Here is a 72,089-nt window from a genome sequence, read left to right as displayed (position 1 = left end):
CGAGGGGGCATATCAATTCCATCTTGGGGCAACTTTGTATCAGTTTTCCTTCTTTGAGCCAACGCGACAAGTTGCATTGTGTTAAAGAGGGGCAAAATGTAGACACCTAAAATTGTCTTGTCTAATTAAATAAATATTTTTATTTATTTAATTATTTTATCCTAAGTCTTATATTAATTAAATAAATTCTTATTTATTTAATTAATTCATTAATCCTCTTCTAAGCATTTCCTCATTTAAATAAATACTTGTATTTATTTAAATTGTCATTTTCCTAAATTAAATAAATATTTTATTTATTTAATTGATCCCACTTTCTCTTTTAATTAAATAAATCTTTATTTATTTAATTATTTCATTACTCTTTTCTACCCATGACAAATGTCACTCGTCTCTTAATTCTTCTCATACCTACCCCCTTTATCATTTTCGTATTTCCTCTACCTACCCTTTAATCCTAGCCGACCATTTATCTTTACACCTCTCAATCTTATCCTTCCATTTTTTACAATGTCTTCTATATAAGAGGATACTCTCCTTCATTATCAACCCTAATCGTCTAAACCTCTAATTGATCTTATGCAATCAAACCTTCTTGCGATCAAGCTATCAACCACATTTATGTTCTTTGTTGAACTCTTGTGCACACATAAAATCTGAGAATGAATATATCAAACAAGATCAATGGAGATAGGAAGAAATGGAGATTGAAACCCTACTTGACATGTGAATGGTATATCTGGTTTATTTGGTTTATTTGCATGGTCTTAGGTATCTTCATTTGTGTATGGTGTATTGCTTTCATTGTTAGGCTAGGGTTTTGTGGTTGATCCTTGTTAGTCTTTCAATATTGTTGTTTTCATTATCCATTTTCACCATATATAATATATATATATATAGACACACACACACACAAACACACATATTCATTATCACTTCATAATACAAATAGAATTTTTTTCTATCTAATTTTTTAGGCTTTACATTTGAGGGACTAACATTATTTGTAGTGTGGACACTCAAAATTGCAATCACTCCTACGTATTTTCATTATCATTGTCCCTTTGCATTTAGTCTCAAAATCAGGTTTTGCCAAACTTGAAAAATCAAAGCTTTAGATTAAACCCTAAGTCATTGTTAGGGAGTCTTGACCTTGTCCAACATTTGTCCTTTGTCATCTTTGTCCTTTGTCAAACCTAGCTTAGTATCCAAGCGTATAGGTGAGACATTGTCATTTGTCTCATTTTCATTTTGTCCTTTGTCCTTTAAGGTCTAGACTTCATTTCAATTTCTCAAGGTTGCATCATTAAGTTTGCATTCCAAGAGTTTGTCCAAACCTTGAAAAAACAACAAAAAATATAAGTTGCACTCTCACCCTAGGTTGCATTATCATTTGATAAGGTTGTACTTAGTTGCATTTCATTGTCATAAGTTGCATTGTCATCCATCAAGGTTGCATTAATTGCATACATCATCCTTAAAATCCAAAATCCCAAAAGAAAACATTGCATAGTGACATGCCTATTAAAACAAGGTTCCAAGCTTCTATGATGCAACAAAGTTTGACATATCAACCAATGATTGGTCCAATGAATAACACAATGCAATCAAGTTTTAATCCAATGCAATCACAAATCTATCCAACTCAACAACAACACAATATTGATCAAACCTTTTATGATGACACAAGTGTCCAAATACGAAAACTGGAGGAAAAATTAGCTCGAGAAAGAGAGATTGTAGAACAAAAATCAAAAAATAGTTACAAGATTAGATCCATTGAGCCATTTGACATACAATCTCTCATCGAACAATCAGATATACCAACTCTCATCTCTCAAATAGAGATGATGAAATAATTTCAAGCAACAAACACAAATTTTGACCAAATCCCAAATCAAACTTCACTCTATCAAACTCCATTCAATCCAATTTTGAATCAACAACCAATCATTCAACAATGGCCAATGACAACAACCAATGATCCATACCTAGCCAATGGTCCAACATATCCAACATACACAACCAATGGTTCAACATATACAACATATTCAACTGACACAACCAATGGTCCAATATGTCCAACCAACATATCAAATGGTGCAAGTTCAACAATATGATCAACCAACTACACAATTCCAACAATTTATTCAACCAACTATGGAGTATCAACAAAGAGTTCAATCAACAAATTAGTATCAACACTTACAACCAACAATTCAAAAACAAAAGTTGTGACTCACCCCATGAAACATTTCAAGCATTTCAAACCAGTTCAATTAAGTCCCAAAACAAATCCAACATCAAAACACAATCATGTCAAAACCTCACAAGGATTCAAATGAAATGCGTCTCCAAAGAAATATAGCTCTTTCAGACATTTCCTAAAGATAATCCTAAGTGATCCTTCTGAGATGGATCAAAATTGTGCACCTATGTCTAGCAATGGCTCATCCCCCCATAAATAAATTGACTCTCCAATGGCATTTATTCCTACACCTTTCGAATCTTCGCAAGAACCTTCCATATCATCCTCATCAAACGATACACCTAAGGATGAAATCTCCCAAGGGCTATCCATGATTGATTTCCAAGATAATCCAATTCATGATGCAAGTCCCTACCATGCTTTAGAAATTCTAGACCCAATTCCACCATATGCTTCATTTCCTATCAAACCTATTTCAAAGGATCCCATTCAAAACCCATCTCCCCCATGTCAAAGCATTGATTCCTTGCCAGAATCCCCCATGCATATCCAAAGTCCAACCCCATGTCAAGAGGATAATTTAGAGCGTGAACAAATGAGTCCTAAAACAAATCAAGATCAAGATCCTGAAATCTTATTATCCCATACAATTGTTGACCAGGATCTCATCTTCCCGGACATTCATGATGATCCCCCTATTCCAATCCAAGAACACCGTACATTTTCAAGTCCTATTGACATTCCACTTTCTAAGCAAGATCAAGATATCTCCTCCATACTTTTTGATGATCTCATTGAAAGTCAAGAGCATAGAACCTTCAAAGAGGAGTTCAATGGTCTTCCTCCTTGTCAAGATCAAAGTATCCTTCTAGATTCATGTCCTCCACAATATCCCCTAGTTTCTCCATCTTCATGTCCTGATCCTCCATATACCCCCCAAGAGCTCATTTATTTTGATGATCCCATTATTCCTCCACCTCCATCCCATGAAGAGCCTATCATTGATCCTTGTCCACTACACGATCCTAGTCCCCCTCATGATCCTAATCCCCCTCACGATCCTAATCCCCTTCATGATCCTAACATTTTGGTGCAAGATATTCATGAACCCCCTACATGCACAATGGGTTCCTCCACTTTGGTCCAATCTAATCCACTTCAAGATCTCATATCATGTCTACCTCATAATGGACTCGCGGCATCTTCCCAAAGCAAAGAGTATCCTACAGGTCAAAATATTTATAAACGTAAAGGGGTAGACCTTCACAAGCAAGAACCCTTCCATATCAAAGAAAATATTAATGGTCATGACCTCAGTGAAATTCCTCAAGATGTTGGTATTCCTCCATCTACATCCAAACATATACCTTCCCCTTCATATCTTCCATCCATCTTAGGTCCTTATATCCCTTCATCCCCTATTCGAGGTTAGCAAAGGCACACATCTTCGAGAACCTTCCACCCATCTAAAAGACCTTCATTTCATTCCTATTCATCCAAACATTCCTTTCCCTCTCCAAGCAATTTGGATGCCAAGAATAAAACTCATAATTCCAGCAATCCACATGTATTCAAGGATCAACAAGTCCAATCTAATCGACATGTCAAAACAAATAAAAATATGATCCAAAAAGAAAAAGAAAAATCCAAAAGGCCACAAAGGCCCATTTCTCAAAAAGAAAAGTCAAAAGTTATATGGGTTCCTAAATCCCTAGTGCAAGCAATGTATTCCAAGGAACCACAAAAGCATGAAAAATCAAAAACTATGTGGATTCCTAAGCGGATCCTTGAAGCACAACATTCTAGAGAAGCATCAAAATTGGCATCCAAAATCACTACTCCTCAATCCAAACCTTTCCAAAATATTCCTCCATCACTTCCTTAATCCATTTTAGGTCCTTATGTCCCAAAATCCCTAGCCTTTATTCCATCTAAATCTCAATATCCAAAATCCACCACCCCTCAAGGTGTGTGCCAATGTTGATCTTTCCAGCATTTCCATCTTCTCAAGCCCAATTCTTCCAATACCATGTCCATTATCCAATGCATATTTTACATCCTTTCATAAATCCTTAATCTCGTTTAATTTTCATGTTTTGATCCTACCGTCTTTGAGCATACCTTAATGCTCATGGTCCATTTTTCAAGGCTACTATCCAAACAACAAGATGCTTGAGTCCTTCTTCCATCCCCTATTAGGTGTCCATTTTCTACTACAAGTCAAAAAGTCAAAAATCAAAAAGTAAAAATTGAAAAAGCAAAAAAATAAATTTAGACTAAAAAAAAAGTTGAAAAAACAGTAAATAAAAATAATTCATCCTCTGGTGAAAACCTAGCTAATAGGTGCCTTGGGCAAGTACCATGATGAAAACCTGGCAAACAAGTGTCATGCATAATTCTACATGAACATCTTGCATACCATATTTGGGGGCGGGTTTTATTCTATCATATCCTATTGCCCTTCATTATCTGATCGCCCTCCATTATCCTATCGTCCCTCATATCCATATTCCCTTTTTCACCTTTGATCTTGACAAGGTTGAGGATCTTCATGAATTCCATGCATCTTATTTGTAGCTTTTAGTCTATCATAGCTTTTGGTCCTTATCTATTGGCTTATCACAACCTTTCATCTATATTATTTGGCTCATTTCAACCTTTTATCACTATCCTTTGGCCTATCACAACCTTCAATCAATATCCCTTATCCATTTTTGATCTTGCTTGTCCTATACACATCTTATCACCGTCTATACACTATTTTTCGTCCCTTGATCTTGATCTGACATAAGGACGTAAAATGCAAAACATGGTTTCAAAAACCTCTTGACATGTCCCTCATGCCATGCCATTGCTTTACATTGTCATATCTAACGTCTTATCCCCTCATGCGATCGCCCTTGAAAATTGCATCTGTGTTGTCTCCATAATAAATGGCTTGTGTCTTCCCTCTATCCACCAACATTTTAGCAGGTTTCTTTATCCATTTGTCAAATTCCTTACCTTGCTAGACACTGGGGGGCAAAAAATCATGAAAAATCACTAAAAATTGAATATGATCCTAAAAAATCCCTAAAAATCAATTAAGTCCTGAAAAATCCCTAAAAATCAAATAAAGTCCTGAAAAATCCCTAAAAATAAAATAAAGTCCTTAAAAAATCCCTAAAAATCAAATAACGTCTTGAAATAATAACAAAAAAACTATAAAATGTCCTAAAATAATCCAAGAAATTTGTAAAATGTCCTAAAATAATCCAAAAAAAAATTGTAAAACATCCTGAAATAATCCAAAAAAAAATCAAAAAATTGTACTATGTCCTGAAAAAAGCATTAAAAATTTTTAAAAAATCAAAAACCCTAAAAATTGGAAAACAGAAAAAATTCAAAAACAATCGTTTTCATTTCATTTCATCAATAAATTGGCTCCTTTGTCCATAGACAGACATTTGAGTAGACGTCAAATAGAAAATGCGGACAACATTGTGCTTAAACGAAATCACACATCAACAGATGAACTTTTCAATCAACCAAGCATTCAAACTGATCGAACTTGTCTTATCAATCAACAACATCAGCATTATCAATCCTTTGTCAACCATTATCATGGGTCTTATATAGGGTGTGATATACTCGAAACCAGATTGTGTCCTGTCTTAGACGAGGTACTACATTCCCTGAAACCAAACAAAATGATCATCCTTTCATCACAACATTATCAACTTTTTACAATGAAGATCAGAATTTTTGTTTGACTTGTTTGAATTTGCAAGTCTTATCTTTCATTGATTTATCTTCAACCATGTTCCTATGGTGTTCAATGATGTCACTGGGTGATTTAGATTGGCCAAGATGGCTCATGGTCCTTTTTTGTTTTTGTCTTCTATTTGTGGAGTGTTTCTAGCATTTTGGGGTAACTATGTCTTGGTTGTCTATGATAAGTACATTCGCTTTGTGAACGTCACACATACCTCGACCCTTGACACATGTAATGTCTTAGGTTGTTTTTGACTCACTCCTTGTCTGCAATGTGTTTGTGTAATTGCCTTATCGCCTTGGTCTTGATTTCCATGGTGCGCTGCATCCGTTTTGCCATATTAAATAAAGGCTCTCATTCAGTAATGTGCACTTGTGAAAGAAAGGTTTCTTCCCCCTTTTTCTTTGTCCAATTTCCACTTACTAACATTTCTTCTATCAATCATTCACCTCTTTATCTCTAATCAACTAACTATTCTTGTTGAACACAAGATGCCACTGAGAGGTGGGGATGAATCGGTGGTTATCAATATTCTTAACCTTTTAATCCTAACTTTGAGTATTGGTTAGAAATTCAAACACTTAAAGTGAATATACCGGTGAGATCAAGGAGAAGACCAAAATACAAGCACACATAACATGCACATCACATAACACCGGATATATGAGGAAAACCCAATGTGGGAAAAATCTTAGTGAGAAATGTTCCTGGAGTCTACTGCTCCAATCTAGCCTCACAAGTAAAATTGAATACAAAGTTTAGGGCACCAACCCAAGGAGCACCAGGCCTTGATTTAGGGCACCAACCCCTGCACCGAGCACCAACTCAGTGAATACAATGAATACTATCAAAACAATACATTAGTAATAACTCGGTTACAAATGAGCTATGTAACCTCTGCAACTGATTCTCTCTTCTGATTTAACCCTACTCTGATCTCTACCGGTTCTCTGCTCACACTGATCATGCTCTCCTTCACTCTCTGCTGCAACCTTACCAGTTCAGACACTGTGGGTTAAATGAACTGACAGATACTGTAACTGTTTCACCAGTTGAATCTCTTTCTGCCACTTTGCCTTTGCTCTACCTTGTCGGATCTCCTCATACACTTACTCTGCACCGCTTCACTCTTTGTTGCCTTCTTACGGTTCTCACTCTACCGGTTCACTTGTCTGCTACAATCTTTAGTAGCTTATTGATTACTTTGACCTTACCGGTTAAACCTATGTTAAACCTTGTTACTGGTTTACCTTCAAGCGTTCAGTCACTTCTATGTTTGTCGATGGGCTCTTTGACTGACTAACTCTCTGATTGCACTCACTTCACCAGCATCACTCTCTCATGCAGCAGCACCAGATCTAGTCTTCGATCTATACATTTATCGTAGTGCCTTCCCGCCAAAACATCAATTCAAACTTGGTGCGCTAGGGTTTCTTCACCAACCCCGATCTGTAGCAAATCCAATCAGATCTCATCTCAGTGATATACAGGCTACAACCAGTCAGACATCACCATCATTTTCACTGCTTCCAATACATGTTTTCTATATTTAGCAAACACGGTCTGTTTGTCGGCCATGCTCTTTGTCAAACACATTAAATAAACCAGCAACTTCCTTCTCCAAATCGATAAGATGATCAGATATCTTTCTTTGATCATGATGTCAAGCATTGGATCTGCCTCGAGCCACATCCTTTTGCACTCGACTCATTAACTTCATTTAATGTCGACATGTTTCTATCTTGTCAACACCTACCTCATTCAATACACCATCTTCTTCGTTCACCAACCTCTGCAAGTTAGGTTGTCTATTCTGCCACTTGGAAGCCACGTGTCATCTTTGTCAGCATCCACCTCAGATCACTATGTCGGTTCAGGATGAGTCATCGACCACAACACACAATCGGTGTATACTTTATACTACCGGTTCATCTAACCTTACTGGTTACACTAACAAGTTATCGTTCATGCCAGCTCTTCTCTATTCTACTAGTTGGATCACATTATCCCAATCACCAAACTCAAATACATGTCCATCTGATAGGAGCTCTTCACTCTATCTCTTTTGCTTGCTTACCGATTGACATACTTATCGGTTGACTACACTCTTGTCTACATAACAGTAACATCCATAAGGTCACTATGTCAACAATCTTCAATTGTGTCCAACCATTGCAACATCAATCTTCATCTGATCTTCTAGCATACCAGTAGATATGTTTACCGTTTGACAGTTCATCTACCTGCACACCAATGACACTAATCTCTATTTGCATTCCGGTTGACATCAGCATCCCGGAGTAGGTCCATGTCTGCAAATGCAAAATCGTTCCTTCTCCTTCATCAACTCATACCTCATCTCAACCGATTTATTAAAGTGGAAAACTCATCACAACTGATTCTTCCTCTTTTGTCCCGGTAGCTCATCATACTTTCACTTGTTGAACCGATGCATATCTCTAATTTCATGCACCTAAGGCCTCATGTTCCACTATGGTCATCCGGTATAAGCTTTCAATCACCTGCCTTCAACTTCTCTAACTATCTTTATTTCAGAGGGTTATGATGCATTCCATGCATGTTGTGAGATAAGCTCAGTATGACCACTTATCGGTGGGATTAGATGGACCAATGCACTAAACCTGACTTTACTGACATTGAGCAGACATATCTTCAATCAAGCACATAACCCAGTAGACATCCCCTTTGTCTACCTTACTAACTTGCAGCAGCCCAAACTTTGCTGGTCATATCTTCATCTTGTGATAACATCTTCATCTGGTGGGACACCTGTTGTATGACATCCAACTGCATACCGGTTGGCAACAACACAATGTCAACACATCACTCACTGGTTGACATTCATTAATCATTGGTTGACATTCCATACCGGTCTCCAATATTAACTTGTATACCAGTGACTTCAATGATCCCATTGTCGGTTGACATCAGTGACACCATTACCGATTGACATCAATGACAACACAATGCCAACAATTCTTTTGTTCCCTCATATTTTTTCTTTCTATCATTTCTTCTCTTCTTTTTGAGAGATCATTCATTCCTTCAATGCAGAAACAATCTCTTGAGGGGGCATCCCACCTCTGTCCCTTGATCTACTGGGGCATGATATTTTTAATTATTCTTTGACATTACACTCATTATCGCATTGTCTCAAAGAGGGGCAAAATGCAGACACTCAAGATTGGTCATCACTGACCAAATTTTTAACATGTCTTCTATGTCGCATTTGATCTTCATCATATGTTGACATTTTGTCATTCCTCTAGTTTCAGTTCATTTCAAATCCAACCCTAAGCAATCTTCTTCATTCGCATTTGGTCCTAAATCATTATAATTGGCATTTTATCATTTCCAAATCATCGAATTTGTCTCATCTTGACAATTAGACTTAATTCCCTATTTGTTGATAATTAATCAGTCATTAATTATCAACATTTTTATCAATCAATTTCAGTCAATCCTCTATGACAATTCATTGGCCTTCATGGCACTTTATCAATCAATCTTATCAATCCTTTATCAAGTCATTGTCAATTGATCTTATCTATATTATCAGTCTTTTATCAAAATCATTATCAATCCTGGGTCTTTTTCGATCTTTTGTCCTATTTTATTGTCAACCTCAGTTAATTGTCATTAATTTTTATCAATTATTAGCTAGTCAATCATCGTTATTGGGACCTAGTTCGTCATTAGGGTTGGTACCTTAAATTATTTAAATCATTTCCCTAGGTTGATTAATTAAATAATTAATCAACTCCTTTGTTAACATGTCCCTTTTTGAACAAATATTTATTTATTTATTTATTCACCCTCTTTGTCCATATCACAACTAATATATTTATATATTAATTGGTTAATTTGAGTTATAAGTGGAATTAATATTTATTAATTCTACCTCATTTCTCCCTCTCCCACTTCTCCTCTTTTTTAGCTTCTCTCCTCTTTTCTAGCTTCCCCTCCTCTTTTCTAGCCTTCCACTTTCCTCATTTTCGAATGACAAATTTCTCTCCACAATTCACTCGTTTTGTCATAAAATGACATAGCAATTCGTCATAAATCCTTACATAGCAACCTGTCATAATTCTTTGCATGGAAATATGTCATATTTTTTACATAGAAATGTGTCATATTTGGTCATGATCAATTCCCTTTTCGAATGAATTTGCCTCTTTCGCTTTTTTCATTCCAATTTCATATTCTCATGAACTTGCCTACAAATTGATCTCTTTCTTCATCATTGGCATCCCCATTTTTGAGTAACTATATGATGTCAAATTAACTTCAAATCTTCGAATCTTCTTGCCCTTGCATTCAACACATTTCCAATTTGGAGTTTGAGAGCCACATACCATTTGATTAGAGAAGCAAGAAGGACAATGGAGGGGATCATTTCAAGCATATGAAGGATGGTTTGCATTTTCTTACCTTATTTCCTTGTTTATGCTTTTTTTTGTACATTCATTGATGTGGGATTTATGGATTTTATTAAATGCCTAACTTTTCCTCTCACATGTAGTATTTTGATGCATGTGGTTTGTGAACCATTGCATGTATCCTCAAGGGATTAGTCTCATTGTCTTGCCCTAACTCGCTCCTTCTTGACCTTAAATTAGCAGTAAGACAAACCAAGGTAAGATAGGTTGGGCATTGAGCTAGGTCATGGAAATACCATAACAAAAAAAAGATTTGTAGTATTATATACAATCTCATCTAATTGATGAAGATCACAATGTGCTTCTTATTCATTAAGAATAAATTAATTCTAAAAGTAACATTATTGATTAATTAGTGAAAACACTTAAAAACACTTTTTGTTTAGCATGTTTTTTTTTCTAAATAAACATATTGATTATTATATAGAAATTGAGTTTACTACAAAAGTAGAATTATGTTAGGGAGACCATATTGTAGAGATGAAATGAGTTTGTCCTCAAGTCCTTATAATGGGAGAATTGCCATAACTTTATAATCATTTAAATCAACCAATGTATAATTTAATAGAAGTTTGACAAACTTTAAAATTATCATATAATCAATTAAAAAATTGAATAAATATATAAGAATTATCAATGTAAGAATAATAAAATAAATTTGTAAGAAGTTTTGTTCAAGAGTTTTGTGAATGGTAATGAGGAAGAGTAAATGCAAAAATAAGTAAAAGATATGGATGCATATTTGTTGTGAGATTTTATGAATACAAGCTTGTAAATAGTTGATTATAACATATTAAGAAAATACTTACAAGTATTTTTCAATGTTATCATAATTAAGAATAATTAAAATATGTCAAGTAAATAATTAATTAACCTAAATCTTAGTGTTGGTAGAATCATGATAAGTAACATAATAAAACAAATACTACGAAAAGTGTATTTAAAAAATCATAATTAGAAATGATCAAAAAATAGAAAAGATTAAAGTTGTTTTCTATATATTTGCTATAAGTTTTAAATAAAAGAGATAAAATGTAACTTAAATCTATGTAAATCCAAATTAAATAAAAAAGATAAAAGATTAAAATTATATAATTCATAATAATTAAATGCAATTAACCTAAACCTTCGTTCCATTATTTTTTTCTTTAATACTTTTCAAACAGAATCATTATATTAAAAAAAATAGTTAAATTTTAATATTAGTAGAATTCATTATAATAAGCATCATTAATATTAGTAGAATTCATTATAATAAGCATAATAAATGAATTCCATCAAATATTTTTTTAAAAAATTCATAATTAGACATGTTCAAATAATATAAAATATTAAAGTTGTTTTTAATGTATTTGCTAGATGGAAGAGGATTTGAGGTCTCTCAACAAAAGAAAGAACTCTGTCAAAATTTTATAGAATACCACAAATTATAGTTGTTTAAAAGAAACAAGATACTTAACGTAGGAGATCTTATTCTAACTCCAAGGATGTGAGACAAGACCAAAACTCCAAGGATAGGTCAATCTGCAAAGTAGTTTGATAATATAAAATAAAATTGATATATTATTTTATTTTATTAAAGATACTTAACGTAGGAGATCTTATTCTAACTCCAAGGATGTGAGACAAGACCAAAACTCCAAAGATGTGAGACAAGACCAAAACTCCAAGGATAGGTCAATCTGCAAAGTAGTTTGATGATATAAAATAAAATTGATATATTATTTTATTTTATTAAAGATACTTAACGTAGGAGATCTTATTCTAACTCCAAGGATGTGAGACAAGACCAAAACTCCAAGTATGTGAGACAAGACCAAACAAATAAGATAGGTCAATCTGCAAAGTAGCAGATAATATAAAATAAAATTGATACATTACTTTATTTAATAAAATAATATATATTGAATAAAAATAAGAATATTTTGCCTTTTTTAATTCTTATAAACATTAGTAATATTTTTTATGATTTTTATTATTAAAATAAAATTTAATTGAAGAAAAAAAAGTTAGAAACCAATCAACCAACTTTATTTATTTCTCTAATAATGAATGTGACATCTCTTACCTCAAATAAATCATTTATATCTTACAATCGGTGTAACCCTTGCACCCTCTTATGATACAAGTGATAGTTTAATTTTGTTTGCAATGTATTTTTACTCTTTTATTTTTCCTGTTCAACATTGGTATCAAAACAAAAATACAATGGGCTGTGAGAGTAAGAACAAAAGAAGGATTTCTCTTTGTTAATAAGTGATGGATTTATTGACAAAGGCATCCAATCTGTTGTTTGTTGGGAGTTAAAATTCATTTATATGAAGCAACTCATTTACCTTATGTTGCATTGAAATTGGTTGTTGATGTTGTGCCTGGAAATGGCAGCAATAAACCAGATGATGAGGATGAAATAAAAGCATTGCCAGGAATCTTTTGTATGGTTAAAGATACATTGCAAGACTGCACAGCAATGGACAATTGTGAAGGAATAAGATATGCGTACAAAAGATACATTGCAAGACTGCACAGCAATAAGAAAACCACTCGTATGTTTATGCTGAGTGGACAATTGTGAAGGAATAAGACGCTTTAGTTTTCCATGTCTTGAATTGTATTTGGTGGCGTTTAAAATATAAAGTTGAAGATGATTGTGGTCGTTGTATGAGTTGGTGAGAGAGTGTCCTGAAGAGAAATTGTTGCTTTTTAAAGCATAGATCTAATAATTTTTTTGGGTGAATAATGTCCTCTTTTTTTGGGTGAATAATGTCTTGCTGCCCATGAATATTAATGTTGAGCATTATAAAACCAATTTTTTTTGGTGGGAGTAAAACTTTGTTGCGAGTCTAAAACTGCAAGATTTAAATCTAATTTTGTTTGAAGCTCGATATATATGAAAACAACAATTGCTGTGCAAGGAGTATGGCAGTGAAGGTAGCATATTGAGAAGAGTTTGTTGTGTGTGAATATGTCGTATAAATGTAAAGACAACCCCTGAGCTGTATGCAAAGGTCTGTATGCAAAGGTGACTTCTGTTAAATATTGTGAAAAGAGGTAAAGATTGATTTTCATTTTAATGCTAATTAAAGTCACATTATAGAGATTGCGTATCATTAGTATGTCTAGTGTTTGGAGTGATAAGGTTTAGATTTTGAGTAACTGAAATTATAAAGTGATTATTGTAGAAAAAGTGCACTTTTGGGACACTTTTACAATCTTCAATTACATTATTTTATCAAATGTCTGTGCCTTCAGGGCCATCCATGATATATTTGACAAAGCTTTAGAATTAAATATTATTTTTGATATTTTAAAGAGTAACAATAGAGTTGGATGTTGAAAGAAATGGAGGCAGGAGGAAATCTATTATCTTGAGCTAGCTTCTCATTTAGGAATGATTTATTGCATGAGAAGCATCTTTTCATCACTAATTCTTTCAGGAGCAAGAGGGGGCGTGCAGTGGTTTGTTGATTTCTGGATAGTTGAATCCACAGGCTGACTATGGATAGTTGAATCCATAGAAATGGCAATTCAAAGCTTTGGTGAGGAGATCACTTAATCCTTCAAAGAATTTAGGTCTCTGATGAATAGCACTGAGGCGATTGCAGACCCAACTTGGCTCAAGCTCTCTCTAGAAGCACGAGTGGCATTACTGAAATGCAGTGGACTAAAAACATAGGAGGAAAACGCTGGTCAAGAGAATTCCTAGGACAAAGAGGTGGAACGGTGAAGTAAATCTTTTAGTGAAAAATTAATAAACTGTTAGTGCCTGATGTAATTGTATATTTATTAATATTGGATAGGGTTTGGCTAATTTGTCTGCCCCGAATGAGACTTGTGGAAACCTTCTGCTAGTAAAAAAGGAAAAAGAGCATGCAGAAAAAAACATTGATGATACTGTAAATTTTTATTATTACTGCAGTTTCCTTTTGCTCTCTCACATCACTGCAGTTTGCAATGGGTATACTTTTGTATGGAAATGTGTCTGCACAAAGGAAGATCAAGAGTGCGGATTATTGGAAGAAAAGGGCAACGCATTGGAGAGAGATAAGTGAGGCAGAATAGCTGATAGAAGGCCGTTGACTTGGGAGAATTTTTTTTGTGTATTAAGGCACACTATGGTCACAATGAGCATTATGCTATTGGTAACAGAATGTAACTGAAAATAAAATTTCAGTCCCTAACTGTAGCTAACTCTAGCAAATAACAGACTGCGATATGACACCCAATGTTTAATTTTCACTACTAAAAACTACCAATATTGGAATATAGCCAACCTTTGCATCGATGAGACTTGATGAGAATATTTCCATGCTAGAAATATCACAAGTAATGGAATCAACTCCTCAATTCGAATTTTATGTCACTGCTTTTGAGGAAATACAGTTGATCAACAAGGAAACAAATCAATAGAGAAATATTGGTAGAGCAACGGTATTTAATATGTAAAATCATAATCAAGAATAAAATCACTACAGGATTTGCAACATGGCTGCAAATTTAAACATCCTGATTTTGTGTAGCTGAACTCCGTGAACCAGACGATCCAGAAAATTTTCTAAGTCCTGAATTCAAAGCTTCAATATTAACTCCATTTCCCACCCAAATACTCGTTACACCCATGTTTGAAACCTGAAACAATGAAGGTAAAGATGACACAAAGATAATATGATTTTCTGCTTCTATTTTCTAGCAAAAAAGATATGTCATGAACTGCCATATGACTTTATCAATCATAAATCAACTGTAAAAAAATGACATACAGCTTCAATGTTCCGATTCTCGTCATCAAAGAAGAGCATTGACTTTAAGGGTACTCCCGTTTTTTGATGAATTTTTTCAAAATGCTCGGTCTTATGACTCCAACTAGGGTATATTTCCTGAATTTTCAATAAATACAAATGGGTAAAATATAAATTAAAAACTTCAATTTATTGGCAAATGATGGTTATGTAATTAACACTGACCATTGTTGTGAATAATGATGTGATACCAAGATTTTTCAAAAATGTTATAGCAGTTGCAGGCGTGGGAGTTCGAGAAGCAATGGCCATACTAACGCCTTTTTCTTTCAGGGCATTAAGTATGCCCTTGGCCTGAGGATAAAGCGATGGCTTCTCCCTTGGCGATCGACATTCACTGCAAAAAGCAGTCCCACTTATCAGTACATAGAATTATATAGTAGCACTATATTTTTTTCCTTTTAAGGATGTGCACTAGCATTAGTTTTTTCTTTTCCTTTTAAAGACATCGTTCTGTTATTCACCAAATATCTTCACACTATAAAAAAAAATGTGAAACATCCACTCCATTAAAAATAACTAGACTTTCTTGTGAATGGTAAATACTGACTATCTGATCGCAAGTAACAGATTGCAATGTTGCCTGAACTTGAAACAGAATGGATTCTAGGTATTTAAAATTTAAATATACTAGTAATAAATTTCTGGCCCTGCTAAGCTTTCCTTTAGAATTTCAATTCCCTGAATATAAATCCATTATTTATTTCTTTTCCCAAACACTAGACTTCAAAGATAGCCCAAGAAATAGCACGTGGTTAAAAATAAATAAAAAGGGCAAAATTTAATAATGTATACGCCATGTCTCTCTCTTGCATGTAAACCATCATATTCTGCTCTATCACAGCAATGAGATTTGGGAGGCAACAATACTCTAATTTTACCTCATGGAAAGAGATGTTTAGGTCATGCACTTGATTATTTGATGAATTACCAATTGCACTTACATCTCAGGTTCCATAATTAGACAATTAGAATGCTTTATGATATAATATGTATTCTTAAGTGCACAAGTAAATCTCCCTTCAATACACTTTTAGTGCATAACTGTTCAAGAGTTATACAAAACGTATCTTTCTTAACATTAGCGATAATAGTGTCCCTTATATGGCATACCCTACCAAACAAAAGATTTTTAGGGCCACTGTGACTGAAGCTTTTAAGTTCTGTATTGAAATAAAGTTCAGCGAAATCTACAAATTATAAGCTGCTTACAACAAGTGACCCTGGAGAATTAATAACAAAGTAACAACACAGACAAGAATTTATCATTTTTGTACATCCGTTCCATACAAATAAAGCTATTGTTTTATTATTTAAATGATGATCCAAATAAAAACTTAGTAAATCTGTAGGACCTACTTTGTAAATAAATGATTTTCTAACAAATTCACGAAGCAAATATTTTGTAAATTTGCAAGTTCTGCAATTAAATATTCCACCCACTTCGATGTCTAAGTTCCTTAGCATTAAAAGGCAGTAATAATCCTCAATATAAGAATATGACAGTATATTTTAGATTTCCCTACCAATTATACATAGCGTGCACATCCACAAAGTGATCTCCAATTAATTCATTACAATACACCTCACCTTTTAGTGGCTCATTTAATGTTTCTTACATCGTCCTCATCTTTGGTGCCCCAGACGTGACAAGTCTATTCTATCAAAAATCACCAGATCTATACTTCAAAATTTTCTCAGCATGGATAACAAATTGAACTTATAGGAATGATTATTTTGTACCGCCTTTCTTGAATCTACAAACTGCCAGAGAGAGAGCACATGTTGACACGGACTGTTCACATGCAATGCAATCCTACCTAGCACTAGAGGATGATGGCTGCGGGGAATGATGGTTTTTGATTAAAGGTTAATACAGGTCTATCATCGAAGCATAAATTCCAGATGACCTTTTCGGCAGAAACCAACTTCTAAGGGTATTAAATTTGATTCAACTGTTAAAAAAATGTAGTGTTGAACAGGAGGAACATGAAAAGAAGATACTATGACATTGTTGAGTTATACTTATTCCAGGCAATGCATTGTTTGTTTTAGTGAAAATTTTAGGATTTGTTCAATCCATACAAGAAAATTCAATCCTGAAGTTCATATCTTCAATATTAACTTACTTTAAAAAACATTTCAACAGCTGCCAGTGGAAAAAATCTATAGCAGAGGAAGGCCCATACTATAAACCATAAGTTAGCAAGAAGTTATCAGCAGGTGTTTTCGTTCATCTTATTAAACCCACTTGGCCCATCCTGGAAATCCAGTGTTCATGGCTCTTTTCCTTTGACAATAAGCCCTTTCTCTTTAATGTTTGGACTTTTAATATTTTATAGACTACTTTTAGTCATCTTGGCTAAGTTACCGGTACTGGTTCAGGTTTGCTGGTTTGGTTCATGGGTTTGGGCTTAAAAAAAAGTATTGGTGGTTGGGTTCATCCATACAAAAACATGTAAAAATTACATATATATGACTTTTCTTTAATGAATAATAAATAAACATTATAAAATAAAATATATATCTAATATCAATTTATAATTTTATATAGATATAATTAAAAATTAAAAATATATGATATATATATATATATATATTAAAATAACTATAACTTATATTAATATTCATACATTAGAATTAATTAACTTTAATTCATATCAGAAATTTATCATTTTTGGAGGAAAATCAGAACTGATTTTACTTTTATTTCCTTTCCCTGCTGCTCAAATGCTCCTGGAGGATGCAAAAGCCACGGGGAAAGGATGGAAGATCCTTTCCCTTCTGTTTTTGAAGACAATCCCCCTTCATCGATTTCACTGTTGCAATTAGCCCTTGCACTGGAATATGCTACGCATTCTGTGTTAAATCTAGCAGCCTCGCCCGTGATAGAATTATATTATAGTATAATATCTATAATAGACTAATAGTATAATGCTATAAAATAGCATTTATATTATTAATAATACATATATATTAAGAATAATATTATAATATTATTATATTATTAATTTATATATTATAATATTATAAATATTTATCAAAAGCAAGTGAACAAGGTGTAATAATAATAATTTTTATGAAACAATTTAAGGGAAGCTTAACAGAATAGGAGGATTATGAATATTAATTTTAAATTTTAAATTATTCATACTTAATATTAATTGATTTTTAAATATATTAATACTAATGTGAATATTGTGAATATATAGATATAATCTTTTATTTATATTTATATAAATGGATATTAGGTATATTTTTATTTTACTATGTTTACTTATTATTTATTAAAAAAAGTCTTACATATGTAATTTTTATATGTTTTTGTATGGACGAACTCAACCAACAATTTTTTTTTTGTTCGAACCCCACAAATAAAAGCAGCAAACCCAAACCCGAACCAGTGCCAGGATCGTTAGCTTAGCTATTAATAAATATTATAATATTAAATATTAATAATATTATTCTAATATATATTAATAATATAAATATTATTTATAATATTATACCATTATAGATATTATATTATAATTTAATTCTATGGGCGAGGCCACCAAATTGAACGTAGAATGTGTAGCATATTCGAGCAGCAAGGAAGAGGAAAAATAAGTCAATTCCAATTTTCCTCCAAAACTAATAAATTCTATCACATTCACTCGGATTTTTAAGAATTTGGCTAGGTTCAAAGTGGGTTCGTGACAGTTCGTCAACGTCAAACCCACAAGCAGAAGTCGGAACCCTTGCTGACTCCAGGCCGGACTGCATCTGTACCCGAAAAGGGAGTAGATCATACCCAAATCCAAGGGGGATTTCTGACAAACTAAAAACATAGCATCTTGGTGATCTCACTGGTTATTTTTCTTTTGACAGGACCAGGGTTGCCCCTCCTTTTTGTTTGTCAAAATGACTTTTGGCTATCAGATTTTGTTTTGCTTTTAATTATCTTTTAGTTTGTAGCTATTTTGAAGCCTCTTGTTGGCTATGTCTTGCTGCCATCTCCAGCTTTATTATCGAGTACCACTGACCTATTTTGGTCAAATGTGGACATTAATACACTTTCTTTAAGATGCAGAAGCTTCTGGTTTGCACTGTGCATGCTTTTTTGCTCGATGTTTCCGATCACACTCAGTGATCCATCATCAAGAAGAGGAAAGTTGTGTGTCAAGCACTCATTTGAAAGTCCGTGTATCAGCTTAGAGTCATTGAAAGAAAGTGGGCTTGCATATACCACTGAAGTGGGGTGTAGTTAATTGCATTGTTGTCTGAAGCAAGGAAACTAATCTAGCTATATTCATCATTTGGCACAAGATGTGATGACTGAATTTGCCACAGAATATATTGCTAACAAATCCTGAAAACAAAATAAACACATTTAAAAGTGACATCATAAAAGGAAATCAAGCTAGGCATCTGGTATCCTCATCCAAAACCTATATTACAATCATATAAAATGTCTCAATGAGACATCACGTAATCATGGAACCCGATACACGTTTTGTGAAGTGAATTAGACTCAGAATATGCAGCAGAACTAACAACAGAAACAAAACAATTGACAAAAATACTAAAGATGTCAAGAACTGGCATATGCATCTGAGTACCATCTTCAGAGAGGAGATGAGATTAAGTTGCAAAAATAAAAGTTACCAGTTGGGTATGGGATTGGGTACAGATATGGGGTTCAGCCGTTCAGGTATGGTATGTCCAAAAAAGGCCCCCAGGTTTGGGTACATCTAATATATATATAAAATAAATTAAAAATACACATAAAATATCTATGTATATTATATGCATATAATAATAAAAAATAGAAGAACTAATATATGGAAAAACTCAGTTTGTCCAAAAATTATTTCCTTCAAATACATAATAATTTTTTCAAGAGAGTTTCCATAAAAAATATATTTCTGGACATAAATTAAATTAAATCCTTGAGTGGGTCTACCATTTCTGGACATGCATCTTTCAAGGACGTGACTGCTTTCTTTCCCTCCCAGCCAATGGTTTAAACTGGTGCAGATTTGGGCCTCTCAAATGGGTGATCTAGGGTTTCATGCAATGACTCAGACATGTGTGACGGCTCTCAAAGAACAGATGTAAACAACATTGCAACAGTTGGGATACCATAGCCACTCCTGTCTTCAAGGAAAACAATAAAATGCTACCAAGAAAGGCTTCGCTGCATTGTAGCATAAGATAATGATGCTGCTGCAGCAAACAGACTCCTATCTTACAATTTTTTTCTTTGTTTTGGCATTTTTTTAGAAAATTATTCCACGGTATTGGGCCAAGGCATGGCTCTGTCACCCCCGAGTATTCTACGGGTACATACCCTGTACCCACAGGATATGTACTACTGTTTTCCAATTTTTTCTTTGTTTTGGACTTCTTTTGGAAAAAACTGTTATGGGATTTCTGCCAGGGCATGGCCCTGCCGTTTAGGGTACCTTGTGGATGGTACCTATTGTCATTTTATGACACCCTTGGTCCATCAGTGAGAACCAACCAGAGATATGTTCCATGGACCAGCGCTGCCCAGTTGATCAAGGAGAAAAGCAATGGAATAATGAATTTGTGAAGTGTTGTCTTGTCAGAAGGAAGTTCCTAAGTCTTCCCAACTTCGGTGACCCCGGTCTCCGAAGTTACCCCGGAACTCCAGAACCCCCAGGTTCCCAAGTTCCTTGTTCTTCTACCCCGGAACTCCGGAACCCCCAGGTTCCCAAATTCCTTGTCCTTCTACCCCGGAACTTCCCAAGTTCCTTGTCCTTCTACCCCGGAACCCCTAGGTTCCCAAGTTCCTTGTCTCGAAGTTCCCCAACTACGATGACCCCGGTCCCCGAAGTTCCCTAATTACGGTGACCCCGGTCTCCAAAGTCTTCTAAACTTGCTTCTGGCTTGCAACACTTCCGGATGGCGTGATCGACACTCAAGACTTTAAATGCTCCGACAGTTTTGGTGACTTATGCACTTTTTTGTGGAGCCACAGGGGTGCATTTAATTTTTTTGGCAGGATTTCCATTAAGGGAGGTACGGGGCCATGCTTGGTGACTTATGTCATGCCTGACTTTGGAAGGTTAGTCAATCCACCTTCTCAGGATTGCCCTTTGTGGGTATGGCTAGGTTGCTTGCATGTACAAGTCACGTGCATGCACTTCCCTGTACCTCTAGACTGACATGCAAGGGTCATGATCACCCTTGTAACCATTTTTTCTATATAAGGTTGTTAAGCCTCATTGTAAAGGGTTCTCTCCCTGCTGCCTTGAGCTTTCTTATGCTTTTCTCTTCTCTTGAAGACTTGTAATCTTTTACATTTCTACAACTGTAAGATTGACTATTGGCTTTATGATTAATTGAAGTTCACCATTCTTGCCTTCTTTCAACTTATGTATGTTGTGTATGCTTTCTTATCTTCATCATAGGTGTATGTTGTGGCTCTTCTCTCTATATATGTTGTGTTGACTGGTTTTCTGAGTGTGACTTGTGGGAATCTTTCTCCCCTCTTGACACTTAGCAAAATTCCAGCCTCCATGCATGCGTCTGAGTCACTTCTGCAACTGAAGTTTGTGCATCTCTTGGGTATTTCAGTTGATTCCTTGTGCCATTTCGGGTGGGGAGAGGAACAATCTCTTATCTTGGTGCATCACCTCCTTTTATTTCAAGCATTTTCTCTTCCCTTTACCTTTGCAAATTGTTAGGATAAGTCTAGGAGTTAGTTTTGAAATGTTGAGTTGGTTCAACACTTGCACCTGGATTGAGTAGGAAGTCGGCCTTCTCCAGAGATTCAACCCCCTTACGCAAGGTCCCACACTTCGGGGTTGTTTCCATGTTTCACAAGGTTGCTGAGTTGATAGCTCAGCAAGGGTGCAAGTTTTTGTGACAACAGTTTTTGGCACGCCCGGTGGGATTTATTCAATTCACATGCTAAGGATTTAGTGCTATTCTTAGTGTTTTGGCCTTTAGAGGCAGTCATCTCTCAAGCACTTGGCGACTCTGCTCAAGGACCAGTTCATGCTCACACAAAGTTCACAACTCCGGGACCCCGAAACCCCCAGGTTCCCAAGTCATTGTAACTCTGCTTACCCTGGAAATCCGGAACCCCCAGGTTCCGAGGTCAATAAACCACTTCGCTCCGTAAGTTTGGAACCCCCAGGTTTCGAGGTGCTTAGGCCCGTAAACTTGGAACCCCCAAGTTCCGAACTCCCGAGCTTCCTCACTCCGGAAATCCGAGCTCCCGAGGGTAGTTGTAGATTTCGTGCCCAGAATTCATACAAGGGCATCTTCTAGGGGCAATTTCCAATTCATAGAGCTTCCATCTGCAGGCTCTAGAAGGAGGAGAGGTAGACCTTCATTATCACCAGTCAAGGGTGACGAGGTTGTAAACACTCCATCTCCCTGGCCTCATTCTACTCCTCCATTTACAAGACCTTTTCTATCAAGGGCTCCCACCACTCATATCAATAGACCATTGTTTCACATGGCAAGAAATCAAGTCTTTGTTACCTTCAATGGGGGGAGTCCCCTTGTTTTGACTCAATGGAATGACATACCAGTGGCTGTGTTGAAGAGTATACCATACTTCACTGGTGAAACAGCTACTACACCCATTAAGCACATTCAAGAAATTGCAAACATTTGCTCCGTCCATAACATCACTCAGGACGATGTTACTGTCAGACTCTTGGCCACATCCTTGAAAGGCAAAGCCTTGCAGTGGTATAGAGGGTTGTCGTCTAGCTCCATCCACAATTGGGACGAAATGGGGGAGAAATTGTGCAACCATTTTGAAGACAAAAGTGATCACCTATCACTTGTGGAGCAATTAACTACGATCAAGAGGGCACCCCACGAGTTCATGGGAGACTTCAACTTTAGATTCCATAAGACATGGAATAGGATTCCTGCTCTAGTGAAGCCATCCCCAAATCATGCCGCCTTGTATTATCTTACAGCTCTCAACAACGATATAGTTGTCATGGTACAATCGATGGGTCTCTACAGGGTGCATATGACATAGCCATAAGAGCAGAAAATTGTTTGATTCAGGCTGGGAAGATAGCTCCAAGGCCTCCAATGCCTCTCTTCCCAGAAGCTCCTACTCAACAACCAACCTTGGCTCCTATTCCCATGGCACCTGCAAGTCAACCATCCACACCATCTACGTCCTATAATGAGCTCCATGAGGTTAAGGCTCTATTGCAAAACTTTGGCAATGAATTGGTGGCACTAAAAAGACAGCAAACTCAGTATAACAGACCTTACCAAGCACAAGGTCAAAATTATCAGCAAAACAGGCCACCCTTTCAAGGGCAAAACCAATGGAGCAATGCCAGGCCTTTGAATAGTGTGAACCCCACAAACGCAAGCAACTCAAAGGCAATAGTTCCAATGCAAAATAACCTTGCCCAAGAGCAAGATTGGTGTCAACCATGTAATCAGCCACACAACCAAGGCGTATGCCAAAGTGGAGGGTTTGTTCAAACTTTAGTAGTGCAAGATGAGTTGACCACTTCTGGCCAGCAATATGACCCAAATCAGCCTAGTGTCCCCGGGCTCACTTACAAGGAGATTCTACCTTTGTCAATCAGCAAGAGGCAGAATTTTGTGGTTTGAACCAAACAAATGGTGAGTCCATGCTGTAGTATGCAAGGTCAAAGAAGAGAGCCATGGAGGCTACCTCACCTTCAACATCAATCCAAGCTCCAACACCCAATGTAGCCATCCATGATACAAGCCAAAGTACCATGCAAGGGAACAAGAGGCAGGGGGAGACCCAAGTTGTCCAAAGAGCAAAGGCAGACCTTGTAGCCTCAAAGGGGCCTCTAAAACCAACCGATATCCCTTTCAACATAGTTGATCAAATGAAGAAGGTCAACCTCAATGTCACTATGTGGGAGGCCCTTTCAATCCCATCTCAAAGGGATTTGCTTAAGGAGGCACTGAAGGAAGTCAATCAGTCAGGTGAGGAGGCAGCAGTCAGAGAAAAGGCAGTCTCCACCAGTTTGGTGCAACCCAAGGAGGAGGAAGATTCAAACAAGATCAGCAAGCCTCCCCCTTTTTATCTCTCCTTGATCATAGGAGACAATTTGGTTCACAACTGCATGATAGATTCAGGAGCTATACCTCAATCATGCCTAAGAAGGTAGTTGATCTTCTTGGCATAGAATATGAACCCGTGACCAAAGGGGTGGTCCAGTTAGATGGCACTTCTATTAAGACAGTAGGGGTGGTAAAAAATTGAAATTAACATTGCATGCATGCCCTGGTTGCACTGTCTTGCAAGACGTATCCATCATCGACCTCCCTACCTACTTCGCCATCTGCCTGTCTAGAGACTTCACAGCCAAGATAGGTGGGTACCTATCTTCCGACTGGTCCCATATGCTATTTCGAAGAAGGTATGGTACCAAGGTCACCATAAGGGCAGAGCCCATTGCCCAAAACCACATTGAGCCCTACACCCCTAACCCTATAAACATGAATTGCACTTTGCATGAAGAGGGGAAGGAGTGTGATGTCCATGAGCCTGCTACTCTCTTGCAAGAGGTTCCTGATTGCTTGCTGGACGAATGGGCCAATGCTTTTCAGTTTGATCCATTAGCTGAGACTGAAGAGACTGGGCTTGGCACCTATTGTATCCATGAAGAGGATACTCCTATCCCTAACCTCATCAAGACACAAGGAGATTCAGAGGGGTTATGGAACATGTTTTTTGATGGTTCAAGAAACAAGAATGGTGCAGGCGTCGGGGTAATGCTTGTTTCTCCTGAGTAGGAGAAATATTTCTTCTCTTTTAGGCTTCAATTTGGTTGCACTAACAATGTCGCCGAGTATGAAGCCTTGATCCAAGGTCTCCAACTTGCACAAAGCAAAAAGATCAGATCTCTGCAAGTATTTGGAGATAGTGAGTTGGTTGTTAATCACATCTGAGCCCAAAGCGTAGCAAAGAACAACCTACACAAATCATACAAACACAGGGTTTGGGATTTGATTGAAGGATTTGAGGCCTTCAATATCTAGAGCATTCCTAGAGGTCAGAACAAGCATGCTGATAGGCTTGCGCAGTTGGTGCTCAGTTCAACATACTAGCGCATGTTGCACGAGAGAAAGAGCAACACATCAGACTTGTTGTGAGGCCTGCTGTCCCGGACAATCAAGTGAATTGGCAAGTGTTTGAAAGCGATCAGCAGATCGTCAACTTCTTGCAAAATGAAGCAGAGTTTTCTGCTAAAAAACAGTCCAAGCTGCAAAACCAGTATGGAGATCAAATCATGCAACTCAACTCCAACAAGTTGCCTAAAGGTCTAGTTACCTTGGAGGGCATTTTCAACTCAGATGATCAGTTGAAGAAGAGGATGAACTTGGCTGCAAAGAGGGGTGATTACAAGCCAGTTGTTGTTGCTGAGGGTAGGTCCTTGAACTTGGGCAAGGTGTGTTCCTCAACCAAGCAAGAGGCCTTCGTTGAGCTTTTCCAACAATATGATGACATAGTTGCTTGGACCTATGAAGACTTGAAGGGTTTTGATCCTAGCCTAGCCTAGCATACCATAGAGCTAAACCTGGATGCAAAGCCAATAAGACAGAAACAAAGGCCAATAAACCCCAAGATTGAGCCACTAATGAGGAAGGAGTTGACCAAGCTAATAGAAGCCAATATCATCTTCCCTATCAAGCACTCCTCCTGGGTGGCCAACCTTGTCCCTGTAAGGAAGAAGAATGGGGAAATCAGACTATGTGTAGACTTTAGGGATCTCAATAGAGCCTCCCTCAAGGATCACTATACCCTTCCCTCTATGGAGCAGATTCTCCAAAAGGTCAGTAACTCTGAAAGATTTTCATTCTTGGATGGGTATTCAGGCTACAACCATATCTTGTTCCACGAATCAGACCAATACAAGACTGCATTTACTACTAAGTGGGGCACATATGCTTATTGTAAAATGCCCTTTGGGCTAACCAATGCAGGTGCTACGTTCCAAAGAGCAATGGACATGGCCTTCAAGGGTGTATTAGCAAAGTTTGTACTTGTATACCTTGATGACATAACTGTTTATTCGAAGCATGCAGCTGACCATCTTGGTCATCTTGAGCAAGTGTTCATGAAATGCAATGCAGGGAATATGGTGTCCCCTTGAACCCTAGCAAGTGTGTATTTTCTACTAATCAAGGAAGATTGCTAGGACACATCGTATCCAAGGAGGGTTTGACCATTGATCCAAAGCGAGTGGAGGCTATTCTTTCTCTTCCACTCCCCAGTCACAAGAAAGGATTGCAAAGTTTCCTTGGTAGGATCAAACAAGCAATTGCTCAGGTAAAACCTTGCCACCATGGTAAAACCCCTCACTTCCATGTTGAAGAAAAACTTGGCTTTCCGTTGGACCAAGGAAGGGCTAGTTTCGAAGAGATCAAACAAGCAATCAGGCCCCTACCCTCGTCAATCCTAATTATGAAAGGGATTTTATCCTCTATACCTTCGGAGGAGAATCTAGCATTTCAGCTGTCCTAACACAACTGAACAATGACAAGTTGGAGCAGCCTATTGCTTTCTTTAGTGAAGGGCTAAAGGACTATGAACTTAGATATAGCTAAGTAGAGAAGCAAGTCCTCAATGTTGTAAGGGCATTAAAAAAGTTCAGGCACATGTTGTCCAACAGCAGGATCCACCTCTTGGTTCCGCATGCAAGTGTCAAGGATTTCCTTCTAAACAAGGATATCAGTGAGAAGAGGGCTGGGTGGATAACCAAGGTCATGGAGTATGACATCAACATCAAGATCACCAAGCTTGTAAGAGGCGGGGGCCTATGTGAACAACTTGTCTCATCTTTTGAGACTACTTCAGAGATCGCCCTTGTGTTACAAGAAGATCAACCAACTGACAACAACACTCAATTCAGTTGGGTAGGTGACATGACCACCTTCTTAATGGAAGGTAGATACCCCCAAGGTCTGGACCGGACCAAAAGAAGACATTTCAGGTTGCAGCCCATTCCCTATGTCTTAGTGAATGGCACTCTTTTTCGAAAAGACTCCAATGGAGTCTTACTAAGATGTATCGAGCAAAACCAAGTCAGCAGATTGTTAGAGGAATTTCATGATGGCTCTTCAGGGGGCCACTTCTCTGCAAAGACTACGGCTATCAAAATAATGAGGGCTGGTTATTACTGGCCATCCTTATTCAGTGACTCACACAGATGGGTGAGGAATTGCAAGAAATGTGCTCTCTTCTCTGGGAAGCAAAGACTAGCTGCCCTACCTCTTCATCCCATCCAAGCAGATCAATCGTTCACCCAATGGGGTTTAGACTTCATTGGCATGATAAACCCACCTTCTAGTGCTGGCCATAAGTGGATCTTGACTGCAACAAATTACTTCACTAGGTGGACGGAGGCAGTTGCATTGAGGGATGCCAATGAGGCCTCAGTGTTGGAATTCCTTGAGGGAATTGTGACAAGATTTGGTGTCCCCTCCACCATCATATCAGACAATGCCAGGGCATTTGTTGGAACCCAAATCAATTCTTGGGCAATTAAGCATGGTGTATACTTGAAGACATCATCCAACTATTACCCTCAGGGTAACGGCTTAGTTGAATCTTCCGACAAGAACCTCATCAGGATAATTAAAAGGACAATTGAAGACAATCAGAAGGCATGGCACACTAAGTTGAGGACAGCCTTATGGGCTGACAGGATCACACCCAAGCGAGCGATTGGTAACTTCCCTTTCATGCTAGTATATGGGAAGGAAGCAAGACTCCCAACTTCCCTAGAGATACCCTCTCTTGAACTAGCGCATCAGCTGGAATTAATAGAGAATGATGCCATGACAGTAAGACTAGCAGAGCTAATGGAGTTGGAAGAGGTTAGAAGTCAGGCTGTGCATACACTTAAGACTCATCAAGAGCAAGTTAAGAAGGTTTTTGACAAAAAGGCTACTAATAGGGTCTTCAAAGAGGGAGACCTAGTTCTCAAGTGGGATGTAGACAGAGCCAAAGCTGGGCGACACTCCAAATTTGATGCTATCTGGAGTGGTCCATATGTCATCACTAGTTGCAAGGAGGCCAATGCATTTAATCTCTCCAAGCTTGATGGTGAAGTTCTTCCAATCCCAGTAAATGGGATTCATCTCAAGCCTTGCTTCTAAAGAGGGTGTTGATGACTATGTAAATATTAGACTAGAGGTTGTTTTGCTTTCATAAGTGCTTATGCACATGCCGCATTCTCCTTAAGAGGGTGTATGCTCTAGTTTTCAGTTTTCCTCCAAGTGAGGGCACACACATGTTTGGGTCTTCCATGACTTAGTGCCCAATGGATGCTTAAGGCTTCTGGACTTCATGCTTAGCAGGCCAGCATCCAACAGAAATTGCCAAAAATGTTGCCATTTTATGACACCCTTGGTCCATCAGTGAGAACTGATCAGAGATATGTTCCATGGACCTGGGCAGCTCCATGGACCAACGCTGCCCAATCGATCAAGGAGAAAAGCAATGGAATTATGAAGTGTGAAGTGTTGTCTTGTCAGAAGGAAGTTCCTAAGTCTTCCCAACTTCGGTGAACCCGATCTCCGAAGTTACAACGGAACTCCGGAACCTCCAGGTTCCCAAGTTCCTTGTTCTTCTACCCCGGAACTCTGGAACCCCCAGGTTCCCAAGTTCCTTGTTCTTCAACCCCGGAACTCCGGAACCCCCAGGTTCCCAAGTTCCTTTTCCTTCTAGCCCGGAACTCTGGAACCCCCAAGTTCCCAAGTTCCTTGTCCTTCTACCCCGAAACTCCGAAACCCCCAGGTTCCCAAGTTCCTTGTTCTTCAACCCCGAAACTCCAGAACCCTCAGGTTCCCAAGTTCCTTGTTCTTTAACCCCGAAACTCCGGAACCCCCATGTTCCCAAGTTCCTTGTCCTTCTAGCCCAGAACTCTGGAACCCCCAAGTTCCCAAGTTCCTTGTCCTTCCACCCCGGAACTCCAGAACCCCCAGGTTCCCAAGTTCCTTGTCCTTCTACCCTGGAACTCCGAAACCCCCAGGTTCACAAGTTCCTTGTCCAACTACGGTGACCCCGGTCCCCAAAGTTCACCAACTACGGTGACCCCAGTCTCCGAAGTTCCCCAGTTACAGTGACCCCGGTCCCGAAGTTCCCCAACTACGGTGACCCCAGTCTCCGAAATCTTCTAAACTTGATTCTGGCTTGCAACACTTCCGGATGGCGTGATCGACACTCGAGGCTTTAAATGCTCCAATAGTTTTGGTGACTTATGCACTTTTTTGTGGAGCCACAGGGGTGCATTTAATTTTTTTGGCAGGATTTCCATCAAGGGAGGTACGAGGCCATGCGTAGTGACTTATGTCATGCCTGACTTTGGAAGGTTAGTCAATCCACCTTCTTAGGTTTGCCCTTTGTGGGTATGGCTAGGTTGCTTGCATGTACAAGTCAAGTGCATGCACTTCCCTGTACCTCCAGACTGACATGCAGGGGTCATGATCACCCTTGTAACCATTTTTTCTATATAAGGCTGTTAAGCCTCATTGTAAAGGGTTCTCTCCCTACTGCCTTGAGCTTTCTTATGCTTTTCTTTTCTCTTGAAGACTTGTAATCTTTTGCATTTCTGCAACTGTAAAATTGGCTTTTGGCCTTATGATTAATTGAAGATCACCATTCTTGCCTTCTTTCAACTTATGTATGTTGTGTATGCTTTCTTATCTTCATCATAGGTGTATGTTGTGGCTCTTCTCTCTATATATGTTGTGTTGACTGGTTTTCTGAGTGTGACTTGTGGGAATCTTTCTCCCCTCTTGACACTTAGCAAAATTCCAGCCTCCATGCATGCATCTGAGTCACTTGTGCAACTGAAGTTTGTGCATCTCTTGGGTATTTCAGTTGATTCCTTGTGCCATTCCAGATGGGGAGAGGAACAATCTCTTATCTTGGTGCATCACCTCCTTTCATTTCAAGCATTTTCTCTTCCCTTTACCTCTGCAAATTGTTAGGATAAGTCTAGGAGTTAGTTTTGAAGTGTTGAGTTGGTTCAACACTTGCACCTGGATCGAGTAGGAAGCCGGCCTTCTCCGGAGATTCAACCCCCTTGTGCAAAGTCCCACACTTTGGGGTTGTTTCCATGTTTCACAAGGTTGCTGAGTTGATAGCTCAGCAAGGGTGCAAGCTTTTGAGATAACAGTACCCAAGGAAGCAAGGCCATACCCTGGCTACCCATCTGCACTCCCACTCCTGTGCCTGTTCAATTCAATGACACAACCCAGAATAGGAGAACCCAGTAACATAGAAAATATATATAATTACAATACATACTAGAGGCTTGCAAAGGATTGCAATAGATTCAAGAAATCTATAGGATAAAAATGCTACCTATAGAAATTGGGGAAATTTATGGCAAATGTATACACCAGAGCCAAGGTATACACCAGAGCCAAGGCAATGCATTACAGGTTCATAAAACTCGCGGTTGAAAACCTAAAAAAGGATTCAAAAGTACAATTGTTTGATACTAAAGGTTGTCAAAAAATGTAACTTGTAAATGAAAGGTTGGGAAGAAAAGGCTTAAGAAATCAGACACATCAGAAGACTTAGGGGCCTAACTATCTAACTCAGATTCTGATGCAATTAGAAGGAAGTCAAGACTCAAAAGTGCCCAGATCATGAAAGACAATCTTCTCAAAGACAATGGAATCAATGTTCATCTAACTAGGGTTGGTCAACATGCACTGGATGCCGTATAGTATGTGATGGGCAGAGTATAGTATGTGATGGGCAGAACGATAGAGCAGCAACAAGAAGTCACTTCAATATATGCAAAAGCAATGTGGAGTGACTGACTCAAGGGGTTGTGACAATTGGAGTTTTACATGGAGAAGATGATACATGTTTTCAAACATTACCTCAGAGCCACTAAGATTGAACAAGAAAGGCTGTAGGCAAGTATGTATGCAAGTACCATAAGAAATGGAATCACAGTGGAGCTCACACACTACAAGCAAATTATGGTATAGAAGGAACAAAGATGATCAACATCAGTATACACGGAATGGTGATTGAAGACACACTGAGCTGAGAAACAGGCTAGCAAACATTCCCAGGGAGTGAAGCCATCATAGAGTTGTGATGGACAACAGCCTGGCCGCAACAAAGCTGTCAGATTACCACAGGAAACTACAAGAGAACTTGTAGATCTAATTAGCTTCCACAAAAGCTAGTTTTAATTTTTACGTGAATTCTCCAACAGTCTTTTAAAATTGTGCATAAACACCAGTGTCACCTAAAAGAATGTGTCTCTGCTTATGAGAAATGTACCCCCAAATCTTCTGGGGTACAGGGAATGGTGAAATGGAAACAAAATGTCACCAACCTTTTCCTGAAATGTCAGAGACAACAGGGCTACATCCCTAGTCTATCCCAAGCTGAGCAACTAGCAAGGGGCAACACTCCTCGCAGGAGTCTGGGTACAACACCCCAAGCAGGCTTCTAAGGGCAATGCACCCAACAAGGTCAAGGGGCAGTGCCCCTTGCAGGATTGGGGAGCAGGTCATAATACAAGGAAGGGTCTAGGAGTGGAGCCTCCACCACCAAGCCCAACTTATGGCATTTGAAACAACACAAACCTTCATAGCACACACCATTTTCACAATTTTATCACTTAGGGACAGGTATTTTGACATTTTTTTAATATCAAAATATTTCAAGTATGCTTTTTTTTTTGGCTTTTTCTTTTGGATGGCCTGTGGGTCTGCCTAGGTTTGACCGGGTCTGGAACAGCCATCACAGGTTCCCTACGGGTCATTCTGTCCCTCCTAGCCCCAAAGCAAACCCACAAGAGAACGTGGGGGAGGTTATGATGAACCCTCCTACAAAGATTAGTTTATTTGAATTTTGTCTAAATTACTGAATAGCAAAGCAGTCATATATATCCTCAAAGTAAATCCACGAGGTATCAAAACTTTCTTCTTGAGAATCTGAGATGGTAGGACTTAGGTTTAAACACTAAAAAGTGCTTATCAGAAGGCTTGAGTTCAAAACTTGGTTATCACCAAAAGCAAAGAGGCAATCCTGGTGATTCTGGGATTATACCCAGCTGCAAGAAAAATCAACCCAACCTTCCCAGTCTTCTCACTGATGGAAATTTGCAAATTAATCTAAGAGGCAAAAGAATCAACTGATTTCAAATTTTATATTTAATCATCTTACAATTAGCATCTATTAAAGCAGATGAAACTTTATGGTACTTTGCAGTGCATGTCAACAAAGGTTTTGCCATACACACCAAGCTTTAAGCTAAGGGTTATTGATGATTTCTGTTTTCATACATTTTCTAGGGGTCACTAGGATTGAACAAAGGGTTGTAAGCAAGTAGGTATGCTTGCACTATTAAAAAAGGAATTAGGCTGAGAGGAAGACTAGCAAAATTCCCAGGGAGTGCATAACTACTGAACTTTAAGTTATGGGCTATCAATTATAGGCAACAAAAATTCAGGGCTATTGTACACAACGTTATGGTCTAAGTTACAGGTAAAAAATTTGGCATACAATTTTTGTAGCTAAACAGTCTCAGATGTACAGCAAAAAGGTAAAATTATGTTGTTTTAATTTTACAACCATAGGACTCCATTTTCAATATAAACTGAGTAACGTCAAGACATGTTGCTAAAATTTAATAATGTCAACCTCACAAGAGTTCCTAGATGGTATGAAATCAGACTCGTTCCAAAGGCGCTCCCAAATTTCATTATAAAAAATTCGAGAATTGGCTAAATAAATCCTGAGAAATCAGAGAATCATACAGTGACAACTATATAAAGCATTTCGGTGATATCCACTTGGGAAAGAGAATGCCAGTAGCAAACCACAACAAGAATACTTTCCTGTAAAGCTCTTTGATACAGCAAATGATTGGGATATTATCATCATTCTAGCCCCAAAAATGAAAATTATGCCTGCAAACACACAGTTGAACTGGTCGACGAAACCACCCAACGACGCCTTGAAAAAAAATATGTGAAGGGAAACACTAAAATGAAACAGAGGAGGTAACTCACTTCCTTTAACTATGCTTCGATAAATCAAACACACTTTCTTTGAATCAAAACCTAATGAAAAACTGATACATTTGTCAAACGATGAAAGAATTGTTCATTAGACTAGCTTCTACGGAAACGAAATTCACCATTGCAAAACTAACCAATCCATACAAACCAGTTAGTTGACGCGGTAGACAAATTTACCCAAAAACACTTTGCGACAAAGAATCTATAAAATGGGCAACTTACTACATATAGTTTTACTCACAACCTAGCACACCACATCTGAAATCTTCACGAAAAAGCGAAATTTTTTACTTCAAACTTGGACACCCATGATTATTCAAATACATTCAATCAAATTTTTAAAAACTTATTATTCAAATACATTCAATCAAATTTTTAAAAACTTACTTTTAAATATAGACATCCACAATCATCTAACAATTAGACGCACTCGATAGCTGTACAGAGTTTTTGAGCCAAAAAATATATTTACCATCTCTCATCTCATACAAAATTTGTCATTCCTGATTGGGTTTCGAAGTATTTTAAAAACTAATTTCCCAGGAAAACTACGAAATTGAATAACAAATTGCAGAGAATTAACGAGGTTTCTTACCAGTAAAAAGGCCAAAGGGTGTAATCAAGATCAAAGACCACCAAGCGAGGGAGAATTTGACAGAGGCTTAGGATTTGCAGAGCCTCTGCTTTTACACTTTCTTCCCCCGTCCCCATCCTCTCCAATCCACCAGAATTATTCAACTTGTACATGTTAAAACTATTCCGGGGATTTTAAGGATGATCTTACGACTGGTTTATCCAGGTTACAATTAGTATTTATATTATATTGAAGACGATAAACTACCAACCTAGGTGTTGTGATTTCAATGTTGCCATAAAGGCTAAGATAGGCATAATGTTCTAATCTAACTAAAATAAAATAGTGTAAGAAAAATAATAATAATAATAAAGGTAAATTTGAGTGTGTTGTTTTTAGATTTGATTGTGACAGAGATATGATGTACTTTTATAATGTATTATAGAATGTTTTATCTTATGGTAATCAAGAAATCAAGGTCATAAGCCTTTTATAAGTAGAGTCCAAAGGGTAAGCAAAATTAGTCGAACAACACTTTACATCATATTATCAAAAAGACCAAAATTCAACGAGGGTAGAATAAAACAACAAGAAACACTAAATAGCTTAGGAAATTAGAGAACCCCACTTCTCAAAGAGGAACTTGTACTTGTCTTCAAACTTCAACAAACTACCCTCACACTTCACATGCTTCTTCAAAGCCTATTCAAAATATATTTAATACATTAGGCATCATTATTTTATGAGTGATGAGTCATTTTAGAAGAGCAAGGGGATGGATGCAAGAATATTCCCAAGGGATCACCAACATCTCGACAAATTTAAATCAATGCTAAAGTTGGCAAATCCATTGGGCACTTGATTTCACTACATATATATGTGAATGGCAACATAGTTCTCAACATTCTTTAAAAGATCTTGGATATCCAAGATAATATCAATGAGGTTCCACGGTAGATTTATATTGCTAGAAACAAAATCAATAATAAGTTTGGAATCCCTCTCTAAATATAGATGCTTGTTTCTAATGGATAGAGCCAGCTTGATTCCCCATAACAAAACAACAATGAAGTTACTCATGTGGGATCTCAAAGATACCACCCCCACTAGCAAGACCAGGATTCCTTTTTGTAAAACCATCAAAATTTAGTTTTCACCAACCAATTTGGGGAGGTTTACAATGGGTGTTTAATTGAGAAATCCTTTTAGTTATATCAACCTTATTGATGTCTATAGTAATGTTATAATTTTTAGTAATAGAGAAATCAAGGGAGAAAGTGGGGGTCTCAAGGACTTTCACATTGCAAATGGAGACATTCTCAATGAAAATTCTGGAGAAGGCAAAGAAGACATCCTCAACCTTCTTTGCAAAATCCCCAAAGGTGTGGTTATTTAATTCTTTCTAAAGGCACCAAATTGAAAATAGGAGGTTTTAAGCCCAAAGTTCCTTCATGAAAGGATGGGAAAAAGAGGGGTGTCTACCATCAATAAATGAGAACATGTTCTTATTTATAAACCAACACAATTCAAATTTTTGCAGAAACTTTTCTCAAACAACTTTAGCAAATTCACGGTGAAAAAATAAGTGGGTCATTATTTCCTCCTCTCGTAGTAAAGAATACATCTATTGGAGAAGATAAGACCTCTCTTTTGGAGATTGTCTTGAGTTAGGATTTTCTTGTGTGCAACAATGCACTAGAGAAATTAACTTTCAAATTCAACTTTTGGTTCTAGATTATAGTTCAAAGTTTGGTTTTGATCCCCCTAGTAGCAAAATTGACTGTGAAGCAAGCTTTATTGTTCATAGCCCAAATAAGGTCATCCTCTCTAAGAAAGATAGGAGTACATATTTAATGTATTCATTACATGATAATACTTTGATGCCCCTTTACGAGTGCAAGAGGTAATATTTCAATATCATAGATTCTCGATTCCTTGGATATTTCAATGATATCCAGGACTACTTAGTAAATACAACTCTAAAAGTGGCAAGAAAAGTGTTTGTGCTAGCACATAATAATTAACAATCATGAGGGAATATTGGTCCAAAATTAAAAGGGTTTAAATTTAAATTTTGAATTTTGAAAGTTTTGGATTTTTTTCTTCAAATCATAATTCACTCAAGGTATCATTCAAATTGTGTATTTAAACTTGTGTTAAAAATGAATACATGAAGGTTATAACTAATTTTCATGAATGATTGTAGATGGGATTAAATAATGCTTAAGAATGGGTGTATATAAGATTAACAAGAAATTGAAAGACATGGAAAAGATAGATTGGGTGAAGATAGTGATGGCAAAAATGAGAGACATGTAAGCGTTCATTTGCAACCATCACACCTCACTTACAATCTTAAAGACTTTTATTCTTCAAATTCACAAAAACTAGATATGGCAACTATTTTATTTCATTTTAAAGGATGTTTCAGATGCAAAGCCTATACAATTATTGACAGTTGAATCTATAGTGGGGTAGATGGCCAAATGCATACACAACTATGAGAAAAAGAAACAAAAGATTTGATGATGATTGGTGGTCGATTATGAGATAAAAGAATTCAAATTTTATTGTTCAATCATTGGAATTAATTTATTGATGTTTGTAACTAGTATATTATTTATATTTTTTGTATTAGCATTCACTTTTTCATTTGAGTCTAATAATCTTGTTTGTTTTGGAAAATTTTGTTTGTAAATACACTCACCCCTCCATCTCGCTTTTGTGAGTCATTAGATATGTTGATGGAAACTCTCTTAGTTTAGAAAGTTTTACAAAACATTTGACAAGATGTATGTGCAAATTAAGTAAGCAATTCATAATAGGAATCCTCATTTGACATCATATGTTAGTCCATGCTCTAAATCTCAAATAGTATGTACTAAGGAATGGAAGAGTGTCTCTTGGTGATAGAGAGGTGAAGGGCTAATGAACACCCTTTGAATGATAAATAGTTTTGTAGAGGCATTTTACTTTGAACACAATGAATTGCCTTTATCAACTTTCACAAACCAATGTTCAACCAATTAGAGGTGACAAAAAGATGGAGCTACATTAACTAGAAATGGCTATGCAATCGACAAAAATGGACCCAACTTGACTTTTTACTATCATTTATTAAGTAAATTGAAAATCAAAAACAATTGCCTCATGATTTTCAATTTAATTAATAAATAAATAAAAAATATCACATCAAGGCCATTCTATCGACTACATAACCATTTCTACATTAACTCAACATGGCAAAGAAGCATTGGAATTGAGAATGCTTTTTATCCACCGCCTTTCACAAGTTGGTAATTTTGTATTAGTCCACATGGAACTTCATCCATTCTACCAAGAGGAAGAGGCTTTCCTCTTCACAAGTGGAGAAGTTAGTAGTCATACATTGTGCCCTACAACTTTAAGATCAACAAACTCCAACTTTATGGTAAGATGTTGATCCAAAAGTGACAAGCAAATTGATGAGACACATGAGGGTTTAGTGGTGGTTCCATTAAATGATATAATCCTTCATATTGACAATAACACAAATTCTAATCCTAATTGTAATTTAGGCAAAAATAGAACAAAGACAGCGACAATAATTTTAATTTACATTTTCAAATTTTAAATTTATAATCTTTCAACTTTTTTATCTTATTACATATATAAATTAATAGTGAAAACTCATTCAGTATTAATTACACATTAAAATTTGATCAATTTATAATAAAATCATAAAATTTCAAATTATTTCATAATATAATTATATAATAAATATGATAATCACTTAACCATTTAAATATTTAAACTCTTCTATTGTTTTGAACTTCCCCTTTTTTAATTGTCATCGCTTAAGTGAGAGCCTGCAATGCCCCCTTTTCTTAATGCTTGGTAGAACATAGGTTATAACCATTAGAGTGTTTATCTTGGATTTCTTTTTTTAAACTTAATATATGCTCATATGCAAAAACAACAATCGCTTTCAGTTCTTTGCAGTCAAACAAGATATCCACGCATAGAATCCCAAAAAAGTGGTGCATTTAATTCTGAGTTCTGTGTTACAGAAGAACAAAAAATAAATATATAAATATTACTGAACGCTGGAGAAAAATTCTGTCAAAGTTGTTTTATACAACTCGAGAAGTATTCTATACAATTCATAAATAGCATAGTCACCATATATTAATTCCATAACTCTACACAATGCCATTCCTGTAAACGTGTCACCATGTATAAAATCCAAATCTCTACACAATGCCATTCCTGTAAACGTGTCACCATGTATAAAATCCAAATCTCTACACAATGCCATTCCTGTAAACGTGTCACCATGTATTAATTCCAAAACTCTACATAATGCAATTCATGTAAACGCCTAAAACAGTATATTGCACCAACACTGCTTGAAATGATATAACAGTTGAAGTAATTTCACTACCATTGCACAACCCCTTCGCATCCACACTGTAAGAACTAATGAGGTTTTAGTTTCAATTCAGACGATGGTATGTGCAACCACCATCTTTCTTTGGTGTGGAGACGATGGTGTGTGCAACCACCATCTTCCTTTGGTGTGGATTTTTCAGCCAAGAAGCATCTGTGCTGCTGCTATTTGACGTAGCTCACGACATTTTACTATCAACTTGAAAATAAAACTGCTAAAACTCCCAAAATCTTAATTCATGAGCTAATGTGCAATAGAACCTAGGGGAGAGAGAGTTCCGACGCTTAGTAGTTGAGCACATGCAGTGGTGACCTCTCTGCACTTCCATGCCCACTACCTACATCAGTCTGCAACCTTGGCTTGGCTGTGTAAAGCATGTTTTCAACTTGTTTTTCATTAAGTGCTCTATCTTTCTTGCTCCCGTCCAGAGAAACCCTTGCCTGAGTCGATTGCCGGAATTCTTCAATCTGGTCCACAAGCACCTGGTTCTTCCTGCATTACAAAGATCATATAATTACAACGCTGCCCGTTTAAAGTCAACGTACAGAACTAATTAAAAAGTATGGTGCATCGCCCTGATAAAAACAGAGGCACTTCCCCAGGTACTACCTTTCTGCCATTTCCAGTTTCTTCTTCAGCCTTAATTGATCTCTGCAAACAAAAAAGAGGAGCATTAACTAGATCAGAAACGACACAAATTTCACTCCAATATCCTATCGTGCTTAACTATTTTTGCTTCAGCTCTTGATTTAATCTCTCTTTTTAGTTTTTTATTTGATTTGTTAGGCAACAACCAGGGAAGAGAACCATAGAAAAATTATACTGAAAAGCTTGTAAAGTAGTTTAACTAGTAGAAGATAACAGAAATAATACCAAGGCAAAGAAAATTCCTCTATTGCTCGTACTTCCAACAGGACTCTGTAACATATCTTTATGAAAAGGCAGGACAATTAGCAAAATATCTAATGAAGACCAAGAGAACTACATGAAACTTTTCTGGAGCTTTATTGCCTAATTTTAATTCCAGTGACGAACAACATACCACTTTCTCAAAACAACGAGTGTTCTTTTCTCATCTAAATCTAGAATTTATCAGGACCGAATAATTACATTGAGCCAAGATGCTGGGGGTGGATAACATTAATTTACCCACTATAAACTTGAAGCACACTAGTAAGAATGCTATCCCCTGGCAGCCTGCTTTGCATAGTATTTGCGTTTCTTTTCTTTTCTGACAACTTAATTTGAGGACAACGCAAATACACCACATTTGCTGAAGTTTCAGAAAACAATCGTGCATGGACATCGCGTGTGCTTTAGAGAATCCTATAGTACATTCCTTTCAGGAAGGGATCATATAATTTAAATTGGGCATTGGTGAACCTCTCAATGGACATGTTGCTGGGCCTCAGCTAATGTGCATTTCATTACTGACTTGATTTCGATGCAGAACGACATGAAATACGTCAAGGGTTTGTTTCTATGAAAAGAAATTAAATAAAAATTCGAAGCCATAAAATATGGGTGAATTCCTACTAAATGATAAATTAATCAACATCAGCAGATTTCCACAATCCATTCGATTAATGGTGTATGCTTCTGGATAATCGAATCCAGAAGCATGCACCATTAATATCATTTGGTTTGAATGTTTCTGGTTTGAATCAATATTTTGCATTACACTCTGTAATTCATCAATTCATCATGAGGATGAAAATAATTGAGATAAATTGAAAAACCAAGAACTTAAAAAAGAAAAAAACAAGAAAAGGAAACATTTCAGTTCACATGATCCATTCTAAAATGAGGAGTAAAAGTGAAATAGACTGCACAATCAAACACTTAAGAATGTTAGAGGTAAATAAACATTGATTGCGTGTGTTATTTTTGAATTGTTTTTCCTTCGTTCAAAAATACTTCTCCCTCGTTGACTGCAGCTCAAACATGGTGACAGAAATCAAAACATTAAAGAATGCTCCTTCCGTTTGATATCTTGATGTAAACTAATTGTGATTACTGAAGATTGGCTACCATCTTTTTTCTTGGTGTCTTGAACTTTTGTGAAAATTACATTTTGAAGAGCTTCAACAATGAACCATACAATGCAATCCACAAGTTTCTTTACGAGTTCTTCAATTATCATTATGATTATATCTTGTAGTCACTAGGCTATGTGGGGACTCCAATTTTAGCATCTCCAAACAAGCATTTCCTTCCTCGAATCTTCATCACTGCAAAATGATGGTGATCTCAATATTCTTTGCCTCTTCAAAATTCATTCTCAACTACTCTTCAATTACGGGTATCAACTGCAATGCTTGTTTGTTTATTTCCACATTAGACATAATTATTTTTTTAACTCGAAGACATGTCATGATGCAAGGGTACATCATGGTAGTCAAGTGGCAAGGCGTGACACCATAAAGACATCTGTTTGACCACATCCTATTTATTTTTATCAACATACCAACAATTTCCCAGGACAACTATGTAGTTTGTTGGCAACGCAATTCATTTTTCTTGGCATATTAACAATAAAACATTACATCGAACAGATCAACAACCAAGATTGTTTGTATGGTCTTGCAACCTCTATTACCACTTCTAAGCTCTTGATCCAATAACTTCACCTGCCCTTTCTCATAGAGGTAAAACCTTCAGCATAAAGATAAAACACCCTATGTTCAAATAATATTTTTACAAACCTCAATTTCAAGTGAAGTTACTCCCACTTAAAAAATTATACAACTAAAACTCCCAAATAGAAAATTGTTTGAAACTTGGACAACATGCAAGACTATGGCACTGGAAACCAAGGATGAAAAAATCGCCAAAAAATTGTATGAATTGCGATTTATCAGGGGCAGAAAACCCAAATGATTTAATCTTAGAAAAAATTGGGAACGATTTTTATGGGAAAATCACATGTTTTTCAGCGAAAAATCAGGAAAAATCGCAAGTAAATGCCAGAAAATCATGTTTGGAATAGTAATTTCAGTTTTTTTAAAGAACCTTAAAAAGGTCGCATGATAGTTTATTTTGTTTTGACGTTCAGTGTAGGCACGTGGGAGGAAAAAATATGCCACGATTTCGATTTCGATTTCTGTCGTTTGCGAATCTGCAGAGTCGCAGACTACAACAACACCCCAGCGTTCCAAAGTCAAACTTCCTAAGTTTGACAGTTGGGAGAGTTTGACGTGAAATGGCAGATTTAAAATTTAGGTTTCTTGGTTTGCAGAGTTTGACATGAACAACACATATGAATCTATTCCTACTTCCTATACTAAGTATTAGTATTGGTGATTGAGATTTTGTTTTTTTAAAACAATGTGAAGGCTTGAGTTTTCAAAATTGGTTCTTTATTGGGCAACAACGTCAAACACAACCATTAAAACATTAGATAAGAAGATGTAGCAAGAATATTTTAAGAAATTATATACTTTCAAATGTTCGATAAATTTGCCGATTTATTGCTGATTCTTGATTTTTTTTTAAATTTCGGCCAAAAGATTAATTGCCGATTAATATATTTACATCTTTGCTGGAAACAGAGTTGGCAAAAAAATTGCAAAAAAAGAGCATGAGCTACAAACAGTATGCTGCCAACAGTGACCTGGGAAGATCAAACAAAAAGGTATGGGAGAACCATGTGGAACAGGGCCAGGGAGCCATAAGTAGGATCTGCCAAATGTTGTCGCATTAAAACTACTTCTTGACATTCAGATGTGATGTTGCCAATGTTGATGCTGTCACTTTTGTCTACTGCTCTGCTCACAGTGTTTTGCATACATTAACTATGGAGAAAATCACTCATAAAATAGAAGACTGAACAGCATTTTGAACCGGAGCACAAATGGGATGGGTGGATAACAAAATTGGAATTTATAGGACAAGGGTGCCATGCCCACTCTGTTCAGGAAATATAAAATGATTTTTCTAATATAATAATAGTGTTTTTAAACACTAACTAATAATATAATATTATAATTATAATAAAATAAATATTAATATTACTAATTTTAAAAAACAAAAATTATAAAAATATAAAATTCGAGAACTTTCCCTATACAGGTCAGCACCAAGATGAGTTCAATTTCAGTGCTGGTCAGCCTCTTTTGGTTTCAAATTGGACAAGTATGTGAGCAACTCCTAAGGTTCATTCTGACGGACAGTGAATTTGATGAGAATTCGGGAGAAATGCTGCGTGTGAGTGCTAGAACAAAAATCCCAGTTGCTCAAAAAAGTTAACACACCAAACTGTAGGATTTTCTGATCAATTTTCCTATCTACAGTGCAATTTATTATCCTATTTCCAGCACTAGCATAAACTAGATCCATTCTAGAGACAGCTGCTAATCTTCAAGGTTTGTATTAGTGTTTTTACAGGCTGTTGTCCGCCATTTTCACCCATCTGGGCACTTCCAACTGCGAGCACTGAGAATTTATTGCTGATTCAATAACTCCAGGCACTCAGAAGTGTGACAACCTGCAGAATTGATCCATTCTTGCTAGTGTAACACTTCGAGGGCAGAATTCCCTCATTTCCTGGCAGCATACAGCGACCTACTCTCAAGATCTGAAGAATTGTTTGTTGTTTGTTTTTTACTCTGCATGTGTGGGATAAACACTAAGGCTGCAAACTGTTGAGGACAGAGAATCTGAATTGAGGGCTATCATCCAACCTGAGGATAAGCAAATCAGCCAGAGATCTCAATCGTCTTGAATCCTGATGATGGATCCTGGAGTGTGACTGGAAACGTTGATGCAAAAACTAGCACACAATCTAATCCAAAAGCAATTGTTCTAATTTCTATGTTATCGGGTACAGCATCAAGAGCCCAAATGTGGGTCCGGGTTTGAGCAGGGTCTGGGTCTGGTCCCAGTGCAGCTCTGGGTTCGCTGCAGGTTCCAATCAGCAGTGATGACGGTTGGCACTTGGCAATCAACAAAGTTGTGGCTCCTCCTCATACACCACATCAATTGCTTTTGCCATTGTATTATATGCAAGTTCTACTGTTATTATTAATTATTATACACTTTTTTCAAGAAGCAAGGGTTTATTAATTGAAAAGTTTAATAATACATATATATATTAAAATATAATATATATTTGTGTTCTTCCCATAGTGTGTTTGTTAAGTGGTGTTGTTGTTGTGACTACCAAGAATCAAACCCCTGCTGGGCCATTTTGATTGCAGGCTAGTGCCTTCGCTGATCCAATTTGCTCGCAGGTTTGAGCCTCAGCATTGTTAAATGGGGATGAGATGCCCCCATTTGTGACCTTACCGGTTCATAGCTCCAGGTCAAAAGCATTTCACGTGCCAATATATATATTTATATAGAACGACAAATATATGTATATATATATATATATATATATGAATTTTACATGGTTTTTATCTAACGAACCCAAACCCCTCCACCCCAAGAAAAAACCCAAAAGAGCAAACCAGATCTTAGAACCCGAACTAGAAATTGCAACTTAGTCCAATTTCATGGATTGTGTTTCATGGATTGTGGAAACTTAATGTCTTTAATTAGCCAGAGACATGTTTATTTTCTGATTATCATCAGTTGGAGTTTACCTGACAGCAAATTCAAGACACTTGGGTCATCAAAATTCAAGTATAGGGACAGTCACTCAGGATTGTTACAGGGTTAAAGGTGCTAAATAGACAAACCTGCAGCGTAGCAACAACTCCAGGCCCTCGGGCAAGTCACACTCCTATTCAACACTAGGGAACCACAAAGGACTGTACTGCATATCCAAACCACCTCACTACTCAGCTGGCTTGTACATTAGACTTGTCAGCTAATCAGATTAGGGTTGACAATCGGGCTGCTACTTTCAGGTGGCTGTCATTACTAATTGTTTTGTGCCTTTACTGTGTTTTCTGAGCTCAGTTTCATAGGGTTTTCTGATCGCCTGTAACTCTAATTCTGATCATTTGACTCAGAATTGTATTAATTATCTTTATAAGTAAAACGGCAGTAGTTTCCAGAAATTATGTGTTCTGTATTGCATTATTATCGAAGCATCTGAATTCCATAAGTTTAAGGTTATGTTCATAACCTAAGTCAGGTCTCTTACAAAGAGTCTGTCAAAACAAGTGTAGACAAACACAATATTGAACCAAGAACAAGTTTTGTGCAAATGAAAACTAGTGCCTAAGCTCTACACTATTGGCAGGCCAGGAATTTGGACTAAAATATGAATTAGAAAATTAAATTGATAGAAACCCAGAAAAATGTATTCATTCAATGATCACAAAGGCAAATTTATCAATCTCCAAATAACTTTTCAGTTTGTCTTCTAAGATGACCGTTCGGGTTCATCAACAATTAAGTCTGTAGAAACATAGGATTTTGATGTTCAGGTTCATCTTCTAAGGCTTAGGCATAAGTATGCTTGACATCTTACCCATGTTGGCCAAAAGACAGGGCAGTTGCGCTAACAGAATTAGTACTTGAAGATCTTTATTGCTGTTCTTCTAACTTTATAACTAGTTGCCCTCTATATTTTTTCTGAAGAAGAACTGGTGGCTACTGCAGGCCATGACCTTTACTTGCAGAACTAAACAAAATCTTGAAAAACAGTTTATTACAAACAGTAATTGGCATTGTATTCAGCAGCATGCCTAGCATACAAATGGAACCTATTTCACTAACAGTAAAGGGAAACAATCCTGAGAGAAATCAATTATTTTCCCAATTTTCACTCGTGTATGTGAATTACAAAACATGGTCTTAAACAACAGTATAAGTTGTCACAATACCTGATGAGGGAATCACATAGCTCGTTATAGTGAAAATATCGCTCCGGATCTACTGTACTTAAATCTTTATACTGTTCTAACAGGGTAGATCTTTCTTCATGCCTTTTAACCAAAACCTGCATATTCTCAACTTCTTTATTGAGATTTTGTATTGCAGCATTCTGTCCAGCCAATGTCATCAATGCAGTCTCAAGTTCCTTCATTAGCACTTGCACTTTCACCTCAGCTTGCTCACCATGTATCCTTTGCCATATATCACATACCTGCAGATGGTTTCTATCATCATATGACCTTAAGTTATGATTTGGCATTATTATGTCTTTGCTTATCAAAGATACCTCTTTTTTGGTCTCTGTTACATGCTGAACCTCAATTCCTCCTGTCGCATATTCATCTTTACTTTCAATTATTTTATCAGATGGTAACTGAGATGCATGAGCAATCTTATTATCGTCCATGACATCCCTTACACCTCCCTCAGTTTTAGAATCATCCACAGGATAGACAATGGTATCTTCCATATCCCAGTTCTTTATTATCTTTTCCAGCGTTGCTTGCAAATGTACTTGGTGACTCATGTCTTGCATTTCCACATTTTGTAGCTGACAAAGCAACTTCTGTACAAAATCCTTCCTCAATTGGATTTCTCCATGTGCTGCAGATAAGTCCCTGGTTAATTTCAGATTTCTGATATCTTTGTCTCCACCACAATCATGCAGGGTTAACTCAGAAAGTTCCATCTTAGCAGCTTCAAGCTCAAGTTTTGTAATTTTGTTTTCTTCAGAGATAGATCTAATCTGCTCCAACAATTCTTTTCTCTCTTCTTCCATGCTCTTAATGGAATATAGCAGAGATTTAGCTTTCTCTGTTCCTTCAACAAAATCACTGCTTACATTTTTAAGAGACTCGTGCATTGCAGTTATTTCATCTTGCAACTGACTTTCCCTTTCCATCACTTCTTCCTTTTGTTTCCTACTCTCATCCAGTGATCTTTTCAAAAGTTCAACATCTGATTGAAGGGTTTTGTTCTGAAAATCAACAATATCAACTTTGTCTTTCCAATTTGCCAGGTCTATTTCTACCTTCTCCATTGACTTTGCATAATGATTGGCCTTCTCCCTTTCTTTATTCATATCAGACTGTAATATTGATAACTGACCTTCCTTGGCTTGAAGCTTCATATCACATAGTTGGAATTGGTTCTTCAAATTTTCGAAACCCTTCAGTTGATCTTTAACAGAAGACAATATAGCTTTTAGTTCTCTGAAATTAAGAAGGAATTCCCTTCTAAGTTTCTCAACTTCTCCATCTTGCTCCCTCATAGAGCTATAAAATTGGGAGAATTTGTCCATTTCATCACTCAAGTCTGAAAGAGAATTCCAGATTTGCTCATCCAGCAAGAAATTGGGACTTTGCATACAGTTTTCTCTATTTTCATGGACCTCTATCTCAGAACATAGCTCTTTAAAGCCATCTTGTGTTGACTTGCATTCACCAAGCTGCCTTTGCAAATCAGAGATGACTTGGTTTGCATTCTCAAGTTCCAACTGTATATGCGCAGCATCTTTGGCAGAATTAAAAGCTTTGTCTTTCCATTCTAGCAGCTGAGAGTCTGAATCATTCACAGTGTTGGCAAGCAGGTCAATCTGTTTGGCTAGGATAGTGGACACAGACTTACTGTCTTCTAGCAACTCTTCTAAGCTTAGTAGCCTAGATGCCATATCACTTTCTCTCTTTTGCAATGTATCCAAATGAACCTGGAAATTGTCAAGAACATTGATAACATCCCTGAACTCTGCAGCATAACGCATACCCTGCTCTAAACTAGATATTGTATCCATCTTAATCTCTGCTAACTGAGATTTAAGTTCATCAAATGAATGAGACAGAAATGAGACTTCATTGATTTCCTCTTTTAGATTGTCTACTGCCCCTTCCAGAGCTCCTTGAAATCTGAAAGCCTGTTTTTCAAATGCCTCGATTCTACATTTAGAAAGATTTATCTTTTGCAAAAGCTCACCAATAAGTTGTTCATGATTTCCACACACAACATTAAACTTCTCTAACTGGCCTTTAGAAACCCTCAAATCTTCCTCCAGACATGAAATACTTACATCACAGTCACCAACAGTTTTTAAGGCAGCTTCATAATCCTGCTTGATGCTGTTCAACTTGTTCTCTATCTCTTGTTTGCATTCATGTAGCTCTGCAACCTGAATCACATAAAGAGAAACAGTTTTCTCCAAGTTCTCCCGATTCTCAATTTCACCTTGTAGTCGATCCTGTACAAACTGCATATCCAATTGCGCTTGTCCAATTATCTCAGCTTGTTGTGTAATGTCTGTTTGTAAAGAAGATATCTCTTTTTCTTTTGCCCACAAAGTCTCATCCTTGATACTCAACATTTCTTCCAAAGTAGTGCATTTTTCATTGCATAAAGCTAGTTCCTTATTTGCACCATTTAAGGCCTTGTCAATGTCTTCCATCTTTATACGAGTTGCTGCCAATTCGGACTGCAATTCAGTGATGGACCCCTCCAACTTGCTAATTTGAGATTTAGAGTCCTGCTCCAAATGCTCTAAACTGTCCTGCACTTCTTTTAAATTTTCTAATGCCCGTCTCTCTTCTATTTTTTTTCTCTCTAATTCCTTGTAAAGATATTTAATCTCAGCCTGCCTGTCAAAAGAAGCCTTTTCTTCATTACACAACTGAACTTTAAGCTGTTCAATGACTTCTTTTGTGTCTTCAAGACTATTTGTTTCCCTTTTGACTTCGGATTCAACAGCTTTAAGAGCTGCCTCTTTTTTTTCAATAACAGCACTAACAGATTTCAGCTGAGCTTCCATGTCTGCTTGTGTTTCTTTTGATTCACATAACCTCTTCTCCATTTCCTTTATTTCATCCTTGAGACAGAGAATTTCAGCTTGCTTCTCTTCACTTTCCTTCGACATGCTATTCAACTTAGAATCCATTTCCAGAAGTTGATCCTCCTTTGATCTTGCTTCGTTAAATGCATCTCTGAGTTTCTCTTGCAGTATTGCTTCATCTTTTTCCTTTTCAGCCAGTTGTAGTTTAGCAACTAAGACTTCATTTCTAAACTGTTCAGCTGAAATCTCAAACTCGGATATCTTGTTTTCCTTGTCCTGAAGACATGACCTAGCTTCTTCAAGCAAACCCTCCAGACATTGGATTTTGTTTACGGCTTCTGATAGTTCTTGGCAACGCCTATCACCATGTTGTAACTTTTTTTGCAACTCACCTATATTACTATCTCGATCAGTCAATTCTGAATACCTATCTTCCAGTTTAATATAGGCCTCTTGCAATGACAATTTAATTTGCTCATTCTCCTCAGCAAGTTTCTTATACTTTCCTTCCTGCACTCTGATGGAATCAATGATAGCACTCTTCTCTTCAATAAGTAATTCAATTTCCTTCTTTAATTTTCCCAGATCAGCTTCTTTACTTTCAAGGCATTTCTGAAGCATATCTCTTTCTTCCTCTTTATCTAATAATTCTTTTGAAATGGACTCAAGCTTTGCGTTAGCAACACTCAAAGACTCAAGCTCTCTAATTCTTAGATCTGATAATTGTTTGTACTGTGATTCCAATTGAACCCATGTCTCCTCTTTCTGGCTGAATTCGTTCAAGCTTTGATCCAAATACACCAATTGATTGTTCAGATCTCCTATCTTTCTGTCTCTGGCCATTATGGCATCAAGCAAAGACTCTTTGTCAGTCTTATTTTTCTCTTCTGAAAGAGTCAAAGCATGTCTAGCTGCCAATATCTCTTGTTGCAACGCTTGCAATTGATGCTCATATTCTGCAGCCTTAATTTCTGAAGCTAGATGGCTAGCCTGAATTCTCTCGATTGTTTCTTTCAACCTTCTGAGCTCATTCTCATTCTCATTTTCTACCTGCTCTTTTGCACGAAGGCATGCTCTTGCTTCCTCCAAAGTCTCTCTGACTCTTTGGACTTCTTCAATGTGGGACTGTTCTTTCTGACGGATCTCATCCTGAAGAATAGAATGTGATTTCACGAGACTCTGAACTTGTTCTTGTTTACCTTTGAGTTGTTCTTGCATGGCTGAGCACTGTTTTTCAAGAGCTTCCAAAGACTCGCATTTGGCTGACATTGACTCAATTATTATTTGATGTTGTGTTAGTTCTTGTTGGATTTGCTCAAATGCTTTTTGTTTTGCCTCCAACTGTTCCTTCAAGCAAGCAAGTTCTTCATTGTTCCTCTTATATGATGACTCCAAATTGAAATTTTCAGCACTCATTTTGGATTGAGCTTCCTGGTATTGCGATTCTGACTTCAATAACTGTTGTGATAGTTCAGCTTTCTGGCATGTTAGCCTCTCTGCAGATTCACGGGCCCCTTCCAGCTGGCTTTCTAGTTCACGTACCTGTACACCCTTCAACTGGAGTTCTGTTTGACAATCATTCAATGTTTTCACCATATCATTTCTTTCCTTTTCCCATTGATACTCTTTAATCTTCATCGTTTCACGATAATCATTGTAAGCATCTTCCATAGCTGTAAACTTCATCTTCAAGCTCTCAAGAGAACTATGGACATCTTCGCTGCCAGACCTTGATGCCTGGAACTCCTCGAGCATGTTTCTCAGCTCCTGATTCTCTTGCTTTATGAGTGTCTGCTGTACTTCCATTTCTCGAATCTGTCTCTCCTTGAAATCCAAAGAATCTTTCATTTTCCCTACTTGGCTACCATGTTTTTCGGTCATACTTTCAATAACTGACCTAGCTTCATCAAATTCAGCAGTCACCTTCTCAAACCCATGCCGAGATTCTTCCATTTGGATTTCCAATACTTTCCTTCGGCTCTCTTCATGTGCCAATGCTTGATTGCACCTCTGTAACTGTGAGTGAAGATCCTTGGACATTCTAGACTGGGTGTCCAGATTGTTCTGCAAAGTTGAAATTTCACTAAGCATTGCTGCTTTCTCCTTTTCCCACTCATATTTACTGTCCTGAAATTGCTTCTGCAACTTCTTATAAGCCTCTTCTAGAAGCCCAAACTGTTCCTTTCTCCATTTCAGCTGCTCCTGTACAGTGTTATGCTGTTTTTCCACATTCAACAAGTGCATATCTCTACTCTTAAGTTCTTCTAACTCCTGCTGAGCCAAAGCTCTCTTTGCACTTTCCTGTTGAAGGTTTCTTTCACATTCAGTTAGCTTCATCTTCAGAATATCGTGATGTGATTTGTTCTCGGATATCACTGCAAGTGTTGCTCCCTTCAACTCAAGCTCAGATTCCATCTGTCGCATTCTGTTTGTCTTCTCCTCTGATATTGCCTCAGTAGTGCTGCATTTTTTCTGCAGGTTAGAAATCACAAACCTCAAATTCTCAATTTCTCCTATATGTTTCTTCGTATCCCTCTCCCGTTCTTCACATTTACTGTTTGCATCATCAAGTGCCCTTGACAATTCCCTGATCTCATTCTCCATACTCTTCTGTGTTTCATTGAACTGAACCCTCAGCTGCTCATGAGAACAATTCAAGCCTCTAAGAGCAGACTCTTTCTGCATCAATATGGCCTTGATTTCCTCACATTTTCGATTTGCATTATCCATATCCTCAGCCCTTTTATTCAGCTCCTGGGTCTGCTTCTCCACCTGCTGCTTTTTCTCCTGAAGCTTACAAAGAGCATCATCTAAGGCCCTCTTTCGATTCTCAGATGTTTCACGGAATGAACGCAGCTCAGTCTCAAGTCTCTCCTTTGCAAACTTTGTTTCATCTAACTCCCTGTGAAGTTCCTCCACTTCTTTATCCCGAGCTTCACAATTCAATTCATCCACAATGAATATAATAAAAAATTAAACACAAATCATAGAAAAAATAAAAAATACTAATATTGCAACTGTAAAATTACATTCTTATGTTAATTTCCAATTCCTCACTAAATGCAGTTTCCGTGATAACGAATGAGGAAGGTCAGTCAAATGTAGTTATATCCAGTAAAATTAAAAACCCCGAATCTAAGCCTAAATAACAAAAGTAAAATCCCATGGACAGCTGGAATAACAAGAACAATACCCCAACCATAGTAATTAAAAAGATAAACTTGTCTGATTTGATATATGGAGGTGCAATGCCTTTTCACCCTTTTTCTGGAACTATGAGGTGTAATTGTTTATTTTTTATTGGTATCTGATTCCTTAGTAAAAGTAGTCTCCATGAGGATTAGTGAAGTTGCTTACTCAAAAGGCAGTGTGCAGGTAATAACAAAGTTTATCCAGAGAAAATGAGTGAACACTCTGATGATTGGTGAAGTTGCTAACTCAAAAGCCAGTATACGAGCAATGACAAAATTTATGCAGAGAAAATGGGGGAACCCTTGCAAAGCAAAGCCAAATTAACAAATATATAACACCAATCACAGTCGAAATAACCAAATAAAATTCTTAGCTTGATATTTAGAGATGTGATATATTTCCAGTCCAATACTTTTGTTACAATAAACAGATGAATTTTGTAGAGTCCATGAAGATGACAATATTCAATATTTAACATTATTATATTTATTTTTTTCATAATGTTTTACATAACATTCAGTGATCCATCGTCAAAATATATATACATATAGACCTAATGACAGAGGATTAAGATCTAAACAGGAAGCCCTGATCACAGAATATTAAGATCCAAACACAGATCGAACTCCAGTTAACTCCAAAACCATCACAGTCCATTTAATTCTAAGCCCCAAAATAAAAACCTATCATGGAAAATTTAAATCTCGTGTGTATTTTTTAACTGATCGTTTGGTACAAAGTTCTTATGGGCTCATCTATGCAGGTTGGAACCTAATCAAAAAACAACCGATTCCGGAAAAACATTGCAATTTGATACACTGCAAACGATCCGCTACAATATGAAAAAGGATCATGTCGCACATTTGCAAAACATTTCACTAGAAATAACTAACTGTGTTCATCAATGTTGGGTCAACTTCTAGACTACTTTTCGGCATAGAAAGATTCCGTGTAATTCGTCCAGAAAACCTTCAATAAATATGATATATTGTTGGTGTGCTTACCATTTGAAGGCGTACCGATGAAGCTCTGCGCACCCTTCATTGCTGGAGTAGAGGCGTCCTCCGGAATTTTCAAAGGGATTTATGGAAGGTCAAAATAGGGTTCGATATGGTTTACAGAATAAAAGTAATGAGGAAAATTAATTTGTGTTCCTGATATAAATCAAGAAATGTCTTTAGTTACACTGCTTCCGGCTGGTCCGCACAATTGGGTTCGCAGGTATACAGCCATGATAATGGAGATTTCGGAAAAAAGTGAAGGAAATGACAAATAAGAGTAAAAAGGTTACGCGCGCGCCTTTTTCTATTCAAATTCTGCAATCCAAATTTCCGCTCCCGTTAAAAAGTTTATTTCGAGACTAGAGATAAATATAATCGTGATTTTTAGGATGTGTTTAAGATATTTTTTATTTAAAATTTTAATAAATTATTTATTCATCTTACATAGTGAATTATTATATTAATTAGGACAAAATTTTATGAAAATTAAATTATTTTCTAGTGATTTTTTATCTATGTACTTAAAATCTTTTTTATTTACAGTTTTAATAAATCATTTACTCATTTTAAATATTAAATTATTTTAATAATATTAAAATTTTATGGAACTGCAAAAGATGAAAACTGCGAATACATCTGCGAAAGGCAGAATCTCTTATGTGAAACCCCAACGACTTCTACCCGGGTTTGGGAGGCATCTCGGGCAATGGAAGAACAGTTTTTCTCCTCTAGAGGATCAAAATGGTGCTACCTGTCTAGAGAATTGTCTTAATGTCCTTACCCCTGAAGTTACAAGGGCTAATTTAACAACTCTAAAGCTCAATGAAATTAGTAGAAGAGCTCTGGGGGTTTTGTCCGGCCGTTTCCCTGCCCTAACTCGTTCAGAAGTTCCCTCAGCTTCTCCGGCAGTGAATACGCGGCAACAAACTACAAGAATGGTAGAGTCTCCCTGTAAAATTCAGAAAACTACTTTATTTCAGAAGCAAGAGGCTCCCCTCAATTACTCAAGAGATATATTATCATCTGGATGCCCTAACAAAACAAGATCTCCTATCTTGCGGACAGAGACTCTCTCGAGGAACCATGTTAATGTGGCTTCTAGAGCAAACAGAACCAAACTTGGGGTTAGAAAACCCTCATCATATATCCCAAATTTTTACATTAGAAGAAGGGAGGATTTCTACCCTAAGCAAGGTCCTTTAAACTTTCAAAATTCGTTCGGCTTCAATATAGATAATATTGTGATTATAAGTAATAATCATACCGATGAATTGTGGGAATGTTACAACGCTCCTGGGCTCTTTGGCAAATGGTTCGGTTTTGGCGCTTCATCCTCGGAGATCCAGCAATGGCTGAAATCCTTCACAAGAAATCAGATAAGTATCATAAGCTTAGAGAACGATTTTTTATTTATCAATTGCAATACTGCAGATCTTAAAAACAATTTACTTAAAAAAAATCATAGATATTTTAAGGGCTGCTACTTCAAATTTTTCAATTGGAAGCCTAATTTTTCCCCTAAAGATGTTGAGAAAATTAGGGTTCCAAAGTGGATTCGATTTCCTAATATGTCGGTCGAATTAATCCATAATAATGTCCTTAAAAAATTAGGAGATTTTATAGGAGGTTTTGAGGGTTTGGAGGATAACTATCTGGAATCCTCTGATATCAAAATTTTAGCCAACATTGAGATAGATAAATCAACATTTGATCCCATCAAAATTATCACAAACCACTCAATTTATGAAATCAAACCAAAGATCCTTGCGAAAGACTTCACTCCAAGGACTGGAATCTCCCCTTTTCAGGGGTCTAAGAAAACTTGCATTAAGGCATCTATGGGGGTGAATTTGAACATTAAATTCAACCCTATGGGAGGTTTTATGTTTAACAAACAATATCTTGGGTCTATGGAAACAAATAACACACACAGGATATCAGAACGTAAGGAAAATGTAATCTCACTTGCTGCACCAGCTGAGGAACAGAGGAGGAAAGCTCCTCCGAATAAACAAAATTTATCGCCGATTTCTACACCAGCAGCCGACATTGCTCTTATTGATTTAAACATTGAAGGGGAAACTAATGGCTCCCTTATCTCTGAAACCACCCCCATTCACCAGGAAGCTTTATCAGCTCAAAATAAGATCACATTGGAGGAAAACAAAACAATAAGCAACCTGGCTCTAAGCATGGAAGATAGGGATAAAAATAAAAAGAAAAAAGAAAAGAAAAAGAATAAGAACAAAAAAGGCAAAGGTAGAAACAAAAAACAAAAGAACAAAAAGGGAAAAAATCACACAATAGATAATAGTTCCATGGTGATGGGTGTAGATGAAAGAAGAGCCCTTGAAGATAAATGCATACTTGAGTATGTGGGTAACTCTGTTACAGATGACCTTATTGAGTTATTTATTAACGAAATAGCTGATGAGGAAGAACTTGCACTGCAGAAAACATTGTTAGCCAGAGAGTTGTGCAAACCCATCTCTGTGGATATGGCCATCCCCCTCTTTTGTGATATGGCAAGCGAAAATGTGGATTGCCTGGGGATCACTAACACTATGGAGCACTGCTCCCCCCCAGACTTTGCCGCTGACCCAAAAAAGCGTGGAAGGAAATCCATTTCTGAATTACTCACCAGGGCTAGTAGTGCGGTGGGTCAGACTAAAACTACTAATCTTTTTGAGGTAGGGAAGGGGAAGATCCTTCCCAATGAACTATGAAACTCCTTGCATGGAATGTTAGGGGCATGAATGCTCCTAACAAGCAGTGTATCGTAAAACGATGCATTGCCAAATACAACCTAGAATTATTCTTAATACAAGAGACCAAACTAAATAACAGTGAATTAACAAACTTAAAGAGAAAAATAGGTATCAGAGAACTTGAAGGGCAAACTACTTCTGGAGCATCTGGTGGACTAGCCATCATTTGGGACCCGAGGCAAGTTTCCTTCAAACTTATAAGGAAGACCCCGAATTGGATGTGTGGAAGGGTTGTAAGCATCAAAAGCAACTTAAATTTCACATTAATTAATGTTTATGGCCCCACACAAACACAGGCAAAAAAACAAGTCTGGGATGAGATTGAGAATTTCCTTCTAAACGAAACTGAACAAACCTGCCTAATTGGTGGGGACTTCAATGCAATTTTGGATCCCAAGGAAAAGTGGGGTGGCAGTAACAAAATGACTCAATCATGCTTAGATTTCAAGAATTGGATGCATAAATGTAACTTGCTGGAATTAGCAGCCAAGAGCGAAGCCTTTACCTGGAACAACAGAAGACAAGGCTTCTACAACATTGCAGAAAAACTGGATAGATTCTTCCTGTTTGGAAATCTATCACAGTCTTCTAAAACCTCTGTCCTCCCCCTCTCCAGATCAGATCATTTCCCGGTCCAACTAATAATAACAGAAGCTCTAAAACTGACAAAAACCCCCTTTCGCTTTGAAAAAATGTGGCTCAGAGATGAAAATCTATTACAACTTATTGAAAATTGGTGGAATGATACTAAAGTCTTAGGTTCCAAGACTTTCAGAGTAGTAACCAAACTTAAAAAGATTAAGCAACAATTAACATTGTGGAATAAAGAACACTTTGGAAATATCTTTTCACAAAAAACAGAGTTTGAAAAGGAGATGGAGATTATCAATGAAGAGGTGATCAAGTATGGGATGAACAATATCTTATATCAAAGGGAAAAAATCAATTTGGCTCGTTATGAAGAAATTTTAGCTCGTGAAGAAATTTATTGGAAACAGAAATCGCAGGACAACTAGCTTGAAGCCGGTGACAGAAATACGAGTTTCTTTCATAATAGCACTAAACATTGTAGAACTATAAACAAAATCAACAAGATCAAATTGGCATTGGGGGACTTTACTGATAACCCTGAACTTATTGCTGAAGCTGTTGTGGGGTATTTTGAGACTATACTTAATAATAGGGAGGGCTCTAAATGAACTAAGGAGAGTGACTTTTTAAAAAATATCCCGAAATTAATATCAAAAGAACATAACTTGATGCTTAACAAAAAATTAACAATAGAAGAAGTAGAATCAGCCTTATTCCAAATGGGTCCAGATAAGGCTCCCGGTCCTGATGGATTCCCGGCTCATTTTTATCAAAAATGTTGGGGCTTCATGGGTTTGGAAATTACTGAGGCCTTAGAGGGGATGAGAAACTCTGGGAAAATTCTCAGAGAACTTAATAATACATTCATAGCCCTAATCCCAAAGAAGGAGATCGTGGATAGTTTTGAGGACTATCGCCCAATAGCCTTATGTAACACTCTATAAATTACTCACTAAAACAATGGCAAACAGATTACTGACCCTCCTCCCCATAATAATCAGTGAGGAACAGACAGGTTTTGTGCCTAATAGATCCATTTATGATGGTATAATCTGTAAAGCAGAAAAAATCGAACCCTAGTTGTTCTCCCCTCCCCAACTCCAAGGAGAGAGAAGGGAGAGTCACTAGGGTTGATGGTTTTCACTTAAGAGAGACTTTACATTCAAAAGAGGGGTTGAAACCCACAAGATCCAATCCCATGCAATGCAAGATTGGATTCTATATGAGTTTAAAGGGTTAAGACATCAAGGATACCCTCTTTTGTAAAGAAATGTGGAAAGAATGATTGAACTTGGAATGCATGTAAAGTAGGAAAGATTCGCTTATAAACAGAGATAGGGATATGAGATGAAGCTGCGGACCTAGAATTAGCAGTAAAATGTCGAGACGGTGTTGTTCTGCAAATTTGAGCGACAGTTGACGGGATGATGGCGCCCGGCGTGCACACGGTCCTCCGAAAAATCTGCGAAACGAAGGTGGATCTGTTCGTCTCTGCACAAGGATTCCAGATCTTCAATTACAGTCGCGTACCTACAACCTTGTTGTAAGAATGTTTGTATTCTTACATGCGAAGGTGTAAATGTTGTTGTATGTTGTATGTTGTAAGTGATCTCCTCTTCGATGGTTGAATCCTTGTCTTGAATGCAACACTTAGCCTTGAATGGAGACTTAGAATGCTCAATTGCTTGAAGGAATGCTTGAATGCTTGAATATCGTTTCCACCTTTTTTTCCTCTTTTTCAAAATGAGAGAGGAAATGCAGTTTTTATACTTGTCAATTAGGGTTGAAAGACTGATTTTCCCGACCTTAGGCCGACCAGGAAATATTATTTTCCAATTTGCAAACTTAAAGACCCGAAGCCCCAAAAGAGACCGGGCCCAAAATAGGGTCAGGGACTAGGGTGCTAGGCGCCATGGTCCCACCTCCAGGGACAACGGGGTGCAAGGAGGATCAGGCCAGGGTGCTGAAAAATGCAGTTTTTGGTGTCATGAACAAGTTTCGGGGTCTCCATTCAGGTTCAGTGTTGCGCCGCCATCGTGAAGACCCAAATGCAGTCGAAATTGCAAGTGTCACAATTTTAGGACGCTACATTTAGCCCCCACTTTAGCGGGAGTATAAGTGTACGCTCATACTTTCGGTAAAGTACAAGGAAACAACATTGAAAAACTTTCACCACGTCAAGGAGGCAAGATACACCAAGCCCCCAGTGGACTAAGGATCTTACGACTTCGATTGACAAAGTAAAAGGGAAGATCACGAGGGAGAACCATGACTGTCAGTAGTAAGGTTCCCTCACTATGAGTCATGCAAGAAAGATATCAAAAATTTTCAAGGCAAGGCTAAATTTGTCAAGAAATTTTCAAGTATCTTGAAAAGATATGGACAGGATGTATGCCCCCCTACGTTAAAGCGATCGCACACGCCTCATCGGGGGTGATTGCTTTAAGGTAGTGATACATATAAGAAATGAGAAAGGAAAGGAGCACGTTATCACAAGGATTTAGCCCCCAAGTGTGAGATAAGCCCAAGGATAATAGACACAAAACACAAAGCACAAGGTGACTTCGCTTTCCTCGGGGTCAGTATGTTGTATGATAATTCATGTATATCATATGTATGTATGCATAATTGTTCTTCATTCCCCAATCAAGGAAGGTCACCTAGAAGAAGGGAACACATGTGTCTTTTGAGTCAACATGAGAGAGACCAAAAGAGATCTCAATGTTTTTCATCATCCTCAAGTAGACAACACTAAGGACAACAAATAGAAGAATGAGAATAACACATAGAAGAAGTAACAAAAAAGAGGAGGAGAGAGTCTGCTATGCTAATGAACTAGTCTAGCACTTCATCTACCCCCCGATCTTGCTGATCAATATTTCGGGAAGGTAGGAAACACACTAGAGGAGGAACATCCAACACAGTAGATGGAGCTATCACAAGATCCAAACAAGGGCTATGTTCATGTTCCGAGCCACGTTGTTCTTGTCTAGGAGCTAGGATAAGTGCTTTAGAAAATGCGTTAGATAAATGGTTATCAACATATTCATATTCACTATCAGAATGAACAGGAGTAATATTTTCATCATGAATAACATTTTCATCTATGTCATCATCAAGATTTATAAAAATAGGATCTTTAACTCGCACAGGATCAAGACCATCATGCATCTTATGTTTAGGAGATTTCGGCTCAATCGTCAGTTGAGGAGAAAATGGAATAATATTAGTTGAAGGTGTTTTGGGGGATTGCAAAGTTTGAGAAGCAGCTGCCTGAGCTCTAAGACGATGCTTTCGTCGATGTTCACGTGCAGAACGATTTCGTCTAGTCTTAGTAGGAAGTTGCGAAGATTGAGGAGGAGGAATGTTCTCATCCTTATCACTTGGGTGTTTAGGTTGTGGTCTCTTAGGTTGAACAATAGGAGAAGAGGAAGGTCTCTTCTCTCCATAAGAGGAAGGAGGAGGAACTGCTCCATATAAGGGAGGAATATTTGGTTTAGGAAGGAGACCAAGTCCATCGTGACGAGGAGGGATAGGTCTACTTTTAGGAAGTTTATTAGATTTAGGCATAGTCACATTCATAGGAATGGGTTGGGAATCTTCTTGAGGAAAGATGTTAGTTTTATCTTTCAAGGGAAGAACTTCCTTCTCAAGAACGATAGGAATATCAAGTTTGGGTGTTCTAGGTTCACTTAGAGATAGGATCATGTCTTTTTTCCACTTTTGATAAGATTTGAAAAGATGATCACTTCGCGGAGGAAGAGATTGGAATTGTTTAGGCCAAAAGTAATCAATAGGAACGCTAGAAGTTCTTTCAACTGGTTTAAAGAGACTATGATTGACAGTAACAACTTCACCATTATGGGGAAATTTCAAACACTTGTGAATAGGAGAAGCAATAGCTTTCATGGAAGATAGCCAAGGATAGCCTAGCTTCACACAAAATTGTTCGGATGATGGAATAATAGCAAAGTCCACATCAAGGGATTTGTTATGGACCTCAATAGGTAATGTAATAGAACCAACTGCAGGAGAAGAAAATGCATCAAATAATTTCACAAGCACATTTGTTTCATCATAGATCACTTGATTCAATTGCAAAGTAAAAAGAAATTCTTCAGTAATGATATTAACCATACAAGAAGGATCAATAAGCACTCCACTGCAAGATGTATTCTTGACTTTTGCAACTATATATAAAGGACCATCAGGTGCCCTGATAGTTTCACTAGAATCAAATGTGATGGAAAGTTCTTTAAGGATTTTCTGCTGCTCTACAAAGTTAATCACATTCGGAGTCATAGACACAAGATCATCAGGTGAGACAGAGGAATCAGTAGTATCAATCGCATTAGAGGTATGAGAAGGCAATGGATCAGTAAAAATCTGAAGATTTTGGTTAGGAGGAGCTACAGATGTGTTGCCTTTATCATTCACACCAGAAACAGAGATAGTATTATTATCAATCAAATCTTGAATTTTACCCTTTAAAGCAAAACATTTTTCAGTATCATGCCCAAGATGACGATGAAATTGACAAAAAGATTTGTTATCAAAATAGGGTGAATTAATCTTTGCAGGATCTATTTGCCTTATAGGAGGAAGAGTAAGCAAATTTTGTTCCAATAACTTATTCATAATACTATGCAATGATTCATTCAGAGGAGTAAACTTTCTTTCTTTCCTGAAAAACTTAGAAATAGGAGGCACACCTGATGCTGCATTCACATTGTTGTTGATGATGTTTTCATTGAATTTAATGGACTCTTTGTTCAGTTTAAACTTCCCAAATGGTTGTTGACTACTATCACCCTTATCACCCGGAGCCATAGGATTTGCTTGTTCCATTTGACTCACAGTCAGTTGATAATTGTGAAGAGTTGCGCACAACTGTTGGAAAGAAGTAAACTCAGAAAACAGAAGTTTTTCTCTAATATCTTTTTGTAAATTAGAAATAAAGATTCTTTGAATGTCATTGTCAGGTACTAGAAAAGAAATTTAAGCATACAAATGCTTATATCTACCAATGAAATCAGTCACTTTTTCTTTAACACCTTGTTTACAATGCACTAAATCAATCAAAGTAACTTTAGGACTCATATTGTTTTGAAATTGTTGAATGAAAGCATTTGCAAGTTGTTCGAAAGAAGTAATAGAATAAGAAGGCAACAAGCAATACCATTGCAGGGCTCTATCTCTTAATGTTCTAGTAAACAGTTTTGCAAGCAACCTTTGGTCATAAGCAAAATCAGTACATATTGTTTGAAAGGTCTTAACATGTGTTAAAGGATCACCCTTACCATTATAAAGCTCCAAATGCGGAATTTCAACATGATTAGGGGGAATAGCTCGGACAATGTCAAGAGAAAGTGGGCTCGCAACATCAAATGTGGGCACACTAAACTTAGATTGATTCATAGAGGCAATTTGTTGCTGTAAGGAAGAGACAGTTTGTGCAAGATTGTTAATGGTCGCTTCAGTCGAAGAGTTCATATTAGACGTGTTAGATTGCGATGGATGTGTTATGTTATTGAAAGAAGGTAGAGAGTAAGGTGGTGGGATACTATGATAGTTAGTCATAGGAGATGATTGGAAAGGAGGAACACTACAAGGAGGAATGGAAGGGTAAATGAATTGCCCCCTTGCGTCATGTTCATTTGTGGAGATATAATAGGGACACTCATTGAAGGAATGAATGAAGAAGTTGGATTGAATGAAGGAAGAGGGTTGATTGAAGAAGAGGGATTGCCCCCATGACTGGTGATCATAGGAGGAATGTATTGTATTGAAGTAGTCATTATGTTTGATGTAAAAGTAGGTATACTAGCAATAGGAGTTGTCAAAGGAATAGAATGATTAACTTGAGTAGGAGGTTGTGTATAACCTAAGGTTTCGGCACAACTCTTCATAGGCATCACATTCGAATCCACAATGTGTGCAATACCACACAAAATATCAATTCCATTCTTATCACTTTGAACCATACGTTTTAGACCCTCAATTAAAGGAAGAGCTTGACTATCAGGGTATTCTTGAGACATCCATTGTCGAAAATCATCAAATTGGTTATCCAATTTCGAAAGTTGTTCTACAGAAACCTCATGGAGAGATTCTTCATCATTAAGAGGATTAGAGGAATTACCCATGTCCTCGTTAAAAAGGCCATTCAAATTAGGTTCCATCTCCTCGGTAATTACACCTTGGAAAGACTTAATTCTAAGGCTTCGTCTAACGGGAATAGTGTAAGTAGGGTTTATTGTTGTAAAACTCATGCACTAAAGAGAGAGAGAAGATTTTGAATTTTAGAGGTAGCAAATTTCAATAAAATCAGCCAATCTCCTAGATTTAAGCTGTTAAATGCAATCAGGAGAATCTCCCAAAATTTCGAAAAAAATGTCCAGGACCGTGGCGAACGGAGTGCACACGGTCCTCGCAACTTTTTTCGAAATTTTCAGGGATGAAAGTTATGATGATTTTAAAGCTAATCTGAAAAAATTGAGTGATTTTACAATCTGTAGATAGGCCAAATTAAAGTTGCAATCTCAAAATTGAACCCTACCCAGATTGTTGAAAAAATGCAAAATTTGAATTTTGAAAAAGAGAGGGAAACTGAAATTTTGAATTTTATGATTTTAGAGGGAATGCTGAAAGCAATGCAGGCTTTGAAATTTAAAAGTTGACTCGATTTCATGCAAAATTCAAATTTGAAAGTGGAAATCAAAGTTGTTGCAATTAAACACTTAATTTCAAAAGTCACAAATTGTAAAGATTTGAATAAAGCACTGAAATTTCGAATGAATGCTAACACGCTTTTCAGATTTAGGACTATAAGAAACACAATTTTGATATGAATTTCAATTTCCACAATTTTTAAATGATTAGAAGCCTCAATCCAAGCAATCGCTAGACCAACTTCGACTTTAATTTTGAAGGTGTTAAAGTTGATAAAATCAGCCAAAATTTTGGATTTTAGCAGAAAAATACAGTAAGATCTAGCTCCCGAAATTTCAAAAAAAATGTCGGGGACGATGGCGCTCGGGGTGCACACGGTCCTCACAACTTTTTTCCAAATTTTCAGGGTTGAAAGATATTGTGATTTTATTGCGGAATCCAAAGTTACAGCCGATTTGGAGGTGTTTTGATTAGTGAAATTATCAGTCAAAGGTTGAATCAAGAAGGTCTTAAAAATTAGGGTTTTGACATTTAACCACTTAATTTTCAGAATTAAAGCACAAATATGAATAGACAATTTGCAATAGAAGGGTAGATCTGAAACAAGCATTAACAATTAAACATTTCACAAGCTTAATTACTTCAAAAGAAATTTTTTAGGGTTTTTATGCAACCAACCTCTAAAATTTGCAAAAGATCAAACATGGAAATGTAATTAAGGAAGCAAAATTTTCAAATCTAACCATGAATAATCAGAATGAGAATGTTCACGTCGGGTTCACCAAAATGTAAAGCGGAAAAATTGAACCCTAGTTGTTCTCCCCTCCCCAACTCCAAGGAGAGAGAAGGGAGAGTCACTAAGGTTGATGGTTTTCACTTAAGAGAGACTTTACATTCAAAAGAGGGGTTCAAACCCACAAGATCCAATCCCACGCAATGCAAGATTGGATTCTATATGAGTTTAAAGGGTTAAGACATCAAGGATACCCTCTTTTGTAAAGAAATGTGGAAATAATGATTGAACTAGGAATGCATGTAAAGTAGGAAAGATTCACTTATAAACAGAGATAGGGATATGAGATGAAGTTGCGGACCTGGAATTAGCAGTAAAATGTCGAGACGGTGTTGTTCTGCAAATTTGAGCGAAAGTTGACAGGACGATGGCACCCGACGTGCACACGGTCCTCCGAAAAATCCGCGAAATGAAGGTGGATCTGTTCGTCTCTGCACAAGGATTCCAGATCTTCAATTACAGTCGCGTACCTGCAACCTTGTTGTAAGAATGTTTGTATTCTTACATGCAAAGGTGTAAATGTTGTTGTATGTTGTATGTTGTAAGTGATCTCCTCTTCAATGGTTGAATCCTTGTCTTGAATGCAACACTTAGCCTTGAATGGAGACTTAGAATGCTCAATTGCTTGAAGGAATGCTTGAATGCTTGAATATCGTTTCCGCCTTTTTTTCCTCTTTTTCAAAATGAGAGAGGAAATGCAGTTTTTATACTTGTCAATTAGGGTTGAAAGACCGATTTTCCCGACCTTAGGCCGACCAAGAAATATTATTTTCCAATTTGCAAACTTAAAGACCCGAAGCCCCAAAAGAGACCGGGCCCAAAATAGGGTCAGGGACCAGGGCGCTGGGTGCCATGGTCCCACCTCCAGGGACAACGGGGTGCAAGGAGGATCAGGCCAGGGTGCTGAAAAATGCAGTTTTTGGTGTCATGAACAAGTTTCGGGGTCTCCATTCGGGTTCAGTGTTGCGCCGCCATCGTGAAGACCCAAATGCGGTTGAAATTGCAAGTGTCGCAATTTTAGGACGCTACATAATCATTGCTCAAGAAGCTATTCACACAATACAAAACAACAAAGCACCTAGTATGCTGATTAAATTAGACATCAAGAAAGCATATGATAAAGTTGATTGGCACTTTCTTTGCAAATGTCTGGATGCTTTTGGGTTTAATAGGCAATGGATTAATTTAGTCTTTGAATGTATCGCTACTCCGAGGATCTCAATCCTTGTCAATGGGGCCTCGAAAGGTTTCTTTGAAATTTCTAGAGGCCTCAGACAAGGGGATCCCCTCTCCCCCTTCCTCTTCATTATAATGGTTGAATCTCTTGGGAGAATGATTAATTGGGCCAGAGAAAAGGCTCAGCTTATTGGTATCAAAATCACCTCTAACATGAAGCCCATCACCCATCAACAATGTGTTGATGATACCATGTTGTTTGGGTCAAGCAGCCCTATGGAGGCTAAAACAATTAAAAAAATCTTGAATAACTACACTAGCATCTCTGGTCAAGAAATTAATACTATGAAGTCTAATATAACCTTCTTTAACACAAATAACGAACTTCATATAAATTTTTTGAAAATCCTTAAATATAAAGTAGGAGAATTGCCATGTAAATACTTGGGTCTCCCCATAGACAAAGGTACTAGATCCTCCAATCTCTGGAATCGGGTTGTGACCAAGATTACAAACAGAATATCCTCTTGGAAAGGTAAATGGCTTTCCTCTGCAGGGAAGGCCACTATGATCAAGGTTGTCCTCTCGGCCATGCCTATTTTTCAACTCTCATGTATGGATCTCCCTGCATCCAAGAGGAAGGAGATTACTAGACATATAAGGACTTTTTTCTGGCAAGGTTCTGAAGACAAGGTTAGACTTCTGCTGATTGCTCGGGACAAGATTTGCTTACCCAAGGAAATGGGAGGTTTAGGCATCAAAGACCTTTTCATCCAGAGCAAAGCATTGGGGGCCAAGTTAGTATGGAGGATGTATTCTAACCCCAACGCTAAATGGGCACACGCCCTTTTTAACAAATATATGCACAACCTAGATCCTATATGCATCTTTAGGACTGCTCACCCCCCTAAGGGCTCTAGAATCTGGAACTTCATGTTAGAGTGCAGAAGCATCATATCTAACAAGTTAACTTGGTGCATTGGCAATGGGCAGAATGCCCTATTTTGGAGAGACTCCTGGGGAGCCTTCCCCCCCCCCCCTCAACACTCTTCCTAATTTCAACTAAATCATACCCACCCTTGAAGGTCTCTGGGGTACTCATGTAAAAGATTACATTGAAGAATTTAACATAGGGCATTTGAAAAAATGGAGATCGAAATCAATGAAGCATCTTGATATTTCGACCCAGGAGAGATCCTTCCTATCTAAGATCCTGGCCTCAAGAGATATTACCCTAGCTCATGATTCTGACAAATTGATATGGGCTGGATCCAAAAAGGGAAGATATGAAACAAAGGAGGGCTACGAACACATGCTAAATAAAAATCATATCCCTCGCCCCAATCTACCCTTAACTTTGTGTTGGGATAAAAGGTGCCTTCCGAAAGCAGGTTTGTTTGCATGGCTGGCTATTCAAAACTGAATCCTCACTTCTGATACTTTTAGGAAACTTGGATATGAAGGACCGAGCAGGTGCCCTTTATGTGAAAAGGATGAAGAAAATTCTAATCACCTTTTGGTGACCTGCAATTATGCTCATAATTGTTGGGGCTGGTTAAGAAAGCAGTTGATCTGGTATTCCCCTATTCCTAATAATATTTTGGATCTTTTCCACGCATGGCCAATCCGGAACATTGGTTGCATGTTTGAAAACTTATGGATCATTGCCCCATCTATAATGATCTGGGAAATTTGGAAGGAGAGAAATAGGAGGATTTTCAAAGACAGCAAAATGCAATGGTACCAACTGATCAATAAAATTGAAGCCACCATAGTTGAAATAATAAATAACCAAACCCTAAATTATCAGAAAGACATCAATATGTCATACTGGGATGAAAAAATGGGACTAAGATGGAAAGGTCTAAAGATTCCCCCCTTCATTGGTAAAGGTCCCCCATCAAATGGGCTATCTCGCAAAGAGTGTAAATGGACCCCTCCTATCAGTGGTTGGTTTAAATTAAACTTTGGTGGTGCCTCACGGGGTAACCCTAGGAAGGCGGGTCTAGGCTGCTACCTCCACAATTCAAATGGGGACGAGGTGGCCTTTATGGCTCTCCCCTATGGATCATGCACAAATAATGTTGCAGAAATGCAAGCTCTTGATGTAGGAATAAACTTAGACATTATACTTAATATTAAGAGGACTGTCATTGAAGGTGATTCGGCTATTATCATTAATGCCCTTAGAAAAGGGGTTATGCCTGATTGGAGACTAAATGCTTCCCTAGCTAAAATTATGACAAACATAAAAACATTTGATAGGGTCATCTTTAACCACATTTACAGGGAAGGCAATAGAAGAGCTAACTCCCTCGCCAATATGGGGGCTGATGGCAAGACAATAATTCATGTAACTCCCAACATTAACCCTTGAAAATTATTACAACTAATGGCTGTCATATTAGCAGGAGCTGATTTTAAGTATCTATGACTCAACAGGCATCATCTAACTTTCTTAACAGCTTCACCACAACCTCCTCAATCTCTGAAGCCTACAGTCAAACTCTATGATGAGTCATCAAACACACCTATTAATCTTTGTATATATATATAGATCCATTTATATATATAAACACTAATATATATAGACATACAATTAAAATCATATATTTTCATATTCACATATAAACATCATCTCATTCATCCTTATATATACATCTATATATATATATATCTATATATATATATATATATATATATATATATATATATATAATAAGTATATAGGTATATATAATTTTTCACTATACATTATAATAACAAACATATATTTTTAAATCTCTCATTTGGAGTATATAGATACCTATATATATATATATATATATATATATATATATATATATATATATATATATATATATATATATATATATATATATATATATATATTAACTTGGTTATCCAAATTACCCGAAACTCACAATTTTCTTGCTAGAAATGTACTCTATCTTAACCAAAAAACAAATATAGAAATTTCCAGTTAAATACAAATGATTAGGGTCTTGCATTTAAAATCTCGAGTATCTCTATCAATGGCCTATACGTCCTTTTACTCATAAATCAGAGGCCGATCATTAATTGAGCGAGCGGTGAAGCCCAAAATATGGATTAAATAACCCACAGTTATGGATTAATTAACATTATAAAATGGCAAGATCCCCATGTAGTCCTAATAATTATGATATGTCAGAGCTTCAGTATGAAGTGTACGCGCTTGCTCTTCTGTCAAAATTATTTCGAGCTCTTCAACATGATTTCACCTCAGTCGGCGCATCATTCAAGGATACGTGTTATTTTGTAACCAATGAAATCCTCCCAAAGTGGGGTTTTGGCATGAATGTTTTTAGAATGAGCTAACTTAACTCTTTTAAATCATTCGACTGCCAACCTTAGCTTCAGTTTTAACAGTTGATGCTCTGCAGTTTTCCTGAGACCCCGTGTTGTGAATTATCAGGCAATGGATACCCCGATTAAACTTTGTAGTTCAAAGAGACAAATGGCCTTTGAAGGGGCCATCACTCGAGACCGCCTCAAGTGCATTATGTGTCTCCCTCACACCTTGGTGATTGATGCAGTTGAGAACATCCTGGGCCCGGATTTTCTCACAAATTCGGACAGAACCAGGGCCAACACGGACGTGGCCGCCATGTTTCTCGCTGTGACTATGAGTTCCACCAAAAATCATGAAGATTCTAGTGCTCTATGTAGAGAGGTCTTCTCTACCTCTATTTTGGACAATCTTGAGCGGGTTTTAGTCAATATTGACAATGAAGGGACTATTCCACGACCGAGGAATTATGACATTCTCATTCGGAATAATAGGCCGGTGCCTCGACTCCCTATCATTTCCATGGATGGTATGCCTGTATCTGCGGAAAGGATCAAGGTAATCAACAGAAATGTTAACTTTCTGCTTTTCTTATTCCATGTAAGACACTCTCCTAAACCTACATGGTTTGAGGACTTCCTCAGAGCCGAGGGTCTGGTTCTGGAGGAGGAAATTGCCTCTTCTTCGTCTTCTGGGGCGGAATGATGTGGCTCTGCTTTCTGGGGGAGCTTGGTTCCATTTTTTATATTAATACATAGCTATATGGCTCGGGCTTAAATTATAAATTAAGTATCAAATCACAGGGGTGATCTTTGCAGACTTCTAAGTAAAACATGGTTCAATCTACAGTTAACAGAAGCCAGGGTTTAGATAGCAAATAGTATCGAATCTTTAAAAACAAACTTAAGTAACATATAAGACACTAAATTAGCATGATATTAATCCTACAAATTACTGTGACTTAATTGGCATGAAGGAATATCTACTATATAGATATACATCAGCATTTTGCTTTGAATACCTAGCTATTGAAATAGTTAAATAAATACTCTAGATATTTACAAGTATTTGGATGCATAATACTAGTGGTATTTACTTGAAAGGTTTATTTTGAATTATTTCGAATGCCACCTACTAAAGTTTTAATGCCATCTGCTGATGTTTTCTATATTTTGATATCTCCATGTCATTTTTTAAATCGGTGAACTTTATGTGGCTAACATGCAAAACTGTCAATAGCCATCCATTCTGTCATCTCCTTTTGCTATAAAACTATAGGGTAAGGCAGGCTGGACTGACTGAATCTCCTTTTCCTACTCTTGTTGTTGTAGCCTGGATTTTACCCTTTATTAAGGATAACGTCCAGGAGCATAAACAAGAGTTGGAAAACTGAGGGTTATTTGGTTGGTCGGGTCTCTGGGCAATCTTGTTCTATCCTAGTCGTAAGCGATACTTCAATTTTGTCTCTTAAATTTTATTATTTTATAATCTCAGTGGATATGTCTGCTCTGGGAATGACTTGAGGATTTGTATCTAGCAATAAACTGTCAAATGATAAATGACTGGATGACACTAACTAAATTGCCAAGTGTTTGAGTAACTAACAGTGCAGGCCTAACAGGTTATCACGGGCAATTAAGGAGCGACTCTAAATAACTAAAGAACAACTCTAGAATCAAAGAGGAATATGATTAAATGGCTATTGAAAACATTACCTTTGGGCTTGTAAGGGAAGGAAAAATAAATAACCCTCCCACCTGATCACCCTGCCCCGAGGTTTTCATGTATCAATACTGTAACTTTTATAAGAAATTTGTTGGACTATGGTCCTGGGCAAGGCCGGAGGTTTTCTCGCCTCCACTCTTTCCTACCGGCGCCCGCATGAGTGGAGTTATGTATAATTTCAAAAATGAATAATAAATTTCTGTTGGCCTCGGCCTTTTACCTATCAAAAAAAAAAAATTTAAAATTTTATGAAAACAAATAAGTTCAATAATATATATTATTTTTTAGGACATGTGGGGATGAGGTTCCCCATTTGTGGCCTAATCTAAAAAATCCTTGCACTTCACCAATCAAAAAAATATATATACTATTTTTGAAAAATTTAATTAAATGACATAGTTTTAGTTAATTTTAGTTTAGTTTTAGTTTATTTTACTTGGAACAACTACTTCTCTCATTTTATGATATTTCAAAGGAATCGATAGGAGCATCCAAGAGTGTAGCTCAAGAAGGCCCCCTCATATAACTTCTTCCTATAACTTCTTGAGGCGACAGACCAAGCCCAAATTGGCTCGCCACCATGTAACACAACCAATGAGAGTTGAATCTTTGACCTAAATGAGAAGAACCACAAAGCCTTAGCACAACCTTACTAATAATTCACGCTAGCAAAAAAAACCCCATGAAACTACTTTATGGTCAATGGGTAAATGTGGACAATTAATACCTTTATTTATTTATTTATTTATCCTCCTCTTTTACTCTAATAGTCAAATGTATTAAGGGAAAGGACCTAATGCAGCCTAACTTTGCGCTTCTCAAAATCCTATGTGGAAATTTCAAATCTCTAATTTTTTTACAGCAGCTTACTTGGCAAGTCCCCTGCTTATAACTAAGGTTTAAAGGCCACATCATCAAATATGATGCCACATCAGCATGTTTTTTGCCAAGGTGTCCAAAACAACTTCCCAAAAAAGTGAGACCAATAGGTGTGCACAAGGGCCCCAATACTTGTGCAGCTGATGTGGCATCACATGATTGGTTACTTTTCACAACAAATGGTATATTTCATTCAATTATTGATACTTATCATACAACTGTTAGTGCAATGTTGTACAAAGGTTGGATATTAAATCATCAAGTATTGGGGTATTAAATCAACAACTTCTATCATAAGAATTGGAATGCGCTCAACTACTGGGTCCTTTCTCCTATAAAAGCTTTTATTTTTTCCTTAAAAATATATGTTACAAGAGGAAAGACAATATGAATTAAAACAAATCTCGGGAAATGGGATCTAAAAATCTAGCTAGGAGATCTCGGTAAACAATTTTGCCCAATGGTTTGTCTTTTGTTACTAATCTGACATTTTGCCTCAAGATAACAGATTTTGATAATGGGCTAAGGCGAGTTAGGGCTCCGACTAACCATGAGATAGAAGTTTTTTTGAAAATGGGCTTGGGTGTTTAGTGGTCCCGAAGGGTTTACAAATCTTCCTTGATTTGTCATCTCAGACAGCACCCACATGAATTTTTGTGTTTGAAATATTCTTCTTCGAAGATGACAGAGTTTGGCTTGTTGTCTTCCTCTCAAATGGTTGTCATAATGTCACCCTAAGAATCAGGAGTTCGTCTAAAAAAATTAGCATGGAGATCCTTGTGAATTTTTTGCTCGATGGTTATGATGTGTCCAAATTTTCATCACAAGGTTGAAGACTCTGATAATGGGCTTGAGTGAATCCTAGTTATGATTGATCATAAGATTGCAATTTTTGAAGATGGATTTTGATCAGAGGTTGCTTGACTAGGTGTGATAAGAGGTTGGCAGATTTTGATGAAAGTAGTAGGGGCTTCATCATCTCAGAGGTTGCTTGACTAGTTGTGAGCTGAGGTTGACAGATTTTGAGGAAAGTAGAAGGGGCTTCATCGTCTCAGTCTCAAGAATGAGGATGGCAAATTATTATATAGGATGCATTGATTCTACATACTAATTTGTTTTGCATATTTGTAAAGCAAGTTCTAAACATTGGGACTTCACTACGAATTAGATTAGCTAAAATGAATTGTTTAGTGACGCTCTTATCTTTTGGGGGCAATCCTGGCCATATCATCTTAAAAGATAAATGTTGTTAGTATATTAGGTTAGAGGGTGTTCTATTTCCCTCTCATTTGTCTTTTTCTTTTATACATATTGTAAACTCTTTTATATATATAATATACTACAACCCTTGGCCTTTTGCTTTAAAAAAAGAATTAATACAAAAAATAAACATTTTTTATTTTATTATTATAGTTATTATTAAATATTATGTGTAATATTAAAAATAATATTTATTATTGAATATTATGTTTATTATTAAATATGCATACCTTGACAAGTAAATGATTGTCAAATTTAAAGAAAAAAACTTAATAGTTTTTGTTACCACGCTTAGACCATTCCACTCTACCCATTGTTGTCATTATAGAATGCCTTTTGACATAATTATTAACTATCAATCGCTCTTTACTATGCATTTAGTCAATTGTTGAGTCCTTGATTGTGTTCCAAGTAGTCTTTTATGGACACATGACAACTTTTTATTATTTGCACCTAATTACCAATCAAATGTCAATTCATGTTTACACTATGTAGACCTCTAGTCACAATTTAAGTAGTGTGAGTTTCACATTATAAATCTTCATTGCTTCTTTCTTGAAAGTTGATACGTGAAGTAGTGTGTAGCATTCAGAGCCTGCAAGCATATGAGTCTATCCACATGCAAATACTGTTAGGATTCCCACAGATACTAAGAGGGGGGGTGAATTAGTATCTAACCGGTGAATTGAATTTCTTAACTTAAAACATGTAGAACATATTATAACAGTGTATCGGTATGCAAGAAATAATGCAATAAACAAAATTAAAAGCAACCACATAAAAAACACACC

The 72,089-nt window shown here is 37.0% G+C and overlaps 2 protein-coding genes and 1 long non-coding RNA gene across 4 annotated transcripts; 1 reads left to right on the top strand and 2 right to left on the bottom strand.

Moving 5' to 3' along the window:
* Positions 1–14,714: 14,714 nt before the first annotated feature.
* On the bottom strand, positions 14,715–34,126 carry LOC131036022 (uncharacterized). The gene is made up of 4 exons (XM_057967816.2): positions 33,860–34,126; positions 15,388–15,559; positions 15,184–15,300; positions 14,715–15,052 (listed from the first exon to the last, which is right to left on the bottom strand). Exons 1-4 carry the CDS (start codon positions 34,009–34,011, stop codon positions 14,921–14,923), a joined length of 573 nt encoding a protein of 190 aa, XP_057823799.2. The 5' UTR covers positions 34,012–34,126; the 3' UTR covers positions 14,715–14,920.
* A 3,843-nt stretch (positions 34,127–37,969) lies between these two features.
* LOC131035945 (sporulation-specific protein 15) lies at positions 37,970–52,395 on the bottom strand. Of its 2 annotated transcripts, XM_057967726.2 has the most exons (5): positions 52,107–52,395; positions 45,382–50,843; positions 45,044–45,306; positions 38,877–38,918; positions 37,970–38,759 (listed from the first exon to the last, which is right to left on the bottom strand). In XM_057967726.2, the coding sequence occupies exons 1-5, from the start codon at positions 52,144–52,146 to the stop codon at positions 38,552–38,554; spliced, it is 6,015 nt and encodes a 2,004-aa protein (XP_057823709.2). In that variant the 5' UTR covers positions 52,147–52,395; the 3' UTR covers positions 37,970–38,551. The 2 variants fall into 2 exon arrangements, with proteins under 2 accessions (XP_057823709.2, XP_057823708.2); XM_057967725.2 differs by having other exon boundaries at positions 45,044–50,843; positions 52,107–52,394.
* LOC131874620 (uncharacterized) lies at positions 38,756–43,313 on the top strand. The gene is made up of 2 exons (XR_009372009.1): positions 38,756–38,869; positions 41,819–43,313. It is a non-coding gene; the product is annotated as an uncharacterized LOC131874620 (long non-coding RNA).
* Positions 52,396–72,089: the final 19,694 nt, after the last annotated feature.

This window comes from Cryptomeria japonica, chromosome 3 (assembly GCF_030272615.1).
Source record: "Cryptomeria japonica chromosome 3, Sugi_1.0, whole genome shotgun sequence".
Lineage (NCBI taxonomy): Eukaryota > Viridiplantae > Streptophyta > Pinopsida > Cupressales > Cupressaceae > Cryptomeria > Cryptomeria japonica.
Note: the sequence above shows the minus strand (reverse complement) of the source record. Positions and strands in the feature narration are given on the sequence as shown.

Bases quoted from the DNA above. Each gene is read 5' to 3' on its own strand.
- LOC131036022 (XM_057967816.2), bottom strand. From the start codon at position 34,011: ATGTACAAGTTGAATAATTCTGGTGGATTGGAGAGGATGGGGACGGGG. The intron at 15,301-15,387 runs GTCAGTGTTAAT...TTGAAAATTCAG, and splicing joins CATCATTATTCACAACAATG to GAAATATACCCTAGTTGGAG. The intron at 15,053-15,183 runs GTATGTCATTTT...TCATTGTTTCAG, and splicing joins AGAATCGGAACATTGAAGCT to GTTTCAAACATGGGTGTAAC.
- LOC131035945 (XM_057967725.2), bottom strand. From the start codon at position 52,146: ATGAAGGGTGCGCAGAGCTTCATCGGTACGCCTTCAAATG. The intron at 50,844-52,106 runs GTAAGCACACCA...TGAATTGTGAAG, and splicing joins CATCGGTACGCCTTCAAATG to CTCGGGATAAAGAAGTGGAG. The intron at 38,760-38,876 runs GTAGTACCTGGG...TTTGTAATGCAG, and splicing joins AAACTGGAAATGGCAGAAAG to GAAGAACCAGGTGCTTGTGG.